The 72,089-nt window shown below is 34.8% G+C and overlaps 1 pseudogene; it reads right to left on the bottom strand.

Moving 5' to 3' along the window:
• Positions 1–38,828: 38,828 nt before the first annotated feature.
• LOC142616449 (GDSL esterase/lipase At5g03610-like) lies at positions 38,829–63,438 on the bottom strand (annotated as a pseudogene).
• Between the last annotated feature and the right edge of the window lie 8,651 nt (positions 63,439–72,089).

Here is a 72,089-nt window from a genome sequence, read left to right as displayed (position 1 = left end):
CATGATGTTTGGAAGAGAATGCTGGAAGGTCTGTTGGGTAAAGATATGTTCCACACAGCTATAGAGAGGAAGAACACATGAGAAATTTCATGGAAAAAGCTGCTACCACCGCATTAAAGACTCTGCACCTATCCATCTGGCCGCATTAATAGGGAAATGACATCTGAAGAGTATAGATCAGCCTTACAGCTATTGTTTGAAGACTTCCAGAGGGCAGTGGATGAGACAAGTATCTGGATCATTGATTTGATCAATACGTGGAAGATGGAGAGAAGAGGTAGGATGATATAAAGGGAAAAGAGAGGCATTCTAAAGGGAGAGGGAGAAAAGAAAATAAAGAAAGAAAGCACTGTACACATCATCTTCAATTTTAATCTATTGTTTGGAGAAGGAAAGACAATACAAGTCATCATCGGCTTACGTCTGAGGAGATTTTCTGTTATTTTATCCATTTGTTGTGTAGATAATGGCAATCTAGCCCACCATATTTGTTATCCAATATCCATAAAATCTAGGTTTCAAGCCCACACTCTACAAATTTGATTGTATAAGGCTTTTTGGGCCTAAACCCATCACTAGTTGGGTCCGGGTACAAATTGTGCACTTACACTTGTCTTCTCTAGCTTACCGGATCCCGCAATCGCCTATTGCATCAACTAAAATGAATTGGCCCCTTTTGAACTGCTTCTCAAGAACCAAAATACCTCCTCACTGATATGGGTATAGTGAGATGAGGATTTGGCTAAATGTACCTCAAGGATATATCAATAGAGAGGGTGAGAGTAGAGGAATTTGGAGAATCAAATGATGAAAATTGTGGATGAGTCAATCTTGTTTTTCTCTAGGCTTTCTCTCTCAAAGTTCTCTCTAGAAGCTCTCTTTGGAAGCTCTCTACATTTTGTGGGTATAAGGGTATTTATAGTATGGTGCATGAAGAATGTGAAACGTCAGGTTTTATCCAAACAGAGCATTCTGGTGACTTGACCTCATGACTGGAACGAGTCGCGAGTTTAAGTCGCGAGCTAATTGTCTGGTCAGACTGGAAGTTTTGTCCTGTAGTGCTCCAGCTGTCACGACCCTTTAGCTCCCCTGCACGCTCCACACTTGTGCCACCTTTGGCGACTTGCCAGTCGCTAGATCCAGTCGCGAGGCTCTTTTTGAGTGCATACATCTGAGGTTTCTTCACACTCTCTCACACACTACCCTTACATAATTTCCACATAAATACAGGGTATCTAATTGCTAAAATGCAAGCAAATTTGGCACGGAATAAAGCCAACACATGATTGAATAATTTAACCTTACAAATATGTATACTTAAAAAATATAAAACATTTTTTAAAAGAAATTTTGTAAGTTTATAGCATTCTACGTCTTATATTTAGAAAATAAAAATACCATTTACCATTTTAAATAGTAAAAGTAAATTTACCATTTTCCTATAACCATTTTTGGATGTTGTAGAGGTTCTCAAGGCTTGCCTTTTGGTTTTGAGTAATAAATTCATTCATAATATATAAATATATATATATATATATATATATATATATATATATATATATATATATATATATAAATTCCTTTCAAACAAGATAGTTGAGCTTCTTTTTTTTTTTTTTTTTTTTGAGAGGGAGATAGGGGAGCTACCTAATAAATAAAAAGAAACAGAAAAAAAATACTGACCCTTTTAAGCTCTAGAGGCTAGCAATGAACAGTATATTTATTCAATGATCTAATAGTAGAAATTCAAGAAAAAATTGCAAGTAAGATGACCTCAAAATTTATGCATTTTTAGCAACCTCTCAAATAAATGAACAGAAATGTGTGTTTTGAACTGCTTCAGAAAAGGAATATAGATAAAATAATATTATGCTAATGATAAGAGATGAGAGGAAACTAATTCCGTATCCAAAAAAGTATCCCATAAATCATATAATGTAGTGTCTTGTTACATAGATTTTAAGATGGAATAAAAAAAAGGTTAGTGCTTTATCATAAAGGGTCAACGAAAGACATAATTAAGTGAAGATTCCTTGAGTGTGTTCACTTTATATAGCACATCCGGATATATAGTGGAATTTTATACATGGGAGTGGAATGAACCAATTATATACGAAGGTGAAAAATATTTTACCTGGAATCTAATTGAGTAATGCAGTGGAAGCTTGGATTCTGAGAACAGTTCTCAGTGCTTATCCACAGAGCTGAGAAAGACTTCAACTGTAAAAAGAGAGAACTAGACTGCTAGAGAGATGGGTCGAATTATTAGTAAGGGTGCATGTTCTGTTTGAGAGAGAATATTTCGTTTGTTTGGAAATTGGAATTAGGCCGCCAGAGGCGGGACAGAGTGAGGTCAGATTAGGAGTATGACAGTCCCATTCTTGTTTCCAAACAAAAGTATCTGCATCGGGTGTGTAAGGTTGAATTTATTCAACCATTTGTTGCCTTTATTCTGTACCAAATTTGCTTGTATTTCAGCAATTAGATGCCCTGTATATAGGTGGGAATCATGTAAGGGTTGTGTGTGAGAGAGTGTGAAGAATTCAAATGTGTGTGCAATCAAGAGGTTTCTTGCGAGAGACTCGCGAGTGGTGACTCGCCAGAAGGCCACATGTGTGAAGCATGCAGGAAGCAGAAGGGTCATGACAATTAGAGCACTACTGGACAAAAAGTACAGTCTGATCAGTTAATTATTTCGCAATTGAAACTCGCAACTAGTCCCAGTCACAAGTCAGTCGCTAGAACACCCTATTTTGCAAAAAAAATGACTTTTCACATTCCTTCTCATACTGTACTATGTGTTGGTGCAAACACAATGATAATGGAAATAACACGAAGAGAAACTGAATAATACTTCTGAATTTTTATTAATTTAAAGAAATAGAATACACAACACTATTTGGACTGAGGCGCAGCACTCGCTCTCTTGAAGGAGATTCAAGTCTTTGGTTGACTAAACTTTGTAACCGGTGAAAACCATCTCTGACTTGTCTCCCCCAAGACACAACAGCCCAATAAGTGTTGTATGGCTAGAACAACCTCTGCACAAAGTGTTCAAGCCCAAAACTCCACCAGAAAGAATACCCTTCCTTGCCAAGAATCTCTCTAATTTTTTTTTTTAGTGTATATTGCAGTCACTTGGATTGTGTTTGAATAGGTCTATTTATAGGCTCAATGGGCCTCACGAAATAACTACCCAAATTAATCTGATTAATTAGGTCCATTATTCTGATATAGTAGGTGTTACAAGATTAATTGTGAGATAAGGAGTTTTTTGAATAATAAAAAGGCCCAAACGGATAGTCCATTAAGTGGGTTAATGGCTCATTATTTTCCATAATAAAAATGGAATATTAATTCGGGCTATTTACTCACCAACGGATATGGTAATTACTCTGAATGGGCTGTCAAGTAGGAGGATCCAAGGTGCTGATTTATTTCCAAATTTGACACCTCCACCCTTCACCTCCTCCTTGCGCATGTATCTGGCCCAATATTTGAGACAATTCATGTTAGCCCATTAATCACCACAATTAAAAAGAACAAAATAGTCTCTCTCCTTTTCAATGTGAGATTAAATATTTTCACTACTCCTCATCTTCCACATTCACTCCCACATCTTTACATTTATGTTATAAAATTTATTCATTTTAATTATTTAATATTAAAATGCTCCAACAATCTCCCACTCATTTTAGTATTAAATTTTTAATTAAAGAGAGATTACCTGGCAAAGATGGGTCACTATGTATCATGAAGATGTGCTCTGCATTGAACCTTCACGTAGTAAAACAGCGATCTCAACTCCAGAGTCGTAGTGGTCTCCGACTTGAATTAGGACTGCTTTAGGGAAATTAAGTGTCACTACTTACACATAACAGCCCAGGTGTTGACATGAGCTTTTATAGCTTTTATACGGCCATGTGCTGATCCCGGTTTCATGAGTGTATTTAAAATTAAGTCCAAATCTCATAGGGAGTGGCCCCACCCCCACACTCACATAGGTGAAATTTTGTCAAGGGTACTCCTATAATTCTGACACCCCACTCATACGAGTTACAAATTTCATTAAGAGTTTTTTACTCAACCTCTCCACATTACAGGATAAATGCACTTATATCATAGGAATGAACAATTAAAAAATTATTTACAAAATAAATAATTAAAAAAATAAATTGTGCATTTCTTACGACCATCATATGATTCGTTTTTCCCATTGAACTTAATTCTCAGGATCTTTGGTCCTTGGGTTGGGTATCCTCATACATGGCCCATGATTCTATAGACTTAAGTCCCATTCCCCTCGATGTATTCCAGACTCTAGCTTTTGCCAAGGCCTTGGTAAATGGATCTGCAAAATTATCATTAGATTTAATATAATCCACAGTTATGATGCCACTACTCAAATAAGATCGCACGGTACTCTGCTTTCTTCTTATAGGTCTGGATTTGCCGTTGTAGTAACGGTTTTTAACTCTACCAATTGCGGCAGTGCTATTACAATGAATTAATATGGGTGGAATTGGCTTTTCCCAAAGTGGAATTTTATATAACAAATCTCTAAGCCAATTTGCCTCTTCACTAGCTGAAGCTAATGCTATTAATTCAGCTTTCATTGTTGAATTATCAATTATTGTTTGCTTTTTAGATTTCCAACAAATGACACCACTACCTAAGGTAAAAACATAACCAGTGGTAGAGAGAGAATCACCTAACAAAGTATTCCAATCGGCATCACTAAAACCTTCAATCACAGCGGAGTACTTTTTATAAAATAAGCCATAGTTTTTTGTACCAATTAAATATCTCATGACTCGCTCAATAGCTAGCCAATGACCTTTACTAGGCTTGCTAGTAAATCTACTTAGCACTTCTACTGCATATGCAATGTCAGGTCTAGTACAATCAGTAGCATAACGCAAACTACCAATGATTCTAGCATAATCCTTTTGATTAAAAATCTCATCATCATTATTCACAGGAAATAAATGAACACTAGAATCAAAAGGAGTAGCTACACTTTTGTGATCATGAAAATTATATTTTCTCAATATTTTATCAACATAATGTGATTGATCAAGATATATTCCGTCACATATTTTTGTAATTTTTATACCCAAAATAAAATTAGCCTCACCAAGATCTTTCATATCAAAATGGCTTTTAAGCAATTTTTTTGTCTCATTTATAACACGCATATTTGAGCCAAAAATCAACATATCATCCACATAGAAGCTAATAATAACATGTAAATTATTCCATGATTTAGAATAAATACATTTATCACATTCATTTGATTTATAACCATTCTCAATCATGTAAGAATCAAACTTTTCATGCTACTGCTTAGGTGCTTGTTTTAAGCCATATAGGGATTTAGTTAGCTTACATACCTTGCTTTCTTGTCTAGGCTCTACAAAGCCTTCGGGTTGATCCATATAAATCTCTTCCTCTAGGTTCCTATTTAGAAAAACAGTTTTTACATCCATTTGATGAATTTTCAAATCAAAAATTGTAGCAATAGCAATTAACAATCTAATAGATGTAATTCTTATTACCGGAGAAAATGTATCAAAGAAATCAAGATCAACTTTTTGTTTAAAGCCTTTTGCAACAAGTCTAGCTTTAAACTTATCTATTGATTCATCCGGTTTCAACTTTTTTCTAAGGATCCATTTACAACCTATGGTCTTACAACCCGGTGGAAGATCTACTAATTTCCAAGTTTTATTAGAAATTAGAGATTCTATCTCATCATTTACAGCCTCTTTCCAAAATATAGCATCAGGTGATGTTAAGGCCTCTTTTAAATTTTGGGAATTTTCCTCAATATTAAAAACATAATAATCAAGACCAAAATCCTTTTCAACTCTAGCTCTTTTACTTCTTCTAGGTTCCATTTCAAGATTTTCTTGATTTTGTAAATGTGAAGTAGAAGAACTAGGTTGTGACAAAATATTTTCTTCACCCCCACTATTTTTCAATTTAAAAGGAAATTTTTCTTCATGAAAAATTGCATCATCAGATTCAAAAATTATTTTGTTTTCAAGATAAAAAAATCTATAGGTTGTACTATTAAATGCATAACCAAGAAAAGCACAGGTAGTAACTCTTATACCTAATTTAGGCATTTTAGGGTCAGTAGGCCTTACATAAGCAAGACAACCCCATACTCTCAAATATCCCAAATTTGGCTTATGTCCTTTCCACATCTCAAAAGGTGTGGTGTGTGACTTTTTATGTGGCACCCTATTCAAAACATGACATACAGTAAAAATAACTTCACCCCAAAAATGTAAAGGTGCATCAAATTCAATTAACATGGCATTTGTTAACTTAATTAAAGTTCTATTTTTTCTTTTAGCCACACTATTAGAAGTAGGTGAATATGGTGCAATAGTTTCATGGATAATTCCCAAAGACTGAACAAATGAGTTGAATGCACTTGATTCATACTCACGGCCTCTATCACTTCTTATTTTTTTTTATTTTTCTACCGAATTGATTTTCAATTTCTTTTAAAAAATCTTGAAATTTTTCAAAAGCATCACTTTTATTTTTCAACAAATAAATAGTTGTATATTTTGAGAAATCATCAATAAAAGTGATAATATATCTATTTTCTCCACGAGTTAAAGTTCCGTCAAATTCACATAAATCGGAGTGAATTAACTCAAGCAATTCAGTATTTCTTACAACAATTTTATGAGGTATTTTTGTAATCTTAGCTTGACTACAAGTTTCACATTTTTCAAAATCTTTTGACAGTCTTGGAATTAATCCTAAACTACTCATGATTTCCACATATCTACTATTTATATGACACAAACGAGCATGCCAAAAATTAATAGAAGAAAGCATATAAACTGAACTGGTAGATGTTTTATTATTCTCAACATTCAATTTAAACATTTCATCACAAGCATAACCCTTGCCCACAAATAATCCCTTTTTAGTGATTACATAATTATCAGATTCCATAGTTTGCTTGAAGCCAGCCTTGTTAAGCAAAAAACTTGACATGGAATTCTTCCTCATGGACGGAGTGTAAAATACATCTTTCAATGTTAGCACATGTCCAGAAGTGAATTTCAATTCAACCTCACCACTCCCAAGAACCTTAGTTTTGCTAGAGTCACCAAGCATAACAGTATTTTCTTCTTCAAAAGGAGTGTACAACTTGAACCAATTTTTGTCATAGCAGACATGCCTATTAGCACCAAAATCTGTCCACCACCCTTCAACATATTGCACCATATTGATGTCTATAATCATAGCCACTAAAGGCTCTTCGGTTACATTAGCCTGCGGGACAGATTCACGTTTCCGAAATTTGCAAAATCGAGCAATATGCCCGCTCTTGCCACAGACAAAACAAGATCTATTAAATTGATCTTGTGATGGGGGTCCTTGGTTCTTATTGTAATTTTTATTCGGGTTTCCCCTTCCTTGAGGTGATCTATTATTGTTTTTAAAGGCTTTCTTTTTTGGCTTCAATTGACCATTTCTAGGAAAATGATTTTTGGGCATATTATTATTAGATTAAATAAGGTTTACCTTTGTGGTGGAATTACCATTGCTCTCTTGTGTCATGAGTGAATCTTGTCATCTAGCCTCCTCCTCCACACGGATGCGTGTGATCAAAGTCTCTAAGGATGTCTCCTTTTGTTTGTGCCGCAAAGTCTTTTGGAACTCCCTCCAAGATTGTGGTAGTTTGTCAATTATGCTGGCTACCACCAAATTGTCTCCGATCTTATGCCTTCGGATCTCAATTCTGCTACAATCATTTGGAAGTCTTGTGCTTGATCCACCACCGATTTTTCATCCACCATTTGGTAACGGAAAAATCTACTGGCAGCATACTTCTTTGCACCTGCCTCCTCGGTATCATACTTGCTTTGTAAAGCTTTCCAAATTTTTTTAGCAGACTTGTAAGTTGTATCATAATAATCATAGAAATGATTGGCAAGACAATTCAATAGATAAGAGTGACAATTATATTCATCTATTGTATACTTATCTATTTTTTCTTGATGGAGAATATATTCTTCGTCACTCATCTCATCGGTAGGAACCTTTGATGGATTCTTCTCAGTGAGGATGTAGGCAACTTTGAAAAGGCTCAAGTAGAAGAGGACCTTTCCTTTCCACCTCTTGAAGTGGGCTCCCTTAAAGCGAAAAGGCTTGTAGAGATCTCCAACAGGCCCATTTGATTTCTCTTATGTAGGCTCCATGTGTTGAATCTCCTTAAAATTGTTGATGCAAATACAATGATAATGGCAATAACACGAAGAGAAACTGAATAATACTTTTGAATTTTTATTAATTTAAAGAAATAGATTACACAACACTATTTAAACTGAGGCGCGGCACTCGCTCTCTTGAAGGAGATTCAAGTCCTTGGTTGGCTAAACTTTGTAACTAGTGCATATCGTCTCTGACTTGTCTCCCCCAGGATACAACTGCCCAACAAGTGTTGTATGGCTAGAACAACCTCTGCACAAAGTGTTCAAGCCCAAAGCTCCACTAGAAAGAATACCCTTCCTTGCCAAGAATCTCTCTATTTTTTTTTTTTTAGTGTATATTGCAGTCACTTGGATTGTGTCTGAATGGGTCTATTTATAGGCTCAATGGGCCTCACGAAATAACTACCCAAATTAATTAGATTAATTAAGTCCATTATTCTGATATAGTGGGTATTACAAGATTAATTGTTAGATATTATGGTGAGATAAGGAGTTTTCTGAATAATGAAAAGGCTCAAAGGTGCTGATTCATTTCCAAATTTGACACCTCCACCCTTCACCTCCCCCTTGCGCACATACCTGGCCCAATATTTGAGACAATTCATGTTAGCCCATTAATCATCACAATTAAAAAGAACAAAATAGTCTCTCTCCTTTTCAATGTGGGATTAAAAATTTTCACTAACTTCTCATCTTCCACATTCACTCCCACATCTTTACATTTATTTTATAAAATTTATTCATTTTAATTATTTAATATTAAAATGCTCTAACACTATGAATACCCTTATACCCACAAAATGTTGAGAACTTCCAGAAAGAATTTTGAGAGAGAAACCCTAGAGAAAACCAAGATTGACTCATCCACAATCTTAGACATTTGATTCTCCAAATTCCTCTATTCTCACCATTTCTATTGATATACCCTTGAGAGGTTCATTAGCCAAATCCTTATCTCATTATACCCATATCTATGAGAAGGTTATTTGGTGCTTGGGAAGCAGTTCAGAAATGACTAATTTATTTGGTTGATGCAATGGGCTTATCGCAGGATCTGGAAAGTTAAAGAAGACACGATTAGGCTAAAACTTGTTGGAGCAATAAGCTGGAAGGGCTTAAATGCATTAGGCAGATTAGGCTTGGAGGGTCTATTACTATTCGTGTATCCCAACTTTATTCTTTAGTGGATCATTTCACCGCTTGGAGGGCGGCAGAGAGGTTTTTTGCCGAGTTCTTTGGTTTCCTTTTCGATAACACGTTCTAGTGTTATCTTTGTGTTTGCATCTCTCTAACCCTTACTCTTACCTTTTAATTGCTGTTGTGTTGTGATTAATTATAGTTTAGAGTTGTTTATTTATTTGGGTATTGCTTGTACTTACCATTTCGTACATCTATTGTTTGAGTATAAGCTTGTCTTGGTTATTTTGAAAAAAGGGGTCTAAACATTTACTTGTGTTTTACACACTAAGTGAACTCTCCATTGGTATCAGAGTGGGTACACTTTGTTGGATTTCTACATCCTTAGTGTGATCCTAGACCCCTTGTAGCTATGGATGAAGCTTTGGAAAAAGAGCTGTTGAATTGCGGTTCAAATGTTTGTGATAATGACTCTATGAGTTTCTTTCAAGATTGTTATAATAATAAACTCCTAGAGTTATTAAAAACAAAGAAACATGCTAGAATGTTTGTTCACATGCTAAAGTACCTTGAACATAATAACCATGTCTTACACAATAGTCTATGTGAGTCAAATTCATTGATTGAGAAGTATAAAAGAAGAAATAGAATATTGTGTGACAAGGTTGATAATTTTAAAAAGAGAATTTAATTGAGTAAAAGAATAGAAAATGAAGATGATTTTTTTTAAAGGTCAAGAGTGCTTATCCCATGCTTACTTGTTTGTGCACACCACTTTGAAAGTATTCAACTCTTGTTTATGGTTTCTTGGTAGTGGATGTTCTCACCATATGACAGGAGATAAATCACTGTTTAAGTCTCTCAAAGAGAAGGTTGGTGACTATGTGACATTTGAGGATGGAAGCCATGCTCAAGTTCTTGGTTAAAAGACTATTGAGATACCGGGGCTACTTCTTTTGAAAGATGTTCTATATATCAAAGGGCTTAAGGCAAATCTCTTGAGCATCACTCAAATATGTGATGAGGACTTTCTTGTTCAATTCTCAAAGAAGGGGTGTGTGATCATCAATGAAATAGGGATTCAAGTCGTGGAGGGATATAAGAATACCGACAATTGCTATGGAGTAGTTCCTACACTAAGTACCTCTTGTAGGAGTGCCTGAGTCGACGTGTTAGACCTTTGGCATCAAGGATTCGGCCATGCAAACTTTAAACAAGTGGCGAAAGTGTCCAAACATGAAGCCATTGTAGGGCTCCCGAAATTTGGAAAGGTGGAGAAGACCATTTGTGGCGCTTGTAAAATGGGGAAACAAATAAAGTCAAATCATTAAAAGGTGAATGTGATCTCTACATCACACTACCTAGAGCTTTTCCATGTTGATTTAATGGGGCCCACAAGAATCGAAAGCCTAGGAGGAAAACGGTATATTATGGTCATTGTTGATGATTTCTTAAGATACACTTGGGTGGAATTTCTTAGAGAAAAATCAGAAGCTTGTGAGAATATGGAGAATCTTTGCAAGAGGCTTCAAAATGAGAACGGTGTACCATGGCAAGGAGTTTGAAAATGCTAGATTTGAGGCTTTTTGCGAGAAGAATGGGATCAAGAAAGAATTTTCAGCTCCAAAAACTCCTCAACAAAATGGGGTGGTGAAAAGGAAGAACCGGGTGATTCAAGAAATGGCAAGAGTTATGTTACTCAACAAAAAAAATTCCTCAAAAATTTTGGGGAGGAGCTGTGAACACCTCGTGTCACATTGGCAGTAAAATATTCTTCTGAGCGGGAACAAAGAAGACCGCATATGAAATTTGAAATGGGAAGAAGCCAAAGATGAAATAATTCTGAGTCTTTGGGAGTAAATGTTGCATTCTAAATGATCCGGAGAAGCTTGGAAAATTTGATGCAAAAAGTGATGAAGGTATCTTTCTCAGATACTCAACCACTAGCCAAGCATATAGAGTCTTCAACAAGAGAACAAAAACGGTGATGGAATCCATCAATGTGGTGATTGATGATGCCATAACACAAGTAGCTATTGTTGATGTGGAGAGGACTAAGCTCCAAAAAAGCCACCGTTGAGGTTGAAGCCCAAGATGTTGAAATGGAAGAACATTCACCGAAAAAAGAATCTACTTCCGTGAATTCTAGAATGGAGACAAGATTAATGTCTAGATCCTTAAGTCCTCTCACCCCTCCAGAAGTTCATCGTCCTATCTCCCAAAATGATGAAGTGTCCACCTCAAAGAAGCCATCTTCAAGAGTGGTTAGAAATGATCCAGGAAGTAACATTATTGGGTCTCTAGATGAAGGTCTCCGTCTTAGGAAGGGAAGCACACTTCTTGCAAATCATGTAACTTATAATTGCTACCTTGCTCAATTTGAGCCGAAAAGGGTAGAAAAAGCCTTTCAAGATGTGAATTGGGTGGATTCAACACATGAAGAGCTGAATTAATTTGTGAGGAATGATGTATGGGAACTTATTCCAAGGCCCAAAGACGCTCATGTCATTGGTACCAAATGGATCTTCAAAAATAGGATCGATGAAGACCGTGAAATAATAACACTTCTTGTAAACCATATAACTTATAATTGCTACCTTGCTCAATTTGAGCCAAAAAGGGTAGAAGAAGCCCTTCAAGATGAGAATTAGGTGGATTCAATGCATGAAGACCTGAATCAATTTGTGAGGAATGATGTATGTGAACTTATTTCAAGGCCCAATGATGCTCATGCCATTGGTACCAAATGGATCTTCAAAAATAAGACTAAGAAGGATGGTGAGATAATAAGGAATAAGTCTCGGTTGGTGGCTCAAGGTTACATTCAAGTAGAAGGAGTAGACTTTGATGAATCCTTCACTCCAATTGCTAGACTTGAGTCTATTCGCATCCTTTTGTCAATCGCATATACTACGGATTTCAAACCCTACCAAATGGATGTGAAATATGTCTTTCTCAATGGGTACCTTAATGAAGAAGTCTTTATTGAAAAACCCAAAGGCTTCCAAGATCCTCACTTCCTGGATCATGTCTTGAGATTAAAGAAGGCACTCTATGGTTTGAAGCAAATACCTAGAGCATGGTACGATCGGCTCACAAATTATCTTTTAGATAGAGGATTTAAGAAAGGATATGCCGACCGAACCTTATTTGTAAAGAAGGATGAGAACTACCTTCTTGTAGCACAAGTGTATGTTGATGACATAGTATTTGGGGCCACCATAGACACCATTGCTATAGAGTTTTCTGAAGAAATGAAGAAAGAATTTGAAACGAGTATAGTGGGGGAACTTACATATTTCTTGGGTCTTCAAGTGAAACAAAGGAAGGATGGTATATTCATCTCTCAAGAAAAGATGGTATATTCATCTCCCATGAGTTCATCCACTAAGCTTAGTCTTGACTATTCCAGGGTAGAAGTGAGTCCAACCTTGTATAGAAGCATCATTGGAAGTCTCCTATATCTCACGGCAAGCAAGTCGGACATTGCATTTAGTGTGGAAGTTTGTGCTCGTTATCAAGCAGCCCCGAAGGAGTCTCACTTAACAGTTGTAAAGAGAATTATACGCTATATTAATGGCACTTCAGAGTATGGTCTATGGTACTCAAAAGACTCCAATGCTTGTCTAGTCGGTTATTCGGATGCGGATTAGGTAGGAAGTGTTGATGACCGAAAGAGCACTTCGGACGGATATTTCTATCTCAGAAACAATCTAGTATCATGGATGAGTAAGAAATAGAACTCGGTGTCTCTATCTACAGCTGAACCTGAGTATATAGTTGCTGGAAGTTGTTGTACACTACTTCTTTGGATGAAAAACTCCTTTGTGACTATGAGATTCCTCAAGAAACGATGTGTGTGTTTTGTGACAACACTAGTGCCATAAATCTTTTCAAAAATCCTGTTCAGCATTTAAAGTCCAAGCACATAGTGATTCGCTATCTCTTCATCCGTGATTTGGTGGAAGATAAAATCGTTTGTCATGAATTCATCCACACGGACAACCAAAAGGTTGTCATCTTCACCAAACCTCTTGATGGTCCACGGTTTGAATCACTCCGTAAGACCATCGGTGTCGGTACCATTCCTTGAATCTCATGTGTGTTGTGTGTTTTACATATCTATCTTGATCTGGTCTCACTTGAGTAAAACACACACTTCTTTGATGGTAACATGTTAGCATGTTGGCATGTTTTTATTGTTTTTATTGTTTTAAAAGCTCTGAATGTTTGTTTTCTTTTTTTTTTTTATCAATCTTTACTTACTTTGTGTCAAAAATTCAAAAACACATAAAAAGTTGAAAATCCAAAAAGTTTGATCGGCGTTTTTATGTATTGTCACACGCATGTTTTGCCTTGTACCTCCATACAATTGATTTTGTGCATTTACGAGCTTAGCTTGTTCTTTATGCACTCATATCATTGTGGGAAAAATCTTAACATTTATGTGACTGTTGTAAATAGATCTTCAACTTTGTCATGAATGATAAGTCAATAGTTTTGTTGATCTTGAAACATGCATAGACTTGAGCCTATATATCTTCCCACTCTTTTATGTTTTTGCTCTATAGCTCAATAAGTGTCAAATCCCGAAAAGAGATAATGAGCTGCAAAAGCCGTCACACATTCTAGTATTTGACTAGGAAAAAGGGGAAGCAACTTGTATTGAAGTGTATGGTGCCTAAAGAGCCAAAGGCTTGTTCATCAATTTGAAATATCAAAAATTTCAAGCATCGATCTCAAAATGAGATGTAATGAATTGTAAAAAGCCAAATGAAAAGCTTCAAAGTTATGTAATCAAGTTTGTGTGGGAGGTCATATATGTTCATTTCTATAATTGAGATTGGTCACTTTACTTAGTGCTAATTGTGTATATCTTAGTTGAATTGATCATTAAACTTTCATATTAGACTAAGGACTATCTCATATTTGGTATCCACACACATCACACATGTCTATGCTCAATGAATGCTTTATTCATTTGTGTGATTGCACTTGATAAAATGTGTTGTACATACTCAATCATATGTTAATCAAACACAAAAGATTTTTGAGTATTTGAGTTGTTTTTGAAAAGTGCTTTTTTTTTTTTTGAAAAATTTTAGAAAATCCAATTTTTTTTTTCAACTCTATTTTTGGTGACTCACTCGCGAGTCACTCCAGTCACCAGCTTACTTAAAAGCTTTCGCGACTCCCTTGTGAGTGAATCCCCTAGTCACAAAAAACACTAAGAATACTTTTCAAAATTTCTAGGTTTTGGTCAATTTTGCGACTCATTTACGAAACTATGTCGCAAGTAGAAACTCCAGTTGCAAGCTTAGACAGAAGCTTTCACACCTCACTCGCGGGTAGGTCTAACTTTTCAAGGGATTTTGGCGACTCATTTTTGCGACTTGGTCACGGGTCATCCCAGTCACTAAAATCTCGTATTTTGCACAAATAAGGTTAAATCTCAGACAGTTTTAAAAAACATTTTAGTTTCCCTCGCATCACGTGCATAACACTTTGTCTTTTCTGCCTTTCCCTCTCCCAAAACCGTCATTTTCACTCACAAAACCTTCATTTTCTTTTTCAATCCTTCATCAATCTTCAAGAAAAGGTATGGGTTTTCACCTATTTTCACTGTATTTCAAGTTTCTAACCCTAGTTTTCTTGGATTTTGTGTATATGTTGAGATGTTGAAATGTGGTTATTGAATATAGTCTTGTTGATGTTTTGTTGAGTATGATATATGGGTTTTGTTAGTATAATGCCTTTTGTACATGTTTTCATGCTTGTTCTTCATTTTTATGCGTTGTACTATGGTTTGTGTTGTGTTGTGCATACCATGTTCATGATAAAATGTCTCTTAGATGTTTTTGTGTGTATATTTGGACTCCATTGAGTACAAAGTTTGTGGGGATGATTATATTTCTTTGATTTTGAGACATTAAATGATTATGTGTGCTTACACTTTGCCCTAATTTGCACACCTTTGCATATAATGCACATGCACACACGTTTGACATGTTGAGTGTATAATGCCAATGATTCTATCATGATGTGATGTTTAGCATCTTTACATGTCAATTTTCTTTTGAATTGCTCTTTAAATTCTAATTTTAAGATTTTAATTCAAAGTTTATGGTTTGATACTAACTTGTTGCTAATCAAGTGTGTTGCCATTTGTTCTTCATCTTGCTCTTTCAATTACATGATCTTTGCTTGAAGATGTCTCCTTTCAAAAAGTCAGCTGTTAAAGGAGGTAGCAGAAAGGGAAATGAACCGATTATTGATCTCAGTAACTTCTCCCCTAAGTCGAAGAAGACTCGATCTTCGATTGGAGTTTATGATGTCATTCGTTTTAGATCATATGCCGCTTATCAAGCATATTTGAATCACTTCAAGGGTACCCCCATGCTACTTGAAAAGGTTGTTGAGCAAGGGTCTCTTCTTGATATAAACATTCCAAGATGGTTCGCCTCTAAAGATTGGAACTAACTTCTGTCCAATCTTGAAGATCCTTATGAAGAGCTAGTGAAGGACTTTTATGCAAATGCCATCTTTGATGGGGATGAGCTGAGATGTTGGGTAAGGGGATAGGACTTCACGGTCACACCTTCATATCTTGCTATCATTCTGAATATCAACCAACCAGTGTTTGTCACACCACTAGTGTATGATGATTTGGATCCAGAACTTGATATGCTTTGAGATGCTCTTGGAGAAAACTTGGAGGTCTCTCCTAATAGAAAATCAATCAGTGTGTCATCATTATCTCCTGAATTAAGGTTGCTCACTACTATAATATTTCATAATCTTTATCCTCTCTTAAGCACCAGGTACATAAATCTTGGACGGGCTCTATTTCTTCATGACTTGATCATTGATGAAGAAATTGATATTTGTTCACATATCTTCCACATTTTGTGCAAGACTGCTGAGAGGACGGCCTCAAGGAACTGTCTTCCTTTTTGTTGCCTCATTTTGAAGATTTTGAAACTCAAAGGAGTACACACATTGGAAGATAAGTACCCTCAACCTATGCAAAGTCCAATCAACATTCGCACTCTTAATGGTATCATTTAACACAACTGAAAGAATGCCAAGTAAGAGAGTCCTGTTCCTCAAGGTGGTACAAGCTCTAGCTCACATTTTGATGATGAGAAGTTGGACAACATATTAGCATCTATGCAAGAAATTAGCACCAAAGTGCCCCAACCTCGCATCTATCATGCACTTTCAACACACCCGGTTTGATACAAATTTCACCTCTCTTCAAACTCAATTGGATCGAATCCAAAGGAAGCTAGAAGAAGAAGAAAACTAGCTATTCCATGACAAAAAAAGGGGAAATGGTTTCATTTTAGGGGGAGAGAGTAATGGTAGGGGGAGAAAGAGCTATATCAAAGAGGGAACAATGAAATGAAGAGAGCAAGAGAAGCAACCTACAACAAGCCTTTACATTTTCTAGTCTATTTATGTTTTGATGCTATTTCTAGATTATGTTCATATTTCATGAATTATGTTATGTTGTGTACTTGACAATATTTTATTTTGTACATTTGCTTATGTAGCTTAGTACTTTTAGCTGATGTTATGCATTTTCTTTAGTACTCCACTCTTGTGCCCTTGTCGTATGCTAGTTGAGGTAAGTAACCTTATCCTAATTGGGTTTTATTTTGCTTATATTAATGTATTTTTAATTACTGGAAATTGTTTACAATTGTTAGAATTTTTATTTCTATTGTATTACTAATTTCAAGTAAAGAATTATTACAAATATATCTGATTATTGAATATATGATGTATTTTATTTAATTGCTTTTAGCTATACTGATTCAAAGTAAAGAATACAGAATTTTCACAAATATATATGAGCATTGAATATAAGATTTATTTTATTTAATTGTCTTTTGTAGCTATATTGATTTAAAGTAAAGAATATAGAAATATCACAAATATTTTTGAATATTGAATATATGATTATATATATATATATATATATATATATTTGAATAAGATATATTTTTGTTAGAAACTATGATTTCATATATATAATTATGGATAATCTGACTATGAATTGATTCTGATACAAAAACCAATGGGAATTATTCATTGGTACTCTGATACCCAAACCAATGGGGGTTATTCATTGGTATTCTGATACCCAGTCAATGGGGGTTATTCATTGGTATTCTGATAACCCAAACTAATAGGAGTTATTCATTGATACTCTGATACCCAGCCAATGGGGGTTATTCATTAGTACGCTGATGCCCAGTTACCGGGACATAGCGTGACATTAGTCATAAGATTGTTAACAATATGAATTACGTTTGAATATTTGAACCATTTGAGTCCTTAAAACTACATATTTGATTTTGAAAATGTTTGAGTATTTAAACTATTTTGAGTCATTAAAACTGCTTATGTACTTTTGGAACCTATTGTAAGGTATAGTTTTTAATATATAGAAAACTGACTACTTTCTAAACCATCTATAATATATTTGTAAAATTAAAGTATGTGATTTATTTGCAACTTATTATTTTAAGACTATGAAACTTCTTAGTTATTTTTGAAAACCCATAGTACATTATAACTTTTGAAGACTCTTATTACATCTTATTATTTTACTGATTTATTGCTTGATAGAACTTATTAGGATTTTGGTTACTTATTGAGTTGTTAGCTCACCCCCTTTTTCCCCTCCAGTTTTAGATTGGGAAGAATAGCAAGTTTTGGAAGTTTTGATGTTGTGTTGTGAGCAGGAAAAGAAGCTTAGTGGTTTTGGGATTGTATGGTCTTCTAATAGGTTTATATTTATTGGTCAATTGGCATTATGTACATGAGGTTTGGATTTTGTTCCTATCAAATTATTAGAGATCTATTCATAAAGAAATCGTTGAGGTATTTTCAGATTTATTTGATTTAATTTTTGAGGATAAATTTTAGTTGCTAAGAAGGCCTTGCACACTCATAAGGTGCTTACTTTATAAGCGTGCAGGAGTTGTCACATGCCTATCTTAATAGTTGGGTTCGGGGCGTGACAATTTTAATGGTATCAGATCTTAGGTTATGATCTTGTAGACTTTATGCTAGGTTTTGATTCAGAATGAAATCTACACTCTAGGCATTACAATTCTAGTTACTGTTTATGAAAGTTATTAGGTCATAAATAGTGTTCTTTTTTGATGACTTGATGAGAAGTGTAATTGAGGTTCCATCATATGATGATTTGTTAGGTCATATTTGAAGGATTTGATATTTATGTCTCTTGGGTTATGCCTACATGACTTATAAAACAAAATGGAGGATTTTAATTGATATACTTCTATGTTCTTATGCTAGTATTATGTGGGTGTATTTTACTCTTGAAAATTTTGTAATTGATTAAATTGGTTATTAAAATTTCTTCTTCTTATCAAAAAGGAAAAGAGAGTGAGAAAAGAACAAGCAAAGGAAATCTTCCTGCTATTTTGTGACTGACCTTCTGTAAACTCATTTGATAGTTTTGCCTGATATAGTTGACCTATCTAAGGTTAGTTTGATCTGTAGGGGATTCTCGTTGGTCTAATTATTTAATGATAGTTTACTATATGTCATATTCAAAATTTGGAGTGTTTTTAGGGAATTGGAAATTGCAAAACTTTATTTAGGGGTTAAGGTTTGATTTTAGAGCTACAATTTCTTGATTTTAGTTTATATGGAGTTAGGAAATTAACAGAAGGTTCGAAGTTTGAAGGAAAATCAATTTGGGGTTGTTGTAGTTCACATTATATTATATGTTATTATATAATTCTGAGGGTGTTTAAAGAATTCAACAATATATCGATGGACTTCCTTGGATTCTAATGTTAAGGACTGACTTTCTTTGGATCATTGTTCTTGTTAGGGTTGACCTACATAGGTTACCATAACTTTATTTATGTGTGAGGTAGTCCCTAAATGTTTTTGCGACATGTTTTGTTACTTAGAAGTTTGAGGTTTGCAATTTCTTTTCTATGGACTTGGAGGATTGTTTAATATCCTGGGGAATATGTTTTGATGCTAGAAATGTAATTCTTTGAACTTAATTGATAAAAGTTAATGGATTGGCTCAATAGAAAATGAAGTGGATAGGACACAAGTACGTGGTAGTATTGAATTGGACTAGTGAACCATATTTTTTATTGGATATTGAAGGAGTTGGGATGTCAAGAGAGTTAATTTGAAAGACTATTACAATTTGAATTATAGTCAATTGTTGTACCTTTTGTTCTATATTGGTAGATGGTTAGTGATTATAAATTGTAGTGTACTCTTAAGTTCTAGATTATTGTGACTATTATTTGCAATGTAAAGAGAGAGAGAGAGAGAAGTGGTTTGAGATACTTCATGGACTATTCCCTTCTAGACGATGTACACTTAGAGAATATGATTTCATAATAGGAAATATATTTATGGGGAACCCAACTCTTCAATGAGTTCTAGCCCAAGTATCATCTAGAGGCTAAAGATAAATAAATGTTGCTTATTTGCGGAGATAATTTGTGATTAGGATAGAGGTTCTATGACAGACCCTTATATCAATGCTCAATTAATTATTTATGGAGACTTTGGAATATCTATTTTACAAAACTTGAGGAAGAAAAGCTATAGTGATATACGCATGTGTTGTAAGTTTGTTTTGAACTTAGGAAGGATCGGAACTTTGGATGCACTACTTAATTTTGAGGTAGAGAAATAAACGGATGCTAGCATTCAATGGTCTATGGTGAATCTCAAATTGTGGATTTCCCTTGTTGTAATTTTTGGAGACTACTTAGGCCTTGGAATATTATTGAAATTAATAATTGATGGAAAATCAGTTATTGGGGTAACCTAAACGAATGGGCGTTGGAACTTTTATTCATATTGAAGGGAACTTAGAAAGCTATTTAGACTAGAGATATGTATATCTTTAAAGAATCTTATATTTTTCGTAATATGGTTGTTTTTAAACTATGGCTAATTGAGTGAGAGATTTTGTAGTGGTATTGTATTATGTAGCGGAAACATCATGGCTCCATTTGCTATGGAAATTTTTATTTTACAAATCTTGGGAAGGAAAAGTCTAAGCATATGTTGTTAAATAGTTTTGAACTATGGTGATGAGTGATAAATTTGTATAGATTGATACAATTGTGGCTTTAGAGTAGCGCAATGAAAGTGTGATAATTTGTTCAGCTTGTGATGAATTCAAAGGATTGAATTCTTATAAATGGGGGAGATTGTAATACCCGGGAAAAAAAAAAGATTAAAAGGAAGGGTATTTAAGTAAATCTTTTGTAAGGTTAATTTGAAAATTTATAATTATAAGAGAGTTTTTAGAAAATAAGGTTGAAACCCTAACTATATAAAAGCTTATTATGTCAACTTATATGGAGAGATGTTTTGAGAGAGGAGACTACCCAAAATACTCAAGTAGAGAAGATTTGACTGAACTATTAACATAAAAGCCTAAGAATCTCTTTCTTGTCAAATCTAAGCTTTATTTGGAAATAGAGTAATTTTGATGTGGGTATTTTGGCCAATAGTGAAACTATTTCATCATTCAAGAATTTTAATAATGCAAACAAAGAAAAGTTTGGATCTATTTTTGGTAAACTAGACACTATTACTGCATATTTTTTTTATGTTCAATAATTGAATCTTATCTATGCCTTTTGTTGCGTTGCACAGAGATAGAAGTTTTTAGGCTTCATGGGTCAGGTTTCTACACAAGCCTTTATACCGAAGTGATGGAGTTAGGGAGTATGAAAAATAAAAAAGAATAGTAACTAGTCTAGGCTTTAAGGCGTGACAAGTTATCAATTATCGCATGTTAAAAAAAAATAAATAGAAAGGTGTAAACGTAATTGTGTTCAGGTGGTGTTTTTTTATAAATTGACTTTTGACCCTATAGGTATTCGATAGTCTTTAACCCTAGGAAACTATTTTTGGCAGAAAGTAAAGAAAATGTATGATATGAATAGGTGGATTTTTGGTGTGAGATAAAAGTGGAGAATTATTGGATATTTTTAAAAAATTTACTTCTGGTCGAGTACCTTGCAAGTTAATTTTAAAATTTTATTTTGGAGTAAATTGTATCTAAAATTTGTTTTAGGTGATATCTAAAGATTTTAGAGGAAGCATTAAGAAGAAATTCTTTTGTCGTATGCTATTTGAGGTAAGTAACCTTATCTTAATTGGGTTTTATTTTGCTTATATTAATGTATTTTTAATTACTGGAAATTGTTTAGAATTGTTAGAATTTTTATTTCTATTGTATTACTAATTTCAAGTAAAGAATTATCACAAATATATCTGATTACTGAATATATGATGTATTTTATTTAATTTTTTTTAGCTATACTAACTCAAAGTAAAGAATAAAGAATTTTCATAAATATATATGAGCATTGAATATAAGATTTATTTAATTTAATTGTTTTTTTAGCTATATTGATGTAAAGTAAAGAATATAGAAATATCACAAATATTTTTGAATATTGAATATATGATTATATATATATATATATATATATATATATATATATATATATATATGTATGTATGTATGTATTTGAATAAGATATATTTTTGTTAAAAACTATAATTTCATATATATGATTTTGGATAATCTGATTATGAATTTAATCTGTTACTCAAACCAATGGGGGTTATTCATTGGTATTTTGATACCCAAACCAATGGGGGTTATTCATTGGTACTCTGATATCGATCCAATGGGGGTCATTCATTGGTACTCTGATACCCAGCCAATGAGGGTCATTCATTGATACTCTGATACCCAAACCAATGGGGGTTATTCATTGATATTCTGATACCCAGCCAATGGAGGTTATTCATTGGTACTCTGATGCCCGGTTACGGGGATATAGCATGACCATAGTCATAAGATTGTTAAAAATATGAATTATGTTTGAATATTTGAACCATTGGAGTCCCTAAAACTACATATATGATTTTGAAAATATTTGAATATTTGAACTATTTTGAATCATTAAAATTGCTTATGTATTTTTGAAACGTATTGTAAGTTATAGTTTTTAATATATGAAAAACTGACTACTTTCTAAACCATCTATAATATATTTGTAAGATTAAAGTATGTGATCTATTTGCAACTTATTATTTTAAGACTATGAAACTTCTTAGTTATTTTTGAAAACCCATAGCATATTATAACTTTTGAAGACTCTTATTATATCTTATTACTTTATAGATTTATTGCTTGATAGAACTTATTAGTTTTTTGGTTACTTATTGAGTTGTTAGCTCACCCCCTTTTTCCCCTCCAATTTCAGATTGGGAAGAATAGCAAGTTTTGAGAGTTTTGATATTGTGTTGTGAGCAGGAAAAGAAGCTTAGAGATTTTGGGATTGGATAGTCTTCTAATAGTTTTATATTTATTGGCCAATTGACATTATGTACATGAGGTTTGGATTTTGTTCCTATTAAATTATTGGAGATCTATTCATAAAGAAATTGTTGAGGTATTTCGGATTTATTTTATTTAATTTTTTAGGATAAATTTTAGTTGCTAAGAAGGCCTTGCACACTTGTAGGGTGCTTACTTTATGAGCGTGCGGCGGTTGTCACATGCCTATCTTAATAGTTGGGTTCGGGGCATGACAGTACTCAAACCACTAAATGCATTAAGGTACTTCAGCATGAGTAGATAAATCCATTTTTCGAATTTCCTAGCCATGGGGTTTTTTCGATGTACTCAAATTTGAACTAGAAATCCTCCATTTAATGAGAATTTAATTTTTCATATATGTACTTCCAGTCCTTGATAACATAATTTTAAATCACAAAAATATTTCGAACATTTGATTAACAAAATACTAACGCCCTGGACACCTACCTATTGAGAGTTTGTTTGGAATTATCTTATTTTGCTGAAACTGAAAACTTTTTGTTGAAAGTATTGTAGATAAAAGTAAAAGTTAGTTGAAATAGTACAGTAGGACCCATGAATAGTATCAAAAAGTACAGTGGTACCGATGAATAGTAACAAAAATAAGCTAAATAATAAAATAAGCTATCCAAACGGACATTGAATTAGTTAAACCTCCCAATCTATCGATGCATATAATTTTAGTATTTTCAAAGGAAGCACCAATTGGCAATTGAATGACTTAACTTTTCCCTACAATCTGCTTCATTCATGCTTGTATATTTGAGAATACTTAATTTGCTAGAATGTTCGCTTGGTCTTGCTATACTCTTTATTACTATTCACTATACTATTCAGCTAACTTTTACTTTTATCTATAGTACTTTTAGTAAAAAGTTTTTAATTTCAGTTATATAAGCTGTTACTAAACGAATTCTATTAAAATGTACAAAATTCCAATCTTGGTAGCATGGATTCTATTAAACTCACAAAATAAACAATACCCGTAAGTTTTTATACAAAACCAGGTTTTACTAGCTTACCCTCACCTCTAATATACATGTAATAAGAGAGTTATTGGTATATGTCACTGTGGCCCCCGCCTAAATAGGTTTTGCACCACTTTTCTCCTCAAAATGTTTGATTATCAAAGTCGTTCAGCCCATGGAAACAATCATAATCTCCAACACGAAATTGTAACTAAGCGTCATTTTTTAATCTTATCTCAGAGATCTCATTGATCCAATGATCTGAATTATCTTCTCTGCTTTCTTTTCTTCCTTTTTCAGTAAAGCAGCTAGCTATACAACTCTATCAGCTTTGTTTCCTCTACCAACGATTAATCAAGATTAATAGTTACCAATCTTGTAAGCATATGTTTTTTTTTTTTTTGATAAATTGTAAGCATATGTTATAAATGCGAGACATAAATTTGATATCATGTTAAAATTAAAAATTATTAAAAAGAAATCAAGAAAATAAGAAAAAGAAAAAACTTGAATAGTCTAATTCGTATTTGGTCGGAAGGACACCCATGTGAGCAAGCAACCCATGTAAGTAATAAACCTTAACCCCCATTTAGATTTATTGCATAGCGGTACGATTTTTTAATAAAAAAAGATAAGTAAGTGGGTTACAGAGAACAAAACAAAGAATTATGACTTATGGTCATCCTCATAATAAGTATACTTTTCTTTCTAAAAAACAAGTTACAAGTGAATTAGTTCTACTTAAAAATCATATAGTGATTCATTATCTTTAAATCATAACTGGTTATAGGGTGTTTAATACATTCCTCACACATAACCGACCTTTTGAGTCCATGTCTTTAGTTAGAGACATTTCCTTCTTTTTAGCTTGGAAGCCCTTAGGGAATCCTTTAGCCAATTAGGCATTAAAATGAGTTAGATATAGATGGCTAATTACATTTAGAAACTCATGATTGGTGGCAACTCCTAAAAAAAATAAATAGAAATTACCTCACATCACCGAAAGTGTCATATGTTGCACTCACGTCATAGACACATGTTGTCAAGAACTCCATAGAGGATTTGGGGATCCAGCGATGAAAAACTTGGTGTCGATCAAACATTTGCAAAATGTTCAAAACATGAAGCTTGAATTTCTATTACCCCATTATCTACACTACTTATTAGGCTTTATCTCATTCCTTTATGGAAAAAGTTTCTCTCCAAACTAGTTTGGAGAGAAACCCTTCAAACGTATCAAATATTTATATATTGATTGTGAAATTTGAAAATCTAATCATTAGATTACATATTCTTATTATATTATTCGTGCTTGTAAAATTTCAAAAAAATCAAAAATTAATTTCTATGTTATCAAACAAATGTTAAAATTTCAAGTTTTTGTAATCTAAAATTGTGTATAAAAAATAAGTTCTTTGATCAAATAGTAAGTGAAATCCGATTTGAACGAAATTTGATATACATGTTAAGAACATAAGGAACATGAAATTCAACGGTTAAATTTTCAAAATTCACACCTAAAAAAAAGATATATGATAAGTTTGAAGGGTTTCTCTCCAAACTAGTTTGGAGAGAAACTTTGTTCAGATCCTAAATATGCTAGACCCAAATTTCTTGTTGGGACTGTATGTTCTTGGGTGGATCATAAAATTGTGTTTTAATTATTTTGGCATTTTGGGGTATAGTCATGTATTTTGAATGTATACCTTTAGAGGTTAAGGATTTCTGTAGTTTGTTTTCTTTGTAAATGTTTTCTAAAACCCTAACTTACAGTGTGGAGATTTGGCATGTTAATATATTTATATGGAAATATGTTTCGCTGAATATATTTGAATGATTTGTAGATGTTGTAAAGCCTAATTTGGGATAAGTCGATAAGAGATCTCACATGCTGTTAGCCATAGGTTGGTAACAAAAAAAAAAAAAAAACACATTAGGTGACAAATTATACATAAATTTTTTGATAAATGATGACAACTCTACTCACACTTCTAAAATAAAACTTGCCAGAAGCTTGCTCTTAAATCTGGCACTATTATTACAAATATTGGTCATTAACTCGTGCGATGCACGAGAAAACTATTGAAAATAAATTTTTAAAAAAGATTGTTATTCTTATTGTTTTTAATATTGAATATATCAATTTCCATATCAAGATCTAAAGAAATACAATTATAAAATATTTTTATTGGTGTTGCATATCAGTTTGATATTTTAATCCCTTGGTTTTTAAATTTTAATGGGTCATGAAAAACACTATGTCGGTGGCACCTAGCCAAAATGTCAAGTTTTCAAATTTGGCTTGACGTAATTGTTTCTTCTCGCTAGTGGCCACACAATTGCTATATAGATGATCTCAATCATTGCAAATTTAAACTTGTATCTGATTGGTTATATACATATATTAAAAAACATATTTCTATTTAGGAAGACTACTAAATATTGTAATGTTACAAATTGGGCTTGGATTATGCAAAGTTTTAATGTACTAAATTGCCAATGATGTTGATGACTTAGTATGCCTAAATGCATATTAGAAAAAATGAGACCATCAAAGCCTACTCAAACCAAGAGGCGTAAAAAAATAAAATAAAATAAAACAAACTTATCTAGATTTCGCACAAACCATGAAGTTAATTTAAAAAGATGCAAGAGTGAGATATTTTGTCAAACACATAATGTGCATGTTCTAAAACAGGAATGAAAAAATTATTTTGTAATGTGAATCCACTCAAATATTACACCAAAGACAAACTAAGTACATTACAATTGAACAAACAATGATCCCAAGTTGGCATGAATAAAGCAAAATGTTCAAAATGATCAATTTCAAATTTCAACATTAGATGGGTGGCATATGAAGTACTCAAACAAAAACCAAAACCAACAACGTATATAAGAAATGCAAACAGAATTAATGTTCTGTGACTTCTAAAAGCAAAATTTTTGACCTGGACATTATCACTGAGTTGGAAATCTTTATTTATTTATAATTTTATTTTATAAAAGAACTCAAAGATCTCATTAATGAGAACAAATTGAATATATCCAAAGATAATTGATCGGTTATATTTTGGTTTGCCTTAACGTGTTTTTGTGTTGTTTGATCTTGGAAGTAATTTTTTGGTGAATGAATTTGAGGGTTTATAGAATTTGTTAAGAGATGGGTTAAGAAACACAAAACATGGCACAAAGAGAAATCATCGTTTCTATGAAGAAGAAGAAAAAGTAATTACAAAATCATATAATTAAGCAACCTAGATTCTCAAATTTCTAATTGTCCTGATTTTTATTTATTACAATATATATATATATATATATATATATATATATATATATATATATTAGACATAGTATATCATATTTTTCTCAAAAAAAAGTTATATCCAATATAATAATATAGTAAGCAGTTCTAAATGAACATAAATTATTATTATATCCAAGCCTATGGATTTTGTTTATTATGAGTAGTTTCTTAAATTTTTATAAACTCGATCCTACTAGTTAAGGTTCACTTACCTTATGTCAAACCCACCTCTCTATTTTAGTTTTCGAGGAATGATATCTTAGGATTAGTGCCCTTAAATCCTATTGTATGATGCTATGTATGACATTATATAAGACATGATGTATGACTTAATATTATGATTGATAAAGTTATTTTATTATTATCTAAAATAATGGTAACATGAATATGGGACATTATCATATAGTCCATGAGATGCATTGTATGTGATTTATGTAAAAAGTCACAAAAGATGTAAATCACAAGTTCTTTGTAAACTCAGAATTTATAGTTCGTAGTCGGTGATGAAATTGGGCATTTCATCTGCGAAGACTATAACGTGTCAACTACGATGATTTGTCTTGATCATGGAAGTGGAGACTTCTAGTTGATATGTTGATATGTTTTAAGAGTTAAAACATATTGAACAGGACCGCTGTGAGATTTATTGTTCTCCTAATGACTGTCAAATGAATAATAAATCTCACGACTTCTATTTGCATGAACTCTTAATCCTGAGAGAATAATGGACCTGATCATGAAGTGTAGGTTGCTTTGATATATCAAGAGTGAGATCTGAAGTGACGGTCAAAACCTCAGTATGTTGGGCAGCCACATTTAGTGTTGATGGAACATATATTCTCAAGATGGAATTCATAGTCTCTTGATGGAGATATAAAATATTCCCTTGAGATAAGTTTAATGGGTTCAGTTATTCAGAGAGTTAGGCCTAACCACTTTAGTAAGAAATTGCTAAAGTATATATTTATGAAATTGGATTTCATAAATATATAATGAATAACTTTAAAGAATTAAACCGGGTACTCAAGGATAAGATGTAGTAATTTACAAAGTGGCAGTCTACGTTTATAACTTTGTATTACTACGAATATTTTATGAAGGGGTTACATGTATAATAAAGTCTTGGGATATAATTTATTAATAAGGCCTAGAGTGCAATTATATTTATATAGTGGTATTAAATATAATTAATGGTAACTTTGGACTTGTCAAGAGTTGACGGAAAAACCCAAGGCCCATTGGAGCTAGTGTCTTATTGTTCCCTTTTGGTCCCACTCCAAGCCACACACTAAAGCCCAATTGGAAAGGCCCAATAGGCCAACCCAATTAGATAATCAGTTAGTTATAAAGGGAGAAACATACAGAATTTTTTTTTAAGTTAGTGAAAAAGTGAAATAAGAAACGGTGTATGAGAGAGTGTGAGACACACTTTCATTCTCCCTTGAAAACTGATTGAGAGACCACACATCTTAGGTGTAAAGTGGAATTAGAGTGAAGATTAAAATTGTTCCCAAGTGCTTCTAATCTTTTTTTTGAATTTCTCCACACCAAGGTACGCTATCTTGTTCTTAAATTCTGAAATTTATGTAGTGCACGTTATCAATCATGAATGAAATAGATCATTATTTGTTGCTTCCGCTATGTGTTTTGTATGAGATACAAAACTAGAATTTTTCCTTCAATTGGTATCAGAGCCAGGTTTTCATATCATGATTGTATAGCGTGTGATTGATTTTTAGAATTTAAGAAAACTGTTATCTTTGCGTTTTCAAATTTCTGCATAAAGTCATTGTTGCCAATGATATGTAGTTATTCAATTGGTGTTGAAATAACTGTTATATACATATATATATATATATATATATATATATATATATTTGTTTCTATTTGATTCCATCTCCACACCAAGTCGGCATCATTATAAATGTTTAATACATTCAATTGGAGATGCCGTGGTCTTGATACGGTTATTCAATGAATAACCGTCCTGTGCTGATGATTTTGCACCGCTTGGATGGTATTGTTTCACTTGGGAACAATAACTGATCATCCAATCTGTGTATAAGAAAGTGGAATAAGGCTATTGCATCTTTTGAAAGTTAATTGGATTGGCTTGAGTGCAAATTCTTGAAGGCATGCGATTGGTTATTCAAGGATTCCTTTTGCACCTTTAGTTTCCAAATGCATGGTTTGACTTCAATGATTGCATGTTTTGTCATTTTGCATGGTTTAACTTTCAAGTCTTGGTTTATACGGATTGCATGGCCTTGTCATCTTGCATGTTTTACACCAAGGAATCTTACCATCTTTTATATAATATATATATATATATATATATATATATATATATATACTTTACATTGACCAATTGTAAGGTATATGTAAAGTTATATAGGTATATTATATTATATATAATATAATATGAATTTTTATATGTAATAAAGGTTTTTATTACGTTATGTATATATTTATATACGTTAATGCTAGTTTAATGAAATTTATTCCTAATGAGATTAGGATTTTTTTTTTTTTTTTTTTTACGTGTCTAGCATTATTATCATTCTTGATCTTAAAAACCTTTAATTTAAAATATCTAGTGGGAGAGAGATACAAGGGTTGTATCTCACAGCCTCCATTGTTAGTTCATAGTAGTGTGAAATATATACTTTGTCTTTGCCTCGAGCTTAACATTCCATGCGGAAAGTATTTATTTCGTGGTCCTACAAGATTGAATTTCTTGGTTTATAGTGGTTTGATAAACACCTTGTCTTAGCTTCGAGCTTTGCATTCCATGCGGAGGGTGTTTTATCATGGTACTACAAAATAAGCATGTTAAAGGGATGAAATGTGGTTACACATAATTCTAGACAATGGTATACACTAGACTAAGTATTATAGTATCCTCTATGCTGAGTTCTTATTATTATTACTTAGAGGCTAAATATAAAACAGCATATTATTAGTATTTGATAAGAGTTATCATGATAGTACTAATAATGAGAATAGTTCTCAATCAATCATAGTATTTTATGTTCACTCTATGCTGAGGGATATTGAATATGAGATTGGGTTGTCGTTGCATATATTATTTTATGGTTTTATTAAGGGTCCATATTATATGCTTTTATGCTAAATTGATAATGTCCAATTTACTTATTATATTCATGTTTATTATTTTTAGATTTTGTCATGGCATCATTTAGCCCACTTGTTTCTATTCTTAACCAAAACAAACTGACTGGATCCTACTATGTTGATTGGAAAAGAAATTTGGACATTGTTCTTACTGTTGAAGAGCACAAGTATGTGCTTACTCAACCATGTCCTAAATTTCCTTCATTAGATGCTCCTCTTGAGGAAAAATAGCGATATGATCGTTGGCAGAAATCTAATGAGATGGTCAAGTGTTACATCCTAGCATCTATCTCAAATGTTCTACAGCATCAAATGCAGGATGTAGAACTTGCTTCGGACATAATGCATAGTCTGAAGGAGATGTTTGGTGAGCAAGGCTGTTCTGCAAGGCAAGAAACCATGAGGCAAATTTATGATACCAAAATGGTTGCAGGAAATTCAGTGAGAGAGCATTGTCTTAGGATGATTGCTAATCTGAACACATTAGAAGTTTTAGGTGCCGAAATTGATGGAGAATTCCAAGTGGATATGATACTCCAGTCACTACCAGAATCATTCAAGGAATTCAGACTCAATTATAATATGAACAAAAAGATTTATTCTTTGTCTGAATTGATGAATGAGTTAGTGGCAGCGGAAGGCATCCTTGGTACTTCTAGTGTTGAAGCCAATGTGGGTGGAGCTTCTACTTCTCAACCTAAGTCGAAAGGCAAGGGTAAGAAGAAGAAGAAGAAGAAGAAGGACTTCACTAAGAAAGATGGTAAATAAATAGCCTTAGGGGTTGCCAACAAAGGAAAGAAAACCAAAGGAAAGTGTTTCCATTGTGGTGAGAAAGGACATTGGAAGAGGAATTGTCCAACATACAAGGCTACCAAGAATAAGGGTATGAAAAGTTCATTTCTTCTTGAAATATGTTTGGTACAGAATCCAACAGATTCCTGGTATGTGGATTCAGGTTGTACTAATCATATCTGCAATTCTTTGCAAGGGTTCCAGGAGACCAAAAAGTTGAATGAGGGAGAACTATTTCTTACTTTGGCTGATGGGAGCAAGATTCCAGTTGAAGCTGTTGGAGTGTTTAATTTGTGTTTTAAGTCTAGAGTTTTAATATTGGAAGACTGTTTGTATGTACCTAATGTTCGTAGGAATTTAATTTCTGCAAGTTACTTAGGTAAACATGGATATTGTGTTATCCTGAAAGACAATGTTGTAATAAAGAAGGATAAAGTGTTTATTTGTTCTGGCAATATTGTGGATGATCTTTATATTTTAACTCCTGATAAGCATGAATTATACAATTCTGAATTAGATAGTAACTCTCATGTGAAATCATTAAAGAGAAAGTTTCCTTCTACTAGTGATGCATATCTATGGCACTTGCGTTTAGGTCATATTAATTCAAGTAGGATTCAAAGACTAATCAAAGATGGACTTTTACAGCCCATGGACTTTGATGGTTTTCCAGTTTGCGAATCTTGTTTGAAAGTTAAGATGACCAAACGGCCTTTTAATGCAAAAGGTAGAAGAGCGCAAGATTTGCTAAAACTAGTACATTCAGATGTATGTGGTCCTATGTCAATCCAAGCAAGAGGTGGCTATGAGTATTTCATTACTTTTACTGATGATTACTCTAGATTTGGTTATGTGTACCTAATGAAACGGAAGTCTTTGAAAAGTTCAAAGAGTTTAGGGCTGAAGTTGAAAATCAATTGGGTAAACACATAAAGGCCATTTGATCCGATCGAGGTGGCGAATACCTTCTTGGTGATTTTAAGGATTACTTGACTGAAAATGGGATTATATCCCAGTTGACTGCACCTGGAACTCCACAACAAAATGGTGTAGCAGAAAGAAGGAATAAGACTCTTTTAGATATGGTTAGGTCCATGTTGAGTTATTTGACTCTACCAATTTCTTTTTGGGGATATACCTTAAATACTGCAATATATCTTCTGAATTTAGTACCTTCGAAGTCTATTCCTAAAACACTTGTAGAGTTGTGGAATAGGCGTAAGCTTAGTATAAGACATCTCCACATTTGGGGTTGTCCAGCACATGTGTTGAAAGGAAAGTCTAACAAGTTACAGTCTAAAATAAAAGTGGTATTTTTTGTAGGGTCTCCAAAAGGAACAGTTGGAGGTTTATTCTATGGTCATAAGGATAATAAAGTGTTTGTTAGCACAAATGCCAAATTCTTGGAAAATGACTATGTGAATAATTTTACTCCTAGAAGTAGAGTTGTCTTGGCTGAAATGAATGAGTCTGTAGTTGAACAACCAATGGATGAAACTAGGGATGATGTGGCTGTATTAGATACACCACAAGATACTACTCATGAGATGTCTAGTACACAGGTGCCTCGTCGTAGTGGGAGAATTGTTCGGCCTTCTATAAGATTCATAGGTTTGGGAGAAACTTCTAAGGCTATCTCAGAAGAGGCTGAATCGGATCCTTACGCTTATGATGAAGCAATGAATGATATAGATGCACATCATTGGGTCCAAGCTATGAAATCTGAATTGGATTCTATGGATTCCAATCATGTATGGGATCTTGTAAAGGCACCTAACAGCATTAAACCTGTTGGTTGCAAATGGGTTTACAAGAGGAAGAGAGGGATAGATGGAAATGTTGAAACCTTTAAAGCAAGACTAGTGGCGAAAAGGTATACACAAAAAGAAAGTATTGATTATGATGAAACCTTTTCGCCAGTAGCCATGCTTAAATCTATCAGAATTCTCTTATCCATTGCTGCTCATTATGATTATGAAATTTGGCAAATGGATGTCAAAACTGCATTTCTTAATGGCAATCTTGAAGAAGAAATATACATGTTGCAACCGGAAGGTTTCATAGCAAAGAACCAAGAGCATATGGTATGCAAGTTGAATAGGTCCATTTATGGACTTAAGCAAGCATCTAGGTCATGGAACATCAGATTTGATCAAGCAATCAAGTCATTTGGTTTTAAACAAAATCTTGATGAACCATGTGTGTACAAAAGACATCGAGACAAAGTAGTAATGTTCCTAGTGCTTTATGTTGATGATATTCTGCTCATTGGGAATGATGTAGGGGTAATGTCATCGGTTAAAGTTTTGTTGTCAAGCCAATTTGATATGAAGGACTTGGGTGAGGCTAACTTTATTCTAGGGATCAAGTTTTGGCGAGATCGCAAGAATAAGATGTTAGGCTTATCACAAGCTGGATATATAGATAAGGTTCTAGAACGGTTTAGCATGCAAAACTTCAAGAAAGGATTGCTTCCTTTTAGACATGGAGTTCCTCTGTCTGATGACTAAAGGCCTAAGACTCAAGAGGAAGCAAATATGATGAGACAAGTTCCTTATGCTTCTGTAGTGGGAAGTCTCATGTATGCCATGCTTTGTACTAGACCAGATATTTGTTATTCAGTTGGCATGGTCAGCCGATATCAATCAAATCCAGGACCAAAATATTGGCAAGCTGTAAAGGATATTCTCAAGTATTTTAGGAGAACGAGAGATTATATGCTTGTTTACCATAGTCAGGATTTGATTCCCATTAGCTATACAGATTCAGACTTTCAATCAGATCTAGATTCCAGAAAATCCACTTCAGGATGTGTTTTCACCTTGGGAGGTGGAGCCATAAGTTGGAGGAGTGTTAAGCAATCTTGTATTGCGGACTCCACCATGGAAGCCGAGTACGTTGCTGCTTGTGAAGCAGCAAAGGAGGCTGTTTGGCTCAAGAAATTCCTTTATGATCTTGGTGTTGTGAGAATGGAGCAAGTTCCCATCACATTGTTTTGTGACAATACTGGAGCGGTTGTACAATCCAAAGATCCAAGGAATCACAAGAAAGGAAAGCACATTGAGAGGAAGTACCACATCATTCGAGACATTGTTACTCGTGGAGATGTTGTGGTAGCTAAGATTGAAAGTGCAAATAATCTAGCAGATCCCTTTACCAAAGCCTTGCCTCAAAGGACTTTCGAGTCACATTTGGAGGGAATGAGAGTTAGATTAGTGCACAATAGTCTTTAGGGCAAGTGAGAGATTGTTAGGATTAGTGCCCTTAAATCCTATTGTATGATGCTATGTATGACATTATGTAAGACATGATGTATGACTTAATATTATGATTGATAAAGTTATTTTATTATTATCTAAAATAATGGTAACATGAATATGAGACATTATCATATAGTCCATGAGATGCATTGTATGTGATTTATGTGAAAAGTCACAGAAGATGTAAATCACAAGTTCTTTGTAAACTCAGAATTTATAGTTCGTAGTCGGTGATGAAATTGGGCATTTCATCTGCGAAGACTATAACGTGTCAACTACGATGATTTGTCTTGATCATGGAAGTGGAGACTTCTAGTTGATATGTTGATATGTTTTAAGAGTTAAAACATATTGAACAGGACCGCTGTGAGATTTATTGTTCTCCTAATGACTGTCAAATGAATAATAAATCTCACGACTTCTATTTGCATGAACTCTTAATCCTGAGAGAATAATGGACCTGATCATGAAGTGTAGGTTGCTTTGATATATCAGGAGTGAGATCTGAAGTGACGGTCAAAATCTCAGTATGTTGGGCAGCCACATTTAGTGTTGATGGAACATATATTCTCAAGATGGAATTCATAGTCTCTTGATGGAGATATAAAATATTCCCTTGAGATAAGTTTAATGGGTTCAGTTATTCAAAGAGTTAGGCTTAACCATTTTAGTAAGAAATTGCTAAAGTATATATTTATGAAATTGGATTTCATAAATATATAATGAATAACTTTAAAGAATTAAACCGGGTACTCAAGGATAAGATGTAGTAATTTACAAAGTGGCAGTCTACGTTCATGACTTTATATTACTACGAATATTTTATGAAGGGGTTACGTGTATAATAAAGTCTTGGGATATAATTTATTAATAAGGCCTAGAGTGCAATTATATTTATATAGTGATATTAAATATAATTAATGGTAACTTTAAACTTGTCAAGAGTTGACGGAAAAACCCAAGGCCCATTAGAGCTAGTGTCTTATTGTTCCCTTTTGGTCCCACTCCAAGCCACACACTAAAGCCCAATTGGAAAGGCCCAATAGGCCAACCCAATTAGATAATCAGTTAGTTATAAAGGGAGAAACATACAAATTTTTTTTTAAGTTAGTGAAAAAGTGAAATAAGAAACGGTGTATGAGAGAGTGTGAGACACACTTTCATTCTCCCTTGAAAACTGATTGAGAGACCACACATCTTAGGTGTAAAGTGGAATTAGAGTGAAGATTAAAAGTGTTCCCAAGTGCTTCTAATCTTTGTTTTGAATTTCTCTACACCAAGGTACGCTATTTTGTTCTTAAATTCTGAAATTTACATTGTGCATGTTATCAATCATGAATGAAATAGATCCTTGGTTTTTTGCTTCCGCTATGTGTTTTGTATGAGATACAAAACCATAATTTTTCCTTCAATTGGTATCAGAGCCAGGTTCCGATCCTGGGACCTGTGGGTTATATTAATATACAATGGAAACACTTTCCTTTGGTTTTCTTTCCTTTGTTGGCAACCCCTAAGGCTATTTGTTTACCATCTTTCTTAGTGAAGTCCTTCTTCTTCTTCTTCTTCTTACACTTGTCTTTCGACTTAGGTTTAGAAGTAGAAGCTTCACTCACATTAACTTCAACGCTAGAAGTACCAAGGATGCCTTCCGCCGCCACTAACTCATTCATCAATTCAGACAAAAAATAAATCTTTTTGTTCATATTATAATTGAGTCTGAATTCCTTGAATGATTCTGGTAGTGACTGGAGTATCATATCCACTTGGGATTCTCCATCAATGTCGGCACCTAAAACTTCTAATGTGTTCAGATTAGCAATCATCCTAAGACAATGCTCTCTCACTGAACTTCCTGCAGCCATTTTGGTATTATAAATTTGCCTCATGGTTTCTTGCCTTGCAGAACAGCCTTGCTCACCAAACATCTCCTTCAGACTATGCATTATGTCCGAAGCAAGTTCTACATCCTGCATTTGATGCTGTAAAACATTTGAGATAGATGTTAGGATGTAGCACTTGGCCATCTCATTAGATTTCTGCCAACGATCATATCGCTGTTTTTCCTCAAGAGGAGCATCTAATGAAGGAAATTTAGGACATGGTTGAGTAAGCACATACTTGTGCTCTTCAGCAGTAAGAATAATGTCCAAATTTTTTTTCCAGTCAACATAATTGGATCCAGTCAGTTACGTGTTAAAAGTATTCCCAAGTGCTTCTAATCTTTGTTTTGAATTTCTCCACACCAAGGTACGCTATCTTGTTCTTAAATTCTGAAATTTACATTGTGCATGTTATCAATCATGAATGAAATAGATCCTTTTTTTTTTGCTTCTGCTGTGTTTTGTATGAGATACAAAACCAGAATTTTTCCTTCATGATAAACATATTGGATTCTCATTGGAGTGGTATGTGAGAGAAACACTGGACTATACTAATAAATGTTGAATATTAACATTTTTTGGATGGCTACTTACCCACTTATGGTTTGATCGAAATTTAAGTTGTTTACTTGTGGTTTGAAATTTGACACTTTATCTACTTAAGGATAGCTTAGTTAGAGTTTCGTAACACACTGGTGTTAAAAATATAGATAAATATGTTGTTTTGCTTCACTTTTATATCTCTCCTCTAAAAATACAAAAACATAAAAATACAAGATCAAAAAGAATCCAGCGAAACACTTGTATCATAGGATTTCAAACCACAAGTAAATAACTTAAATTTCGGTCAAATCTCAAATGGATAAAGTGTCAAACTTCAAACTGCAAGTAGACAACTTAAATTTCGGTCAAACTATAAGTGGATAAGTTGTAATTTACCCATTTTTTGGTGAGTCTTAGAATGATTGTAATTTGTGGATTTTCTTTTAAAAGAATGTGAATATGATACTAAAGAGTGTAGTCACTATTGAATATGGAACAATTAAAAAACGTTCCTTGTTATAAATACATGTTCATACTCAATATTATTTTTTACAAGCTAACCATTGACTTCCCAAAGTCTTAGGCCCTATTTGGATTTTTTTTCATCACTTCTCACTCAATTTTCGTCACTCATCACTTATTACTCATCACTCATCACTCATCACTTGAAATATCTCAATTTTCTAATACCCACCTGTTTGGTTTTTGTTTTCACTTCACATCACTTAAATATTTCTACTGTTTGTGGGACCCACTGCTTGAGCACCATGTCAGTGAGTATAGTTAGCCTACTCGCCTCCCTTAACTCTTTTCATTTCATTTTCTTCTCCTTTACCATTGCCCTGTTACTCTCCCAACACAAACCCGAACCCAGGTAAGATAGAAGACGATAGATGTTGATTGGTGTAGCAGTGGCACCGATCGGTGTAGCAGCGGCGCCGTTCTCCCATCTCCAACGTGTAGCAGTGTTGATCGGTGCTGATCTCCCACCTTCTCAACCCAATGCCAATCTCCCACCTTTTTTTGTTTATGGTGCTTGTGGTTACCTCTGTTGGTGCTTAGCTAAAGAGAAAGCACACAAAAACAAGATTAAAGAGAGAAAAGTTTTTGGGTTAGTGTATGATCAGAGTGAGCAAGAATTCTGAATCAAAAGCCAAGGGAGTATACATCTACCTAGGTCTCATCGATTTCGATCGTGGGCATCGACTCGATCACCGACTTCGAAGTCGACGGGTTCTCGTACCTCGCAATGATGCTGTTCAATTCGATCTGCGACAGTTGCTCCAAAAGCCGATCGAACTCAGACCCCAACAGAAAATTTGACATGCTCAGCGGCAACGGCCTAAGACCCATGGTGAAAACGTTTGTGGGTTTGTGTTTCTATGTTAGTGCGTATGATCTAACTCATGTGTTTATGGGTTTGATTTTCTGGGTTTGAGAAATTGGTTCCCATGCTGTTCAATTCGATTTGCGACAGTTGCTCCAAAAGTCGATCGAACTCAGACCCCAACAGAAAATTTGACATGCTCAGCGGCAACGGCCTAAGACCCATGGTGAAAATGTTTGTGGGTTTGTGTTTCTATGTTAGTGCGTATGATCTAACTCATGTGTTTATGGGTTTAATTTTCTGGGTTTGAGAAATTGGTTCCCATGTTTTTTTTTTTTTTTTGTGATAAAGTATATTTAACCCAGCGGCGTGGGTTGGTTGAGCTCTAATCAGTGATCTTGTGTGAGGAGCTGAAGGCAGGGAGAGCTTCTTATTGGAATGGAGATGAGAGTGATCTGGAGATGAGAGTGAGTTTAGTGAAGAGAGCTGTTGAAGAGATCCATGAAAAGGCGTGCCTAGTGTGATGTTACTCTGACTGTGGGACCCTTAGAGGCTGTTTAATTACAAAAATGCCATTGGAAATTGAGTTTTGGAAACTGAAAACACCAAAAATGTGTTTTCGGTTTCCATAACTCAAAAATTAGAGAATTAAGTGATGGAAACAAAAACAGGAAACAAATCCAAACAGGCTTTTTTTTCTTGGGTCCCACTTATTTTGAGTTATGGGTGATGGAAACAGAGTTATGGGCGATGAAAATCAAAAGTCCAAACAACACCTAAGTTTCCAAGGAAAAGCAAAAAGTATTAGTAGAGTTGTTGGAGAGAAGATTGAAGCACTGAATAAACTGCATGCCAGCCACCATATGAAGGGTGTAATGTGTCCCAAAAGAGTGATAGCTTAGAGTTCTTACAAATAGTGTATTTTCTTGCTCTAGTCTTGTCCACGCTCCCACATGAGTAGTCTTTGCTCACACCAATACAGCATGGCTTCAAAGGATGCTTGAACTTCAAATTTCCTGCATATGGAAAGTAATGTAGTTAGAGCATCACCATCAGGTTTCTTATAAAAAATGTCATTTTGACACATCAAAAGCCTACTTTATTATTTTAACACACCATTTTACAATTTACCATTTATCACATCTTCTATTTTTTAATTCTAAATGTTAAGTTCTAAAAATTTAGAACAATTGGCAAATCGTGAAAACATACTTGTCTAGGTATAGATCTTAGAGTCTATAGGTTTTATTAGACAATGCTCAAGGTAATACAAGTCAAGATTCAAGAACAAGCAAGCTGCAGATAGAAGAATTTAGAAATACAAGCTCGATCAATCGAGAGTCGTATTTGCAGAATTTTAATTAAGCCCAAACAGCAGTTCAAGCTCATTAAGGATTAGGGTTTCAGATCTATTTCTTCTAATATATAAAGGAAACCCTAAGCACATTTTAAAAAGGCTTTTAAGAGAGAGAAGAGTGTACCTCTTTTGTAGATCTAAGGTTTTGTACCCAAAAGTTCTCTTGAGCCTTTGAGGAGTTGTGTGTTAAATCTTTTGTGAGATCTAGAGGTGTTTACCTTCATACACACACACACACACAGAGTAATCAAGAATCAAGATTCACATCAAAAACTTGATGGTTGCTTCAGTTGCTGCATAAAAAACTTTCAAGAAGATCTTAAACCTTTGAGTGGTGTCTTAAAGTCACAAGTAGGTGAACTTGTAGTTGCTACAGATCAAGGAAAGAAATAGTCCGTGGACTCGGAGCTATCATGGGGTCGTGGTAGTAAGTTTTCTACTTGAGGTAGCAATAGAATATTAGTGGTCTAAGCTCTATTGTACAAACTTCAATTCTTTCTAGTGGATTTGGTTTTCACCTTGAGAATAACTAGGTTAAATCCTCCCTAGGTTTTTTACCGGTTTTGTTTTCCTAGGTCATCAGATCTTTGTGTTTTTTATATTTTCTGCTGCTTTATTATTTATGGTTATCTGTGCTAAACCTAATCTTGAAAAACAATCTTGTTAATCAACTTAGTATAATATTAGGTTAAGCATATTGTTTTAAGGGGTCTAAAACTTTACAAGTGGTATCAGAGCGGGTTATCTCTTGTTTTTAGGTCTCTTGACCTAGGGTTGATCCTTGATCCCTGTTATCATGGATAATTTTAAGTGTCTTACTATTTTTGATTGTGATGATTTGAATAAAAAGGACACTACTGTTTCTATTGATCTTTTTGATGCTTCTGAAACTCTTCGTAAGGAATTATCTAAATCTTTGAAAATTACTAAGAAATTCAAGGAAGAGTTAAAATTGGCTAATCTTGAAAAGATGAAAAGCTTGGAACAAATTGGTTGTTAGATTAGATGAATTTAATAAAAAGAATGAATTTTTGAGAAATTAAATTTCCTCTCAAGATGAGAAGATGAAAAGCTTGGAGCAAGAGTTAACTGAATCTAAAGCTAAAATTGAAAATTTGACTTAAACCAAGCCCGCTATTGATAACAGAAGTATTTTTGTTTCTTTTAAGCCTAAAACTGAGAAAGTTTATATCCTTCATTTCAAGAGGAATAATAAAGAAACGGCTTATTTTGCTAGGTTAGACAAAGGTAAAAGTTTTGATGTAGACGCTGAAGTTTCTAAACCTATGTCTAAACCTTTTGTTAGTGTGGATAAGATATCTGTTTTGGTGCCTACCTGTCATATTTGTGGTGTTGTTGGTCATATTAGACCAAATTGTTTTTGTTGAGGCAAAAACCAAAATCTGAGACTAGATTTGCTGTTAGGAATACTAATGTTCCTAAATTTGTTCTTGTTTGTCACTTTTGTGGTATCTTCGGTCATATTCGTTCTAATTGTCATAAATTGAAATTTAAACATTCTGTATTTCAATCTAGGATATGTGATGATATTTCTCCCGCCATAAGTCCACATATATTGTTTCATATGCTTTTGAAAAATTTAAGCTTGTTGGCTTGTGAAAGGAAATTGCAGGATTTTAGTCTTTCTCAGAATATTTGTGTAATCCCTCAAATACACTCTGCTTCACATGGATTTTCACTTACAAAGCCGAAAACTCATGCTATTTGGGTGAGAAAAGATTCTCTAAAGTGAGTGTTGTTCACTTGTCATTGATTTAATTCTTTCAATTATTTGTGGACGTATTTACTTTTAGTTTTTTTTTTTGTTTTATTTTCTTAGGTTGTTTTAATTATTCAAAAATCCAAAAACATTGAAAAATTTCAAAAAGAAAAAAATATTTTATTTTGTGTCTTGTTTTATTTGTTTTGAGGATTACATGAGTTATAATATCTCTCTCTTGATTTAGAACATGCTTGATATTGTGGAGAAACTTGAATAGTATGTGTTATATAAGTGCTAAGCTACTTCTGATTTTGTGTGAGTATGTACTAGTTTGTACATGTGCTCATGGATTAATTAATAAATTGATATTTCTTGTTTGTGTAACCTCTATAGCTTAGTTAAGCACTATCATGCATTGCATTTGCACTTTAAATCATTTAGCATAATCTGTGCTTTTAGTTTTGGTTATAATTTTTTTTTTTTAAACCAAAATATTTTTATCTCTTTTGTATTACACATCATGGATATGTAATTGAGGTTGGCCATATTATCTTTGCAAAACATGCTTGTGTACTTTGTTTTGCCTGGATGAGCTTAATTTTATTGCACTTAGCTAGTTTAAGCTATGTAGTGCATGTTGTGTGGGAATTGTTTATAGTTTTTTATCACATGACAATAATTTTGAAGTCACATACTTTTGATTGTAAGACTAAAAAATCCTAAGAGAAAGGTATAAATAACTATCTCACCATTGTTTACTAGCCAATCATGAACACTTTAGTGCATATCTTAAGATTGTGTGCTCGAGAAAGTATAGCACATGCACAAAAAGAACATAAGGTGTAGCCTCGGCTTATAATAAAATTCAAATTAAATAAAATTGGTGCGTACATTATCCTGGCTATTTTAATAAGTTTCAAATCAAATAAAATTGGTGTGTACATTATAAGGCAGATTCAAGAAACTTACATGATTGCAAGCTTTTATTCTAGGAGATGTGGGAGTTATATTATGTAACTCTTTAGGTGATAGTCACTTTCAAACTTATGTGATGAATTTTGTAAAAATTGTGATTGATTACTATCTACTTATCACCACACATGTATCTTAAACTCTTGCTGGTTGCTCACACTTCACAAGTTACTCTTTTCTAAACTTGGTACATATTATTGTGTGCGATCTTGTTGTGGCCATCCAAGATTGAAAGTACCTTGATTTTGATGCAAAATTTGTTTAAAGTTTGTGTTTTTGAGGATAAATTGGTTGGAAATCTGGTTTTTGAATGACGTGGGTAAAATTCAAGGGTTTTTGAAAAACTTTTCATCTCATACTCATGCATTTCATTTTATAAAATACTATGCTTTGAGGAGTTTTTGCATAAAATTGCTCTATTTTTCAAAAATTTATTTTTTCCAAATTTTCAATCGATCGAAACTGTTTCTCGACCGATCGAAATTGCGATTAAAAAATTGGTTTGAATCTGTCTGGCTCGATCGCTGCTTGATTGATGCTGGATCAATCGAATGTGATTTTAGATCGATCGAAAATATTTTTCGATCGATCGAAAATAGTTTGGAGAGTTTTAAAAACATAAGTTTTTCTCATGTTTTTCCCTATTTCAAATTTTTTTCAAAAACTGTTTGGCTCTCTCTCTTCGACCGATCCAACTCAAGCAAATTTTTGTCATTTTACCTCAAATTTTCTTCAAGGTTTTTGTCTTCTAGCACCGGTAAGACCCTTTTACCCTTTTTTTTTTTTTTTTTTTTCATTTTTCTTGCATTTTTCATGCATTTCAAGGAAAAATTCGAACCTATTGGATTTTGGGGTTTTGGGTATTTTCAATGGTTTCTTTCACAATTGGTCAATGGGTTTTTGTTGTTGGATGATATTAACTTGTTCTTCATGCTTTAATTTGATCAATTTGATGAATTGGGATGAATTGAAATTTCTAGGGTTTGAAAATTTAGGAAATTGGGGATTTTGTTCATTTGAGCTTAATTTGGTGAAATTGGCTTGTGTTATTGATTCATTTTATCATTATTTACTGTTATCCAACTTGTGTAATGATAAATTGATCAATTTTTTGGGATTTTTGAAAGTGGGTTTTTCAAAATTTGGGGTTTTGATATAAACTCCATGTTCAAGCCAATTCTATGATTTTTTAAAGTGTGATTGAGCTTTTCTCACTGCAATAAAGCCTGCATCATGTGTTAAGACTGTTCATTCATCATATAGATTGTTATTTTCTATGTTGTTTTTTCTCTAATTGTGTCTGATGCAGTCTTCCCTTGGGTTTTCTTGTTTTTTTTTTTCTTTTCTTTAGTCCTTTTTTGTCTGTCCTTTCCAACCTTAGCATCATGACTAGGAAGACTAGAGCAAATGGGAAAACCACCTCCTCTTCCATTCCATCTTTTAATGGTGAGAGGTTTCTAGGTGAGAAAAACCAAGAGACCTACGAGAAGTTGAACATCTTTAGGTCTGTGTGGGCTGAGAGAAAAGTTGTTTTAGATGAGTTTGATCCAGAGATTAGGAGGAACTTTGAGCATAGGGGATGGTTACATTTGTTGGATATAGATCACCTTCCTCTAGCTACCCTGATTAAAGAGTTCTACTCGAACCTCTCTGTTCACTTCACTTCTTCCAACATTTAGTTTGTGAAGAGTTGGATAAGGGGAGACGAGTTTACCATTACTCCTTCAGTAGTGCCTTCGGCTCTTGGGGTGCCTGGTGTACATCAGCCTGTGTATCCTTATGATGAGTCACCTCCTCTTGATGATATTATGTCCTATATCATTAGTACTTCTATCTAGTGGATTTTTGATCCTCGAATCACTTCTCATGAATTGACCGAGATTCATTATTTGCTTTTTTAGGATTTCTTGCCATTCTATCTGGCCCATCTCTCACTTGCATACCATTCCTATAGAAAGATGTGCATTTTTGTATGCTCTTATGATAGATGCCCCTATAAGTTTTCCTTATCTTTTCATTTGATCCTTGGTTGAGGTCCATAGGAGTAGTTCTTCTGCTCATGCTCTTTTCTTTCCTGCTTTTGTTCATTAGATTTTGTTGCATCTAGGTTTAGATGAGTTTCCTGCTTCTGAGCCTGTACACATTATAGTTCCTATAGGTGCCACCTTCCTTAGGTAGAGGGCTGCTCAGATGAGAGCTAGCTCTAAATGCCCAAGAGTTGAGTCTTCTTTGGGTGTTGCACCTCCTCCTCCTCCTTCTTCAGGTGATCCCGCTGCTGAGGAGTTTTTTTATTTGACTGCTGCTACTGCTATTGCTGATCCTCCACCTTCTACTTCGAATGATTCTAGCATTCATCGTATGTTGAACACTGTCATGACCATTCAGGCGGCTTATGGTCAGCTTTTGTTAAATGTCCTCACAGAGCTTCAGGCTTTACGTGTAGAGTTGGCGAGTTTTCGGTAGTCCTCTCCACCACCTCCTTTTAATGATAAGTCTTGATTGCCCTTTGGCAGTTCGTCACAAAAAGGGGGAGTACATATGGATGGAGATAGGGGGAGATTTTTGTTATAGGGGGAGTTTTTTTGTTTCTTTTAGAGCTTTGGAGTTTTAGATTGTATCTAGGTGCTTCATCTTGTATATTTTTTTTTTGGCTCATGATGATGTATATATTAAGGGGAGACATTTTTATTATTATTTATGTTTCTTGTTTCACATTGCGCTACATTAGCTTTTGATTTATATTATAAGGTTATTCATGATATATGTCTTTTATTTTATGTTATGTGAAATCAAGATTTTATTTTGTTTACTTGTATTTTTCACACATGCGTTTATATGTTTATTGAGTGTTTCAGGAATTTACAGGTTGATTCAGTCGTGCTATTGTCTACACTTGCAACTGATAATTAATAGTTAGGTTGAATTGTAATTTGGGCATTTTATTTTATTGAGTTGTTCTTGTATTTAAGCATTTCATATTGTATGTAAGTTTTGTCATGAATCGCCAAATGAGGAGATGTTAGGTTCTAAAATTTAAAACAATTAGCAAATCGTGAACACAAACTTGTCTAAGTATAGATCTTAGAGTCTATAGGTATTATTAGACAATGCTTAAGGTGATACAAGTCAAGATTCAAGAATAAGCAAGCTGCATATAGAAGAATTCAGAATTTATCTGGTTCGACTGATTAAGAGATAGGCTCGATCGATCGAGAGTCGTATCTGCAGAATTTTAATTAAGTCCAAATAGGAGTTCAAGCCCATTAAGGATTGGGGTTTCAGATCTATTTCTTCTAGTACATAAAGGAAACCCTAAGCATGTTTTAAAAAGGCTTTTAAGAGAGAGAAGAGTGTGCCTCTTTTGTAGATCTAAGGTTTTGTACCCAAAAGCTCTCTTGAGCCTTTGATGAGTTGTATGTTGAATCTTTTGTGAGATCTAGAGGTGTTTACCTTCATACACGCACACACATAGAGCTATCAAGAATCAAGATTCACATCAAGAACTTGATGGTTGCTTCAGTTGTTGCATAAAGAACTTTCAAGAAGATCTTACACCTTTGAGTGGAGTCTCAAAGTCACAAGTAGGTGAACTTGTAGTTGTTGCAGATCAAGGAAAGACGTAGTCCATGGACTCGGAGCTATCATGGGGTCGTGGTAGTAATTTTTCTACTTGAGGTAGTAATTTTTCTACTTGAGGTAGCAATAGAATGTTAGTAGTCTAAGTTCTATTGTACAAACTTCAATTCTTTCTAGTGGATTTGCCTTTTACCTTGAGGATAGCTAGGTTAAATCCTCTCTAGGTTTTTTACCGGTTTGATTTTCCTGGGTCATCAGATCTTTGTGTTCTTTATATTTTCCGCTGCTTTGTTATTTATGGTTATTTGTGCTAAACCTAATCTTGAATAACAATCTTGTTAATCAACTTAGTATAATATTAGGTCAAGCATATTGTTTTAATGGATCTAAAACTTTATACTAAACATTAAAATAATATATACAACACATTAAATAATATATTTACTCAAAACCCGGCCAATACACAAATGCACAGCCTAGTGGTAGTCGCTACCACCCAAGAACCAACAACCACCACTACAACCATCGCCACAACAACAACCATCACCACAACCACCACCACAAACTACAACCACAATCATCGGATCCTTCAAAAAATTCCAAATCCAAAAACCTCAACAAAAGAGGAAAAAAAAACTCAAAATCTTCAACAAAACCCTAACTTAATAGATCAATCAATGACCAAACTCAACCAACCATCGGCGGCGAGAGCTGTGGAGGACGATGCAGCTTCAAATCGATGAGTTTTAGATCAGCAGCGTGGTTGAGATGCACCTCAAACAAGCGGTGTTATAGCTTCAAGTTGTGGCTGAGATGGGTTCAGATCGAGGCGACATGGCAGCTTTAGGCCGAGGTGGCAATGGCAGCTTCAGACCGGCAGCAGCTTTAGATCGGCGATGATGGAGTCTTCAAACTAGATGCGATGGCGGCTGCTTGATCGGTGGGGGCGGCTTGATTTGTGAGGGTGAGGGAGGGTGAAGGAATTTGATCTGAAGAAGAGAGAGAGAGAGAGAGAGAGAGAGAGAATACGGGTTGGAGAGAGACAAATCTGTGAGAAGAGAGAGAAAAAGTTGAATAAAATATTGAGAGGAGAGAGAAAAAGTTAAATAAAAAAAATATTTTTTTAGCACATCTATCCGTACCATTTCAAAGATGGAACGGTACTGTTTACATGTGTCAAAATTTGTAGGATTTAGAACACCTCATGAGAAGGGTTTTTTGGTGTTTAGTGTGCCAAATGCCAAATATTTGGCATTTGGCATACCTGATGGTGATGCTCTTATGTATTTTTTGTTGGAAAATTAATCTTCCTTATTTATTCAAATTTTCTGGATTGTCCCTTTTTAAGATTTTATTTACCTTTATTAGAGTTTTAGACCCTAATTGTCTTAGATTTAATCAAATATTAACCAAATAATTAATTAGTTAGATCAATTATGTAATATATCTGAATCAATTAAACATCAAACAAGCACAGATCACATGAACACCAAGAATGATGACCCAAGAAACCTTTTGAAACTATAGTTTCAAAGTAAATTTTTTTTTTTTTTTGAGGATTTAAATTAAACAATCCTCAAAGAAACATTTCACTAATAGAATCGAAGTTTATACAATAGATTTAACCCTAAATCTACTGTTACCTCATGTAGTACTTACTAGCGTGACCACAAGTAGTTCTAAATCCACAAACTCTTCTACTGTAAAACTTTTGCATAGAAACACTCTAGTTTATGACTTTGACATCTCCATTCAAATATTAAGATCAGCAAGACAAACTCTTCAGTTTGTGACTTAAAGATCTTCACTCAAAGATTTAAATTAACAATTATGGTTGACTGAATGCAACAACTTTGCTTTATAACTGGATCTATTATTTGTACAAGGTCTCCAACTATAGCTCCAAAAGGGTATGAAAAATTTCAAGATCTGTGTACATAACACTCCACTCTTGAATATGTAAAAACGTGTTCTAGGGTTTTGATTTAAATATGCTTAAGTTCCATCAAAATCCTAGATCTAATGACGGAGAAAGAAAGCGAGATTTCAAATCTGCATGAATCTCGATCGGTCAAGATAAATAAAACTTATCTGCACTTCAATTTTTCGGATTTCTTGAGTCTTCATTTGTGCAAAACTTCATTTGTCTTGTCTCAAAATATTTCTACACTAAACCACTAGACAAACTAAGTTCTAGAGGTTAAAATTTATTCATGGAACTTACAACCTTCATGAAATATAGACTTTACATCCTTCGTTTATTTTCTTTATTTATTTTTAGTTTAATTGCTTAAATACAGACATAATTTAATCAACTCTTAGTAAAATGAAAACAATAAAAAGTCAAATATGTTGATGCCAAACGGAATTCTCTTTCTTTTTGGTTCGAGTGAGAATGAATGAGATATAAAGTACAACTTGCTCGACTTTTTTTGTGGTTGAAATGTTTCTTTTTCTTAATGGTGAGGGTGTAGATAAACGATAGCGAAAAGTTTAGAAAAAAAAATGCCCCCTTTGACTTATCCATAAAACATGAAACCTTTTTAAAATGTAACACCTAATTATAGTATTTACTTTATGTGTAAATCGTTTCAACATCCTTTTAAATAAAAGGTGAGTTGCTCATGTGATATCACATGTTCATAGTTAAAAAGTTACATTTCTACTTAAAACAATACTTAAAAATTTGAATTTCCCCACTAGAGGTTTTGAGTGTAACACTTACCCCCATGTCATTTGGTATTAATTGTTTTATGTCAAAAACGGAAATTACCTGCACGGTCTTGACTCATAAATGCAGATCTGAATGCGCTATTGAGATCCAAGATTGTAAACACAGATTTCCTACTCTCTCCGTTCAACTTTTGCACTGTTTGTTGAAGTATTTGGTTGTGGAAATTTGAGATCAAGTTTCAAGTTTCACTACAATTTTGATACGAAGAAGAGGCAGCTGACTGAGGCAAACACCCCATGGGCTCAATTGCTGTGACTGCTATTTTTGGTACTCCCAAGCTGCGAATACGCTCTAGATTTATGGCAAGCTGGTTACTGATCGATGAAGTGAAGCCTCGCAGATCCTAATATGAATGTGAAACACTATTCAAAAGACTAGTATTGAGGTTTGAAGTTGAAGAGAATCCCTTGGATGAGTAAAAACACTAGGAAAACATATTACACCTAGTTGGGATGAATGAGTAAAGACAGATATGGCAAAATATTGGGATGATTATGTATTAAATCTTAGAATTTAAATTTAGTTTCAAATTCATTTATAAATTTTGAATTCAATTAATATCCCCAATAATTTCAAAAACCTGAACTGTCAATGAGTTTCTATAAACAGAAAATAAAAGAAATTTTAGTAAGCTGCATGTGAGACCTTGCTAAACTTTGAAGAATCTGTTAGGATGTGTTCCCTTAAATCCTATTGTATGATGTTATGTATGACATTATGTATAACTTAATGTTGTGTTTAATAAAGTTGTTTTATTATTATCTAAAATAATGGTAACATGAATATTGAGATATTATCATATAGTCCATGAGATGCATAGTATGTGATTTAGTCACAGAAGATATAAGTCATAAGTTCTTTGTAAACTCAGAATTTATAGTTCGTAGTCGGTGATGAAATTGGGTATTTCATCTGCGAAGACTATAACGTATCAACTAAGATGATTTGTCTTGATCATGAAAGTGGAGACTTCTAATTGATATGTTGATATGTTTTAAGAGTTAAGACATATTGAACTGGGCCGCTATGAGATTTATTATTCTCCTAATTACTGTCAAATGAATAATAAATCTCACGACTTCTATTTGCATGAACTCTTAATCCTGAGAGAATAATGGACCTGAACATGACGTGTAGGTTGCTTTGATATATCAGGAGTGAGATCTACAGTAACGGTCAAAACCTCAGTATGTTGAGCAACCACATTTAGTGTTGATAGAACATATATTCTCAAGATAGAATTCATAATATCTTAACGGAGATATAAAATATTCTCTTGAGATAAGTTTAATGGGTTCAGTTATTCAAAGAGTGAAATCTACAGTAACGGTCAAAACCTTAGTATGTTGAGCAACCACATTTAGTGTTGACAGAACATATATTCTCAAGATAGAATTCATAATCTCTTAACGGAGATATAAAATATTCCCTTGAGATAAGTTTAATGGGTTCAGTTATTCAAAGAGTTAGACCTAACCACTTTGATAAAAAATTACTAAGTATATATTTATGAAATTGGATTTCATAAATATATAATGAATAACTTTAAAGGATTAAACCGGGTATTCAAGGATAAGATGTAGTAATTTACAAAGTGGCAGTTTACATTTATGACTTTGTGTTACTACGAATATTTTATAAAGGGGTTACATGTATAATACAGTCTTGAGATATAATTTATTAATAAGGCTTAGAGTGCAGTTATATTTATATAGTGGTATTAAATATAATTAATGGTAATTTTGGACTTGTCAAGAGTTGACAGAAAAACTCAAGGCCCATTGGAGCTAGTGTCTTATTGGTCTCTTTTGGTCCACTCCAAGCCACACACTAAAGCCCAATTGGAAAGGCCCAATAGGCCAGCCCAATTAGATAATCAGTTAGTTATAAAGGGAGAAACATACAGAATTTTTTAGTAGAAAAAAAAAGAATAATATAGAGATATCATTGTGAAATGGTGTGTATGTGTGAGTGAAGCCACTCAATAATTCTCCCTTGGAAACTGATTAAGAGACCACACTTCTTGGACATAAAGTGGAATTGGAGTGAAGATTAAAAGTGTTCTCAAGTACTTCTAATTTTTGTTTTGAATTTCTCCACACCAAGGTATGCTATCTTGTTCTTAAATTCTGAAATTACCATAGTGCATGTTATCAATCAAGAATGAAATAAATCCTTATTTGTTGCTTCTGCTATGTGTTTTGTATGAGATACAAATCAATTTTTCCAATAGAATCCTCCATGATAATATATTTTCCCTTTTTTTTTTATGGGAATATATTTTCCCTCTTTTTTGTTTGTTTGTCTTTTTTAATTTTTATCAGTTAATGGGCCATTAGCAATTTTTAGTAGGCTGCATGTGAGACCTTACACTCGGTAGCATTGCAGAGCGAATGATCCTTGTCTTGTTTTTCAGCTAGCTTTTCTTCGTGGTTCAACAACTCCTCTTTTTACTAACTTATTTTATAAACGAAATGGAGTTTCATATGTTAAACTAAGTTAAATTAAGTAATCTATATATATAATAATAGGTAAGTTAAGAGAAAAATCCAATTAGATTTCAAATTGGAATTCAAATAGAGTCTAATTTTGCGCCACGTGTTCTATCTAATCTAAGTTTTTAAATTTTTGTGCCAAGTGAATTAATTCACATATGTTTGGTGTAGCCTACTGGCTGCACGAGGCACAATGGAAGGTAGGGGATGGTAGAAGAATTAAAGTGGCAGTTGATAAATGGTTGACGCACAAACTAGTATTTATTAGGGAAGACCAGACCACTATGCTAGTCAGTGAGCTCATTAATGAAGACATGGGCCAGTGGAATAGGCAAAAGGTCCATGATTTATTCGCACCCAGAACCTGGAGTGAGATCTTGGCCATACCGCTGAATGCAACACATAGAAGGGATGGGCTAGTATGGAAGGAGAACAGAACGGGGAGGTTTTTAGGTAAAACGGCTTACCAAGTTGCTCTTCACCTCATACTACAAGATGGTGTTGAACATTCCGATGCTCGTAGGGATGGTAAGGTGTGGAAAGCAATTTGGGCTCTAAAAGTACCATCGAAGGTTAGGAATTTTATTTGGAGAGTGTGTTCAAACATTCTCCCCCCTAAGGAAAATCTACAGAACAAAAGGGTGAAGGTGGACTTGAGATGCGACATTTGTTGTCAACAAGCTGAAACAAACTCTCACTTGCTATGGGAATGTCCTATGGCACGAAATGTGTGGGCAATATTGAAAGGAAGGGTGCAGAAATGTAGCAACTAGGTGCATGATTTTTTCCATTTATTTCAAACGCTGAAGGACAAGCTAACGACGAAGAAGCTTGAACAGTGGGCCACGACGTCATGGTCAATTTGGAATGCCCAGAATAAATACTACTCTGAGAAGGTTCAGATACAGCCAAGGTTAATCATAGATCATGCCACATGATTATTGGAGGACTACCAACGTCTTGCAGCTCCTCCTGAGTTGCAACAGAGGAGCCCTTGCATTTTTTATAAAAATGTAGCTTCAAGTTACCTTTAGTTTTTTTTATTGTCCATCACGTGGGGCTAGGGATATATAATAGAATTGGGCTGTGGTTGGTATGGGATCACAAGGGCCAAAGATAATAGCTCTGTAATACATTTCCTTCATTTAATAATATATACTTCTATTTTTATCTCAAAAAAAAATGTAAAAATTAGATTTCAATTAGAGTTTAATTTTGTAACATATGTCCATCTAGTCATTTCAAATTGGAATTCAATTAGAGTTTAATTGTGCGTCATGTGTCCCATCTAATCTACATTTTTAAATTTTTGTACCAACTGAGTTAATTCAATATAAAAATTGGATTTCAATTAGAGTCTAATTTTGCGCAACGTGTCTCATCTAATCAAAATTTTAAATTTTTGAACCAAGTTAGTTAGCTCAATGTAAAAATTGGATTTCAATTAGATGATAGGCCAAGAATGTATTGACCCTTGTGATAAATTAAATAATTAATTAGCCAAGTTAATTAATTAATTCAATTAACATGCAATACGTGTGGTAGCACAAAAAAATTACCAACTAAGTTAATGTGCAGTGGAAAATAAAGTTGACATGGTAATTTGTTTACGAATGAGGAAAACCTCCAAGGCAAATACCCCACAAGGTGAATTTAAGGTGACCATACTCGAGAATCTACTATTATCACAATAAGCAGTTACAAGTAAAGGAATCCCAATACCTTATACCAACCTACAGTTGGACCCTTACCCCAATCTCTACTTTTTAATACATGGCTCCCAGTACGTGACTAACCAATCGATGCACGAATCCAAGTACGTGACTAACCACTAACTTGATAAAGATTTTGGCTACAAAGTTCTTCAATTCATTAACACGATGAAGATCATGAAACTCCTTGGTTAAAAAACCCTATGGTGTACAAATGCAGCAGCTTCTTCAAGAGAAAAATGAACTAGGGCATATCTCTCCAGTCATAATATGCTTATGAAAAACCTTTGCATCAAGTTGCACTAACTTGTATCATCTGTGACGACCCTTAAAATAATCCTTATATATGTTTAGGGTTGTGAGAAAAGAAAGCCTAAACATGTATACAAAGATATGTTTGAAATCAAATTTGAAAATCTAATTTTCGTAAATCTCGATAGATAGGTTATCTATCGAGAAGTTGTCAAGTATCGGGCTGAAGATCCCTTTTAAACCTTGATAGATGCTATCTGCCAAGCTAGCCATCAAGCTTTAAAATCCAACACTTCTTCACTTGTTTCTTGAACAGATTTGCATGGCTTTAACATTTGGACTTGAACTTTTTATTCCTTGAAGTATTAAACACATCATAAATCTACTCAGTTACAAGTAAAGTGCGTTTTGTCATAGGATTATCCAATTCTAAATGACATATGTTCCTAACATGATTCACATATGTCCTAACAATCCCCCCCTTTAGCAATCCGTGACAAAACCACAATCAACAAATGAAATATGAGAGAAGTCATAAATCACTCAACTCAAACTCACTTGTTGAATACGATAAAATCTAATCCTAACACAAACTCTTGAAAAACTTTGCAACAAAAGAGTTCATGACAAGAAAGACTTTGACAACCTGTATTTCTGAAATACTTTAAACAAAACTCATCACGGTATCTTAGTGTGAAGCAGAAATATCAAAGATTGCATACAATAAATAAGAAGCATGTGCATAAAGAGAGAAAAGAAACAACACATGAAGATACAGGTGAAAGAATGTAATAACAACCTCAATATATATATCAATAAGAGTACAAGGTTTGCTATCACAATGTAAGAACAATGTATCTGAAATAGAAAGAAAAGAAAAGATACAAAAAGTCCCCACTACATCCCTCAAAAAGAAAACCACTCCCCCTAACAAAAATATCTCCTATACTAACTCTCCTTTTAAGTATATGACTACTCTCATACCCAAAACTACTTCTCCTTTTTGTCACGAATGACAAATGGTAAGTCACTAAGAAGCAATCATCTTCTCATCACTGAAAGAGCTAGCACCATCATCCTCATCAGCATCATCACTACCGGAGCTATCATCATCACTCTCATCCTCTGAAGCTTGTGGAGATGGAGATGAAGAAGCAGTGAAACCACCCATAATAGCCTGTCATCGTGCGATACGATCAACACAAGTGTTCACCTAACACAACTCATCACTGAGAGTATCAAGGCAAGCATCCATGCACACAAGCTGTGCCATGATGGCCTTGAGAGTCACTCCACTCGCAGAAGAAGAAGGAGCGAAGGTAGATTGAGCGGAAGAAACTGAAGGAGTTGCCGTCTCGGTTCGTGGCCACTTCAGTCAAAGTTGGACCTCACTCCGTCGAACAGTCACTATGTCTATGGCACACATGATAGAAAAGTGTGAAGACACAGGATAGGAGACAAACGCATGGCGGAGAATCCGCATGATAGCAGAAGGAAAAGTGACCTTATCACGGGTTGTCATATCCTTGTAGACATCTATAAGGGAGAGTATGAAGTGAGACGAAAAGTCTATGGTAAGTCCCTCAAGTAGGGATAACAAAAAGTGAGCACGAGGGTCAGTAATAGAGTTATAGTGAGACAAGGGATAAAGAAAAAATGTCATCACCAAGTTAAGGAACCTCGAACCTTTTGCAAAGCCCGAGCAAGGGGTGTTTTGATGATCACCCCAAGATGAAGGTGTCTCATAGAGGAGAGGTGAGAGTTCGTCTTTGGACACAGTTCGAAGATGATCACAGCCAAGGTAGTTATGATGCGCTACCCTCGAGGCATGTAGCACCTCGGATATAAGATACGGAGTGACTACAATGCACGTACCTCAAATGCGAGTAATGAAATGAGGTATAGAAGTAATCAAATTTGTGTATATTGAATTAAAACTCCTGTATGATCACGGAGGGACGTGTGACTGGGATGCCACAAAGTGACTCCCAACCCCTACTATAGATGACAGTGGGAAGGTTAGTATTATGTTGACACCCCATTTTGCAACCCGCATTTAACCTCACATGGAGGGTAAAAGGGAATTTTGCCTTGAAAATATGCATATTGATTCTGGTCATTAGATCCTTAATCTCATTTCACCAAAATGATCTTGATATTGTGACGATCAAATCGTTTGGTCGTAAGCCCTAATCGAACCGCCAGATTGAAAGTTATCACCAAATCAAGTTTTAATGACTAAGATGCACTACCACAAATTGAGTCCGACCATATGTGATTATGAACAATTGATTTCAATTGGTTATATGTATAATCAATTTGAGATCAATGATGTGTCATAATTTTCTTGGTTAGGACTACATTTTATGGTAGGCTTGCACACACTTAATTAACTAGATAGTTAAACATTAAACCATTCAATGAGTAATTTGTGCAATTATCTTTTATTTAGGGTAAATTTGGAACTAATTAGGTCTGAAATGGGAGTGATTGGAGCCTATTAATGTTAATGGGAAACTAATTAGGGACCTATTAATGTTAATTGTGCTGAAGCCATTTTCTAACAAATGACCTCTGTTCACTATTTCATCGATATCTCTCAGAATATTTTGAATCTATGAATTAATTTAATTTTCTCAGAAACTAGATATCCAGGGCTTCAATTTGAGCACAAGAACGAGATAATTCCAATTAGAATTGAGTCCAATATGATTTTTCGAAGTTGGCACTACAGGTTGTTACAGCAACTATGGGAAAACCGAATTTTGGCTTGCTCCTCACTCCCACCAATCTCTACATTTAATGCTCCAGATTTCCCCCAAGGCTACAATGAGGTCTAGGTTCATGATTCTTTGTCAACCCTCATTAATTGCCTTCCATTCATATTTCCTCCACCACTACTATATAAACCCCTCCTCTCCTCCATTCCAAAGGACAAAAAAAAAAACCCTCTCTTCTCCTCTCTTGAGTTCTAGGAAGTTGAGTAGTCTTGTCATATCTTGGTCTTCTTGAGACTCAAGGTATTGAGTAAGACTAACTCTTCCTCTCTTAATTCTTCTTTTCCTCCACCCTTAGGACCTTTCTCAAGAGTCTCTTTATCCACCATATGGATCTTGCATGAAGGTATAATCCTTTTCCCTAATTGTTTTTTGTGTTGTCATGATGAGAGTTTAAGATTAAAGAATGATAGTAATTATTTAAATTCCCTTGAATACGTTTGAATGTTCTTAATTGTTCTTATATGTTCTTCACATGTTCTTGTTTGTTCATCACATGTTCATGCATAACACTAGTTTTAATCTTAAATCCACATCAAAAACATGAAAAATATGTTTGTTTAATAATTCTTTTAAATTCTTGAATCTAGATATCACCATCCACACACATGCACTAGAATTTATGTTTCAAATCCAAATGAAATGCTTAATAAATCCAATTAGGGTTTATCACATGCACACACTTTAAATTCAACATGCAAGTTGATTGATAACATATTTGATGATGTGATATGAATGTTGACCACCATAGTCTAGAAGATTGGTTTCATCGGGCAAGGTGGGTGCCTAACACCTTCCCACCTTGTAGCATAGCCTCCGAACTTAGATCAAGGGTTAGTAGATCAAATGTTTATCCATGTAATTTTCAATTTTTAGATTGTAACTAGGAAACAAAGCCATGTACTTTATCTTAGATTGTATCTAGGACCAAAGCCATGTAATTTTCCTATGATTAATGTAAATTCAATTGAAAATTAATAAAATGAGTAATTTTTCAATTTTGGTTTTCTTATTTTTCCAATAATTAAATAAGTGGCGACTCTATTGTAAAACCCTTAATCTAAAGAGGAAAATATAACTAGTCGAATCTCCATTTTGAGAGGCAATAACATGACTCCACCCATTCATGTGGGTTTGGCCCAACAACACACTATAAAAAATGGGCTGGGGGCGTGATTTCTCACATATTGAAAAAGTCCAATAGGATGACTTGGCATTCCAAATGAATGTCACGTCATGAAAAGTTCTCCGAGAAGTTTGTACGGGCCTTCTTATGATGGAACCAAACGTGAGAGGGGGTAGAATCAAAAGTAGATGCCCCGAAAAGAAGAGGGTTCCGGGACAGAGTAGACTTGCTATTTTTGGGTGCCATAAAGCAAACTAACCGAGAGAGAGAGAGAGAGAGAGAGAGAGAAGGTAGAAAGGTACCAACACAATCAATATCAATAAGATAGAGAATAAATGGTATGAACGCATGAAAAATGCATGAGCATGTGACATGTAATGATAAAAACATCCTGGGCTCAACCTAATCCAATCCTACCAGCACACATGATTTCAACATGGTAAACACACATCTTAAATGCATGAATCATTGTTAAAATAAAAATGTGATGCAATGCATGAACATTTAAGATCATTCAAAAAAAACCCAACCCAAAAATTTTGCAAAAACCTCATCAATGTTGAAAAACCCCAAATTTTTCAAAAACCCCAAAAGTTAGGTCAAAAGAGATGAAATGCAAATGTAATAAGGAAGATCATGCCAAAGGAATAAATCACTCTTAAGGTTGAAGTTTGAGTGGGGAAAAGGTATAAAGTGAGAGAAGAGTGTTTAGGGAGGTGAAAAGTCAGAAACAATTGAGAGAGATCGAGAGAAAATGAGAGAGAAATCACGCTGAAGCTTTATATAGAAAAACATGAATCTTAATGGATCGAAAGGTATTGAGAGGTGTCGAGCTTTAATTCTTGATAGAGGGAGCTTTCGAGGATCTATCGAGAGGTGTCCACAGTAAAGTGACCTCGATGGATCGAGCAACTATCAAAGCATTTATTGAGCATACAAAAACTCTCTCGATGGATCAAGAAGCTATTAAGAAGCTATCAAGACAAATTCTCAAAAAATTTGATGGATTGATAATGCGATAAAAGCTGTTGAGAAAGGAAGATCAAGAGGCTCATAGATAGCCTAGCTGTCAAGAGGTATCGAGAAGCTGTTGAGATTGCTCAAAAACAGTTTTTCAAAGAAGAGAAAGACATAGATATGAATGGAATTAAACATGCTACTCAACCAAAGATCCAAAAAAAAATTTAAGCTCTCAAACTCATCTCTCAATAGGAAAAAAGTCAAGCATATAGATCCAAAACACACACACACAAAGCAAGTCTAACCAATTTTATATTTCAAAAACAAGTCAAGACAGTTTAGTGAGCATATATTAACACATGTATTCCTTGTGATGACCAAATCACATTGTACCTGCACATGTTTCAAGAGTAGCAAAGAATATTGCGTGTGAAAAACATTGCAAGATTGCATAAGTGTCACATGTTATGACAATTTGAGATATAAGAAAATCATTTTAATTCACACACAACCATAACTGCTTGATGGAGACTATCACCTTGCAAGTACATCCTATAACTCCCACATCTCCTAGAAGACACGCTTACAATCATATATAAAGCATTTTGATTTTTTTTTTTTTTGCTTTTATTATTATTTTTTTGCTTATTTTCTTTTAAGCAAACCATGCATGGGCATATAAGAGAGAGAAAAGAGATACCCAATAATGTTAATCTTTTTACATTGCACTTTTGCTATGCCGAAGAATACAAATGTCATTTCATGATTAGCGGCCAACAGTGGAGAGATGGTTATTTATGCCTTTCTCTTAGGATTTTCTAGTCATTCCTGTCAAAAAGAGTGATACGAGTGTTAAGTACAAGAGATTACTTAATCTTACTCATCACAAACACGAGTCACAAAACTCATATGCTTAGTTGTGCATAGAGATGCTCATCTAGGCTACAAGAGATACAAATTTTAGAAAACTTTGTTTCAATGGCCATTCAAGATACACAAGTAACAGTGTACACAAACACATTGTTTTTGTATTTTTATGATTTTTCAATTTTTTTTAAGAAAAAAAAATAAAGCAAAACTGAAAACAAACAAACAAAAACATGTTAAACAAAGCAAAGCATAAATCTAGACTGACAAAATAAGAAAGCAAAACACACAAGTAATGCATACTCAAAAACAAGAAAGGGAGAGAGAGAAAAAGTGACTAAATCACTTGGAGCCTTTTTCCTTCCACACCATGGAAGAACCTTTCCATTTAGCAAACCCTTGATCCGGTGGAGAGGGAGAAGAATTGAAACCGTTTAAGTTCGAAAGGAACATGAGGGCTTTGAGTAGATCTCCAAGAGGAGCAAAAAAGGATGGAAACTAATTCTGGTTTCCCGATGAGATCACACTGTTGCTCTATTTAGTGGCTAACCACTTATAGCAATTTGGTCAAGTATGTCCAGTTGCTCCATAGTGATGGCAGAGATGCTGTTTCTTCTATTTAGACTTTTGAGTATTGCCCTTTATAGCCCTAGGGTTTTTAGTCTTTTTCTTATCAAGCTTAGGGGGTGCTCCTAAGATAGATATACCCTTGTCTATATTCTCACTAGTTAAAGTAGTTTTGACATCATTGTTCTCAGATTCAATATTATTAGCAGGTGAAACAAAAACAGTAGTACTAGTAGAAGCAATACTAGGAGAAGAGAAATCATACCCGAAATTGATTCGATTAGAAGAAAATTTCTGGAAGCTAAGCATCTCGTCAAGCTTTGCACTTGAAGTCCTCTCCAACTGAGCTCTAACTTGGAATAGCTCTGTTTCAAGCTTCTTGGTCTTTTCACCCAAGAAATCATTCTCAAATCTCAGTGCTCCATTGGTCTGATTTGCTTTATCAAACTTCATGGAGATTTCTTCTCGTTCCAGCTCCACATCACTGAGCTTCTTGGTGGCCAACCTATACAACTTCTCATGCTTTTCTAAGACTTTGTATAATTTTGCATAGGCTATGTAGATGTCATCTTGGTCATCCATCTTTTTAAACTCAGATTCCACCAAGTCCTCTTCTACATCCACTTCTTCAACAATCCCCTCAGTAGGATTTACAGTGGAAATGAAGGCATTTTGGATTCCATCATCCTTATTATCCAAATCGTCTTTAGGCTTGGTGTCACTCAAGGTAGCAACAAGGGCCTTGCTTTTCCCAATGGTCTTGAGATAAGTTGGGCATTCTTGTTTCATGTGTCCGAAGCCTTGACACCCAAAGCACTTTGATCTTGAGAGAAAAGTGTACTGATCGCCATTCCTAGCATCCTTCTTCCCTTTGTCTTGGCTCTTGAATTAGGATGAACTAGACTGCTTGCATTCTTGTACTGGCATTCTTCATAAACTTTTTGAACTACCTTGTTATATAGGATTTCATCTTAGAATCTTCATCATCAGAAGACTCATCAGTATCACTGCTTTTGGCCTTCAATGCCATGCTCTTGCTTTTGCTCGATTTCCCGATCCTAGAAAAACCCAATTCATAGGTCTGCAAGTTGCCAACTAGCTCTGTCAAAGGAATGTGATCAATGTCCTTTGATTCCTCAATAGCGGTGATCTTGGCATGAAATATCTCAAGTAGAGATCTGATCACCTTTCTAACAATTTTGGGTTCGGGAATGGCTTCCCCAAGATTAAAAGCTTGGTCCACTATGTCTTTGAGCTTGGCATAGAACTCATCAAACGACTCATCCTCCTCCATCTTGATCTCTTCAAAGCTTGTAGTAAGCCTCTGAAGCTTCATATCCTTGACAGCGTTGGTTCCTTCATAGGTTGCCTAAAGGATGGTCCATGCTTCTTTTGTAGTTTCAGTAGAGGATATCTTCTTAAACTCCTCATTCATGACTGCACTAAATAAAGCATTCAATGCCCTGCTGTTGAAGTTAGCCGCTTTGATCTTTGCATCATCCCAATTAGTCGACGCTTCTTTTGGCTTGGTCCAACCTATCTCCACAACTTGCCATACTTTCTCATCTAGAGACTGCAAGAAAGCTCTTATGCGTACTTTCTAGTATGCATAGTTAGTGCCATCAAATAAAGGAGGTATAATAAGAGACTGTCCTCTATCTATGATAAACAGGGGTCAATAGATCACACAGTAAAAATTAACCATAATCAGAATATGCTTGCTCTGATAACACTTGATAGGCCAAAAATGTATTAACCCCTTGTGATAAATTAATCAATTAATTAGCCAAGTTAATTAATTAATTCAATTAACATGCAATACGAGTGGTAGCACAAACAAATTATCAACTAAGTTAATATGCACAAAAAATAAAGTTGACATGATGATTTGTTTACAAATGGGAAAAACCTCCAAGGCAAAAACCCCACCAGGTGAATTTAAGGTCACCACTCTCGAGAATCCGCTATTATCACAACAAGCAATTACAAGTAAAGGAATCCCAGTACCTTATACCAACCTATAGTTAAACCCTTACCTCAATACATTATTGGACTTGTTCTGTAGTGAGAATCTCTACTTTTCAATGCACGACTCCTAGTACGTGACTAGCCAATTGATGCACGGATCTAAGTACGTGACTAACCACCAACTTGAGAAAGATATTGGTTGCAAAATTCTTCAATTCATCAACACGATGAAGATTATGAAGCTCCTTAGTTACAAAACCCTATGACGTACAAACAGAGCAGCTTCTTCAAGAGAAAGATGAACTAGGGCATACGTCTTCGGTCACAATATGCTTGTGAAAAACCTTTGCATCAAGTTGCCTTGACTTGTATCATTTGTGACGGCCCTTAAAATATATGTTTAGGGTTGTGAGAAAAGAAAGCCTAAACATGTATACACGGATATGTGTGAAATCTGATCTGAAAAACTAATTTTCATAAATCTTGATAGATAGGTTATCTATCGAGCAGCTGTCGAGCATTAGGCTAAAGATACCTTTTAAACCTTGATAGATGCTATCTGTTGAGCTAGCCGTCGAGCTTTAAAATCCAACACTTATTCACTTGTTTCTTGGACAGATTTGCATGGCTTTAATACTTGGACTTGAACTCTTATTCCTTGAAGTATTAAACACATCCTAGATCTACCTAATTACCAAGTAAAATGAGTTTTGTCATAGGATTAGCCATTTCTAGATGAAATATGTTCCTAACATAATGCACATATGTCCTAACATTATAGTTTAATTTTACGACACGTCTTTCATCCAATCAAAGTTTTTTAATTTTTATGCCAAATGAGTTAATTTAGAGTAGAAAATGGGAAGTCCAATATAAATAAATAAATAAATAAATAACATAATCATATATCTAACACTATATATAAAATTAGAGGAAGAAAGAGTTTGAATGATTTTATATTTATGAGCATTTTTTATAATTAAAAATAATTCATATATATATATTAATAAGTAAAACTTAGAGAAAATCCAATTAGATTTTACAATTGAAGTCAAATTTTGCGCTATGTTTCCTAAATTATTTATTTTTAGAGAGGGTTGTATTTCTAAATTTTGGAATCAAATGTGGGACCATATCATAAATATCCATTCAAGTGAGTTATTGTATACAAAAAATAAAGAGTCTAGAATTAATGAACATAAAAATATTTTTAAAAAATGGACAATTTACATTTTCTATCTAATAACATTCTTACAAGACTTTTTAAAGAGTTAAAAAAAAATATAAGAATGACTATCAATAATATTTAAATCATATATGCAAGATTAACATACTATGCATCTTAAAGTGTATCTTTTAAGTATATCTATACATATGCATGTGGTTATAAGCTAGTTAATATAATATTAAGGATCATACTTAAGTTAGTTTATGAAACTCTATTTCATTTATGAATTAAGTAAGTAAATAGAGCAGTTAATGTATGTAATTGTAAAATTTCGAAGTTATATGTCTGGTCTGCACTGTTTAGTATCTATATTGGCATTTTCCTTCATTTCAAACTAATGGTCTGTTTGGATTGAAGAGAGAAAGGAGAGGGGGTGAAGGGGAATAAAACAGAATTTGGCAAAAATGAAGCTCATTTCCTACCAACTCTATTCTATTCCCCTTCCCTCCCTCTCAATTCAAATGGACCGTAAGAGTTAAGAAGGAAAATAAAAACATAAGAGAGTTCTCTTCCACTTATCCGCTCCATTTTATCATTCTTTGTGTGCTTTAAGAGTGGTGTGTGAGTGTTTGAGAGTAAGCTTAAAGGCCCACCAACTTTAAATGGATATTTTTTTTTTATTTGAGATAATATTTACTTTCTCATGTACATTAAAAATATCAGTTAATGACAAAGGAAAATCGCCTACCATATTTCTAATTTATAAACCAAAGAATTGAACCAAATTCATAGCTTATAGGGACTTGTAAATTAGTTTAACCTATACCAAAAGGCCACATGCATAATTAGCTTAACCACTCACCTTTAGGTCAACATGTTTTGTGACAAATGCACCGTATTCATTGCCCGCAAGTGAAACAAGAGCAACGGAAGAGTTAAGGTTGCATTTTGAGTATACTATAAGCATATGGGATTATCCGAAAAAGTAATCCCATATGGTTCCTTCTACTGGTTTTGGAGAAGGAAGATATTGTGTCTGTAGTTGAGGTGCCGGGATTTTACTCGAAGATGAAGGAAGAATTCTTAGGCTAACGGTGGTCCGATGACACAAGGAACTCAACGGCGGATAGGGTTACACAAACCACACCGGCTGCAGACATGGTATGAGCCACATATGGTAACTCTCTCTATGTTTCGGTCAAGTTTGATTCTTCCCAAAATAATTCTCATTCTGCCTTTACATCCACTAATCTTGTCCATATAGAAAATAACATAGCTAGCCCTCACTACAAAAAAATGAAGGCTATAGCCGAGTTTTTTTTAGCCGCATTTACAAAAAACACGGCTATAGGTTAACTCTATAGCCGCGTTCAAAAAACGCAGCTATAGGTCCAGCCAAATAATTTGTTTTTTCAAGGAGGACCTATAGCTACGCTTTTAAAAAACGCAGTTATAGCTAAACACAGCTATAGGTCCTCCAGCCGAATAAATTTTTTTTAAACAGTGACCTACAGTTGCGTTTTTAAAAATTGCGGCTATAGGTAACCAAAAAAAAAAGGATGGCTTGAGATATATAACTAAATAAAATATATATTTTTTTTATAAAAAGGATCTATAGCTGCGGTTTTTTAAAATGTGGCTATAGGAAACACAAAAAAAAAAAAGGATGGCCTTAAATATATAGCGGAATAAATTTTTTTTTTAAAGGTAGTCCTATAGCCGCGTTTTTAAAAACGCAGCTATAGGCAACACAAAAAAAAAAGGATGGCCTAAGATATGTAGCCAGATAAATATTTTTTTAAAAGGAGGACCTCTAGCCGCGTTTTTAAAAATGCGGCTATAGGTCTACCTTTTTTTTTTAATAAAAAAAGGGGGATGACATGACCCCCCCCCCCCCCAACCTTCCCCATTTGCTCCCTACCACTCAATTCAAAAATATCTCGTTTCTCTCTTTGGACGGCCACACATTGTTCTTCTTTTCTTTTCTTTTTCTCTCAACATAACACACACACTCCTCTCCTTCATTGTCCCACCGATACACTCCACACCACCATACACTTTATTTTTCCGACAAGGATGACTGGAAAACTTCATAGGAAAAGCTAAGGCTCACTCATCTCTACTATTTGAGGTAAAATTTCTAATCTTTTTATGGGTATTATACTTTTGCTAGAGGTTATTTTTTGTCTAAGCTTTATGAGCATTGGGAGTAATATTTATGTCTTTATATGTATGGGTTTTACATTGGTGGAATTATTTGATTTTGAATTTTTTGGATATGTGTTTGAATTTGTGCTATTGTGCTGCTGATATTGTGCTTATGTTTAAATGGGTTTGTGTTCTTGAGCTTGTTCTTTTGTGTTTCTAAGCTTGTGCTTTTGTGTTCCTTGAATGGATTTAGTGTTAGATTTGGGATGGTTTTGTTGAATGAGAGGAGATTCATGGGTTTGTGTTATTATATTTTGAATTTTTTGGGGAAAAAAAACCCAGAATTTAAAAGAAAAAACCTATAGCCGCGTTTTAAACGCAACCTAAAGTGGGTCTATAGTTGTGTTTTTTACAAAATGCAACTATAGGTCTTAACTTATAAAGGGGTGAGAAACGCAGATATAGGGGTAAAAGACACAGCTGTAGGGGGACCTCTAGCCGCGTTTATAGGAACGCGGCTATAGACCCCCGCATGGGGGCTATTGTCACGCAGGATAGGCTGCATTTGAAAACGTAGCTATGGAAAACGCGGCTATAGCCTATAGCTACATTTTTGGGGTCTACAGCTGCGTTTTCCAAACGCGGCTATAGCCCTTGTTTTTTGTAGTGCCTACACGCTTACACACGGACCCAAGACTTGTCTACATCTCAAACATAGCCTTTGACAAACAATTAGAATCGATAGACCAGGACTTGATGAAATTTGACAACCCCATGCATGACACGTCCCTTACAATTGTCTAACATAGCCATATGCCACCTCAACCTATCTTTCCACACCCTAACCCCCAGGAAGTTAATGACACCCCAAACCCGACCACACTAACCTCTGACCTTCAAATCATAAATTCCACCCATGCTACTAGCTCAAATATTCCAACCAGGCCAATTTCCCCACCCTACCCGAGTTTTTTAAATTTATTTTATAAAAATCATATATTATGATTAAATAATTACTTAAGTAATTCATAACATTATAAACTCCACAATTCTGATACTTCTGATTAAGGTCAATATCTTTTAACTTCTCATTAACATCAATATCTGCCAAGTTGATTAACTATTCACCCATTAGTTGCTCAATTCATGAGCATTAAAATGCTTTTTGTACTCAGTTCAATAGCCAAGAGTTATTGTCCTTATTGTCAAATTTTTTGAATACATAAGCGGTAGAAAGGGGAGAATTCTTAGGTACTCTTGGAATACGGAGAAATAGTGCTCTCTCCTCTCACATTCATAGTGAACTCCATCATGTATCTAACGAATGGACCCCACTATGAATATAAGAAGAAGGAACATTATTCTCTGTATTCCAAGAGTACTAAAGAGTTACTCGTAGAAAGTTTAATACGATTGAATTTAAACATGGGATTAGACATATATATCTACATATGATATAAGAATTTTGAGAGGTACAATTCTATTATTAGTAGATTTTATACTTTTACAATTGTATTACTCCCTTTTCAAACTTTTGTGTTAAATTATTGTTGACGCTCGGTCTTGATCGGCTAAGAGGAAAAACTGCCGCCACTGCACCTTCGTTTGACCACCCGCTGTGGCGATAGCTCCCGCATGTGTGAGGCCCTGTTGGAGGGCCCCACTCAATGTGTATGCGTGTGTGTTTTGCGTGGAGCTTCGGGTGCTCTCTCTTTTGATGGAGGAAGGTAGGTTTACCTTTGGTGTTATGGCAGGAATCTGGGCCAAATTTTAAGGGATTTACCAAAGGTAAGTGGAGTCACCACCATTCATTAGGTTTTTCTAAGGCGTGATTGGTCACCTGTTTCTAGTTGATTTTATTACCAATCCTAGGCTAAGAAAAATGTCATTTTTCCTAATCTAATATGGATGGAAAAAAAAATCTTGATTCTTAGGTCTGGAAGTTTGGTTACATGTGGGGAAGGCTTAGGCACCCCATAATGCCTGTCCAAGGACAGTCCTTTGTTTTGATAAAACCTTAATTTTTGGAGATTGTCAGTAAAAACATGATTTTGGCATTGGTTTTCGGGGCTTTGCATACATGGGGGCTTTGAGGTTTGGCTTTTGAAAGAGCGTGGTCCCAATCTATACTTTCCTATAACATTCGAGCCAAGTACCAAATTTCCACGACGAAAATCCGATGACACATCACCTTACTTTCTCAACGGAAATTAGGCATCGCTTTACCATAGGTGACATGAATTGTGACAATCACACCGAAAGGGGGGAGCAGGTATATATACATAAATCATGCACAGTGCAAGCACATAGAGCAGGAAAATAATTTCCTACATCCCTAGAGCATGGCCCAAAATATAGGTGCAAGAAAGTAAACAGGGGTCACCATACTCTAAAGATGAGCACAAATGGTACAAGTAGGGGTGTTCGCAGTGCGGTGCGGTTTTGGGCCATTTTTAGCACCGCACTTTGCAGTGCGGTTTAGCTAAAACCATAATTGCGTGGTGCGGTGCGGTGTGGTGCGGTTTAGAGTTTAGCTAAAACCGTAATTGCACCGCACCTTACTTTTGTGGTCACATGCGTGGTGCGGTGCGGTGTGGTGCGGTTTAGAGTTTAGCTAAAACCGTAACTGCACCGCACTTTATTTTTGCGGTTACATGTGCGGTGCTATGTTTAAGATGCGGTTTGAAATCAATATATTTTTCAAAATTTAGGCTTTTTCTACCCAGCCTAAAACTTTTTTTTTTTATGGGTCAAGTTTTCAATTATTGAACTAGTTTTTCTTTATTTTTTGTTGACATTTCTAGTCAACACTTAATAAAATTTTTCTTTATTATTGTACCTAAGTTTTAAATTAAGATGCGGTTTTTTCTTTATTATTGAACTAGGGTTATTAAACTATTAATAATGTATTTAATATTAAAAATAAAAAAATATTAATATATAGAGAGGGTGTGGTGCGGTATGGTTTATGCGGTTTTCTTATTATAAAACTAAGATCGCATTGCACCATGCGGTGTAGTGCAGTGTGGTGCACTGTTACTTGCAGTGCGGTGCGGTTATGCCATTTTGCGGGCTGTTTTGGTGCGGTTTGTGCGGTTTATGTGGTTTGGTGAACAACCTTAGGTACAAGGCATGATATACCTAATACAAACCATTTAAGGGAGAAAGGGAGGAGGAAATAGGGGGGGTTTAAAAGAGTACATAACTGAAGGGAAAAGCTAAACTCCTAAACCTACTGACTACAACCGCTTGGCTCATATCCTCGTGCTCACATCCTCGCCCCTTTTGCTTGCGCCATAGAGACTGTGCCCTAGCTCCATGCATCCTCGCTCCATGTGCGTACATGCAAAGGCAAAAACAAGAAACCTGCAGACAAGCCATGGAAGGAAAAGATGCAAAGAGCACAACAAAGAGGCATAAAGCAGCTAAACATGATAGACATGGAAAACAAAGAAACTAGGACACGAGCAAAAAAGGAAACAAAGTAAGATAGCAAACAAACAAGGCTGGTATCCGTGAGGGACAAATGTAGGCTTGAATTGGATGTCCATAGCTTTATTATGTTGAACCATGGACAACACACTAGCAAGCAAGACTCATGCATTGACATGTAAGCAAGCATGTAAAGATACGTAGAAAGCCAACGAGTGGCACAAACAAGCATGGCAAGCATAAAATCATGCAGAGTGAAAAAGGGAAGGGTGCATGCGGAGCAACCCAACATCCGGAGATGCCTCCCAAGTGGTTACATCTAGAAATGCCCTCTTGGGCGTCAAATGCAACCACACAATCACATACCTGTTAAGGGCATCAAACGTGGCAAAGCCTAGAACAAGAGAGGCTAACACAAGCATGAAGCATAGAAGTGAGCAAGCACAGACATGCAAGTAGGGGTGATCCAAACCCTTTGATATGGGCCAAGGTGATAGGCCAAAAACGTATTGACCCCTTGTGATGGATTAATTGATTAATTAACCAAGTTTATTAATTAATCAAATTAACATGCAAACGCGTGGTAGCACAAACAAATTACTAATAAACTAAAGTATGCAACAGAAAGTAAATGACACGGTGATTGTTTACGAATGGGGAAAACCTACACAGCAAAAACCCCACCGGGTGATTTTAAGGTCACCACTCTCGAAACTCCACTATTATCACAACAAGCGGTTACAAGTAAAGGAATCCCAAGTACCTTACCAACCTACAGTTGAACCCTTACCCCAATACCCAATTGGACTTGTTCTGTAGTGACAGTTTCTCCTTTCAATGCACGACTCCCAAGTACGTGACTAACCAATTGCGCGGATCCTAGTACGTGACTTCAATCACCAATTAGAGAAGATTTGTTAGCTGCAAAGTTCTTCAATTCATCCACACGATGAAGATCAAGAAGATGCTTGGTTACAAAACCCTACGGTGCAAAGACACAGTAACTTCTTCACAAGAGAGATGAATTAGGGCAAGAACTTCGTTTCAAGTTACAATTTGCATGAACAAGGAATTCTCAATGCTTGTGCAACTTGCCACACTTTGACAGCCCTTAAAATCATCCTTTTATATGTCTAGGGTTAGGAGAAAAGAAAGCCCAAAGACACATCCACGGATTAGAGTTAAAACAGAACTAGGAATTTGCTTTTCTTAAATCTCGACAGCTACAAGTGTCGAGGTGCTATTGAGTAGTTGTCGAGCCTCGGGGCTAGAACAGCTTCTTAAAGCTCAATAGATGCAGCAGTTGAGCCAGCTGTTAAGCTTTCATGAAGAGCACTTCTCAACTTGTTTCTTGGACAGACTTGCATGGCTTTAACACTTGATCTTGAAACCTTGTTTCTTGAAGCATTAACCTCATCCTAAATCTACCAAATTACAAGTATAGTGCGTTTTGACAACGGATTAGCCAATTACATAAATAATGAATTAAATATGTTCTAAACAAGTGAAACACATATGTCCTAATAATCTCCCCTTTTGGCAATCTGTGACAAAACCACAACCAACAAATGAACATATGAGAGAAGTCATAAATCAATCAACTCATATACACTTGTTGAATACAATAAAATCTATCCTAAGACAAACTCTTGAAAAACTTTGCAAGAAGAGAGTTTATGACAAGTAGACTTTGACAGCCTGTATTTCTGAAACACTTTAAATGAAACTCATCAAGGCATCTTAGTGTGAAACAGAAATAATAGATTGCATAAAAATAAAGAAACATGTGTACAAAGAAGGAAAAGAAACAACACATGTAAAGATAGGTGAAAGAAACATCAACATCATTTATATATATCAAAATGAGCACATGTATGTAATAATGGTCACAAGACCCAGGTACAAGAAGATTATGTGTCTAAAGTAGAGAAAAGAAAAAGATACAAGTAATCCTCAAGACATCCATCAGCACTCAACACTCCCTCTATCAAAAAGTCCCTATACAAACTCTCCCTAAGCATGACTACTCTCATAACCCAAAACTACTCCCCCTTTTTGTCACAAGTGACAAAGGGTAGAGTGTCAAGTAGACATCTCATCGGTAGAGCTAGCATCTCCATCATCATCATCATCATTTGAAGCATCATCGTCATCACCATCATCATTCCCAGACGTGGAAGCTATAGGAGGTGGTGGAGGAGGAGAAGCCTTAGGAGCAAAACCACCCATGGTCGCTTGTCGCCTAGCAATGCGACCAACATGAACATTCACCTGATATAACTCTGTAGAGAGTGCATTGAGGCGAGCATCCATGCGCTGAAGCTGCACCATGATATCTCCTAGTGACACATCGCTCAAAGAAGAGGAGAGAGCGGATGAAGCACGAGCAGATTTAGACGGAGCGGAACGGGAAGAGGGAGTAGCTGAACTTGTCTGACGCGACCGAAACTGTGCCTCACTACATTTTACGGTAGCGGCATCTATGGCAACCATAACAGAAAAAAGGTCGGAGACAGGAAAAGGGATAGAAAAATGGCGTAAAATCCTCGTGATAGCGGAAGGAAAGATGAGCTTATCACAGGTAGCCATATCCTTATACACATTTAAGATGGAAAAGATAAAATGCGAAGGAAAGTCAATGGTAAGATCCTCAATAAGAGACAACTAAAAATGAGCACGAGGCTCTGTGATAGAGTTGTAATGAGAGAGAGGATGTAAAACAAAAGTCATTACCATGTTTAAGAAACGAGGACCTTTAGCAAAAGGTCGACATAACGTAAACTGGCGCTCACCCCAATCAGAAGGGCGCACACAGAAAGCAGAAATCATCTCATCTTTGGACACAGTCCGTAGAGGCTCACAACCAGGGTAGTCAGGATATGCAACCCTCGGAACATGGAGCACATCAGAAACCAACTCTAGTGTGACAACTATGCGCGTACCTTGAACGTGAGTGAGAAAGAGGGGTACTGAATAATCGAATCTGTGCATGTTGGAGTAAAACTCCTGAATCAGCATGGAAGGACAAGTGACCGGGACGTCACACAGTGACTCCCATTCCCGTTTGTGAAAAACATCGGGAAGGTCAGTGTCGGCAAAGTCTGCCAGAACAACGTGGCATTTCGAATGAACATCTCGTTTAGAGAAGTTCTCCAAGAAGTCCTGATGGGCTTTCTCATCATAGAACCGAACAGACATAGGAGTGGAATCAGAAGATGAAGAGGCCCTAGAACGAAGAGGGTTCTGGGTCGGAATAGACTTACGTTTAGGTGCCATAGACACTACTAACGCAAATAGAGATAGAAAAAGGGAGACAGAAATAATCAGAAAAGTCCCAAAACAGTTCAACTATAACATGTATATTGAAAAGAAAGGCGTATGCATGGGAATGCATGAACATGTGACATGCACTATGAAAAACATCATGGGCTCAGCCCAATCCAATCCTACCAGCATACAAACATATTTCACACATCTAACTGCATGAGAATACTGTTCGAATGCTAATGTGATGCAATGCATGGAGTTTTTAAGATCAAAACTACAAAACCCATCCCAAAAATTTTAACACAAACTCATCAAATTTGAAAACCCCAAAATTTTCAAAAACCCCAAAATCTAGGTTTCAAAAACATGAAATGCATGTAGAATGATGAAAAAGAAGCTTACTTAGTGAAGAAAAACTTGAAGAAGCTTTGAGAAACCTTGAGAAAAAGATTTGGAGTGAGAGAGAGAGTTTGAGAAGTTGAAAAGACAAAAGTGTCGAGAGAGAGATCGAGAGAAATGAGAACCGGATCGCACAGAACCTTTATATAGAACCTTAGTAAATCTCGACTGATGTAGGTATCGAGAGGTGTCGAGACATCTATCGAGGTAGGTGACGAGAAATGCACATCGACAAATCCAGCTATCGAGAAGGTATCGAGAACCAAACACAAACAAGAAAGTTGAAGCTCGATCGATCCACCAGGTGTCGAGAAGCTATCGAGAGGGCAGAAAGTTTCTCGATTGATCCAGAAGGTGTCGAGAAGCTATCGAGATTTTGATAAGAAAAAGATGAGAAACTTGACAAACAGCCAGGTATCGAGGAGGTACCGAGGAGGCGTTGAGCCAACTTTTCAAAACAGTTTTTCGAGAAGGGAAAAACACAAACATGAATGCAATCAATCATGCAACTCAACCAAGGATCCAATCAACATAATAGACTCTCAAAAACATCTCTCAACAACAA

Source organism: Castanea sativa, chromosome 11 (genome assembly GCF_040712315.1).
Source record: "Castanea sativa cultivar Marrone di Chiusa Pesio chromosome 11, ASM4071231v1".
Taxonomy (NCBI): domain Eukaryota; kingdom Viridiplantae; phylum Streptophyta; class Magnoliopsida; order Fagales; family Fagaceae; genus Castanea; species Castanea sativa.
The sequence above is the reverse complement of the archived record's forward strand: the minus strand, read 5'-3'. Positions and strand labels throughout refer to the sequence as shown.